Source organism: Notechis scutatus, chromosome 2 (assembly GCF_049901735.1).
Source record: "Notechis scutatus isolate UNSWTSFEM ecotype Mainland chromosome 2, rNotScu1.2, whole genome shotgun sequence".
NCBI lineage: Eukaryota > Metazoa > Chordata > Lepidosauria > Squamata > Elapidae > Notechis > Notechis scutatus.
Window position 1 is genome coordinate 172,855,428 of NC_142010.1, and position 72,089 is coordinate 172,927,516.

Consider the following 72,089-nt stretch of genomic DNA (forward strand, 5'->3'; position numbering starts at 1 on the left):
TCCCTGGTTGTACCTCAGGTGTCGGCAGATAATCAGGAGAGCATAGCGGAGCCTCTGGCTGAGGATCAAACTGAGGAATGTTGGTTTGATGCGAGGCAAAGACGCAGGCATAGGCATGAGATGCAATGCAGAAGGAAAGGACAAATCAGGGACTGAGATGAGAGACTGACACGCCCCTCAGGGAATAAAAGGGGGCCTGTTAGCTCTGGATTCTCGTTCGGGACAATTTGTTAATTTGGGATAGAAGCTTCGACAAATTCTGTGTGTGGCGTTTGCCTGTGATTTATGTTCTTGCTTTATTATCGGACTTGGCAGGCAGCTTGTGGGAGACTGCCAAGGACTTCTCCAGCCAAAGGAATTTAACCCTGTCGTTACTGGTCTTGTCTGCTTGTTTATATTCTTTTGGAAACTTGGACTCTCACCTCGTGGGCACAGGTGAGACATAACACTTTCTATGGCAATAAACAGCCATGATGAAAAATATAAGGAAAGTGAACCCAGTTTTGTTACTCTTTCAAAATACACACAACTGCGCTTTTCCTTAGATCAGGAGTCTCCAAACTTCGCAACTTTAAGACTTGTTGACTTCAACTCAACCAATGGGCTTCAGCATGGTTGACTGGGGAATTCTGAGAGCTTTAGTCCACAAGTCTTAAAATTGCCAAGTTTGGAGATCCTTGCCTTAGACTATTATCAAATCATGGAGTTGAAAGGGATCATCAACCTGAACCTATTGTTTAAGCAGGAATGCAAATTAAAACTTCACCAATGAAGGGGAGCCATGGTGGCACAGTGGTTAGAATGAAGTACTGCAGGCTACTTCTACTGACTGCCAGCTGCAGTCGAGTCTCACTGGCTCAAGGTTGACTCAGCCTTCCATCCTTCAAGGTTGGCAAAATGAGGAGCTGACTCTGTAAACCACTTAGAGAGGGCTATAAAGCACTGTGAAGTCTAACTGCTGTTGCTAGACAGACAGACTGCATAGATCAGGGGTGTCCAACCTTGGCAACTTTAAGACTTGTGGACTTCAACTCCCAGAATTCCTCAGCCAGCAAAGCTGGCTGAGGAATTCTGGGAGTTGAAGTCCACAAGTCTTAAAGTTGCCAAGGTTGGACACCCCTGACATAGATGATGATAAGGATATATAGACAGAAAGAAAGAAAGAAAAAGAAAGGAAGGAAGGAAAAAGAAAAAAAAAGAAATTATTAATAAAGGGAATTTATTGGAGGTCTGTCATATTGGAGGTTTGCCCATCAGGGACAAACCTTCTTTTAGTCAATTTGTCTGCCATTAGTAATTCTTTTTGTGATGAACTTACCACCTTTTCTTTGCACAGGAGAAATGGAAACTGGAATCACTTCATCTTACTAGCTGAAATGTTGTGCATATGGTTCCATTTCCTTTTATAGGTTCCCATGGAATAGAAGATTACAGGCTCTCTCTCTCTTCACTATCATGGTTGGTGGCTTTCACACATAAGCTAAGCATTCCATATGGCATTTGCACTGGCTTATTTCCTAAAAGACTGCACCCCATTTTCATAAGTTATACCTGTCAGCTCAATAATTCCCTCAGGTTAATAGATTGGCTTAATTAAGTAAAACACAGTTGGATAATTAGACTTACAGCCTCAGCTCCTCATTGATTCAGAAAATCTTTCTTTTGCACCCATAGTTTTATTTATATTCCAAACTTCAGTGCTTTCTTTTTTATTAGAGTATTACTTTAAGCCCATTGTCTGTTTAAAATATTGGCTAACTTCATTTGGCCAAAATTCTGGGATCCAACAGTCACAAACATAAATATTTTTTCTACACATGACACTGCCTTCCAAAGGTCTACCAGTTAGCTTCTTATGCTTCTTTGAAAAGTACTTTTGAGAAATTAATGCAACAGCAGCTATCATTTTGTATACTTATGACTCCAAAAAAAATCCAAGAATATGATTTAGGACTTTACTTATTAAGGTATTATAGAATTACAGAATATGAGTTAGAAGGAATCTCGGAGATCTTCTAATCCAACCCACTGGCCAAGCAGGAGATCCTATCCCATTCCAGGCAAGTTACTGTCATCTCTTCACAAATTTTGGAAGCAAACCACTCCATTGATTGTTCCCACTGACACGAAATTTCTCTTTAATTCTTGGTTGGGTCTCTCTTTGATAAGCTTCCATCCATTGTTAAGTGTCTATGGAGATTCTCAGTCATCCAGGTCATGGTTGTCCCAAAGGTGCTTTTTTTCAAGAGGCAATTGGACTTTCCGGTTTTTTTCTTTGAAGACCATCCAAGAAGCTTTGAGAGGTGAAGAAGCTTCTTGGATGAGAAGCAAAATGTCTTCAAAGAAAAAAACCAGAAAGTCTAGTTGCCTCTTGAAAAAAAAAACACCTTTGGGACTTCCATCCATTACTTCTTGACCTGCCCTCAGATGCTTTGGAGCAGTGGTCGCCAATTGGTGGGCCGCGACCCACTGGTGGCCCACGAGAAAATTGTAGTGGTCCACAGAGAAATTTCACCCCCAGAGCTCCCCTGAAAGCAATTAATCCAGGCTGCTCAGGAACACAAGGCTGCGCTGCCCACATGGCCCGCGGGAACCCTCCCCACCCACTCACTCCTTAACTGGCAAACGTGTCTGCTAAGTTGCTATTTTTCCTTTTTCCAACCATCAGCTGTTCTGCTGTGCCGGGAGATTTAGATTAGCTGGAAAGCAGGAAATCATTGATTTCTTCTTTCTAGCTAATTTTTAGATCTTCGGCTCTGTTTTTAAACAGAGCCCAACCTTCCTTAGGACTGAAGCAGTGCAGACTCAGCTAGCTGATGGCAGAAACACAGATCTCTAAGTGATTCTGTGATTCTGTGAGCAACTCCACCTGCCTGATTTTGGATAAAAGTTGCTCTTTTGGGTATTAAAAATTCAATATTTACGTACATGGTGTGTTATGAGTTAATTTTGTGAGTTTGCTTGCTAGCAAATTTTATGTGACAGGCTCAGGTAGCCGATCTCACAGATCTCTGAATGAATCTGTGATTCTGTGAGCAACTCAATCTGCCTGCCTGCTTTGCCTGATTTTGGGTAAAAGTTGCTCTTTTTTAATAAAAAATTCAATATTTATATAAATATTTATAGTTACATACAAGCCATGCCCAGCCAGTCACATGACCACCAAGCTACACCCACAAATTAGACCACGCCCACAGAACTGGTTAAGAAATTTGAATCCCACCCCTACCTCTGTGTGTGTGTGTGTGTGTGTGTCTGTGTGTGTGTGTGTGAGAGAGAGAGAGAGGTTAGATCATATATATATATATATATATATATATATATATATATATATATATATATATATATATATATATATATATATATATATATATATATTCTGAGGTTCATGGTATTTGTATGTGGATCTTTGGTTATTCGGGTTTTCTCCAGCGTAAGATTGGAAGTATCTAGGCAACGTTTGATGAAGTCTCATTCATCATCTTCAGGCTTCTGTCTTCAGCTCTGAGAAGCTCTGAGAAGCACAGAGCTGAAGACAGAAGCCTGAAGATGATGAATGAGACTTCATCAAACGCTGCCTAGATACTTCCAATCTTACGCGGAGAAAACCCGAATAACCAAAGATCCACATACAAATACCCAGAGAACCTCAGAAAATATATATATATATATATATATATATATATATATATATATATATATATATATATATATATATATATATATATATATATGTTTTCTTAAGTTTTCATGCGGGTACTTACATGTATGGTGTTCGGCTTGGTTCGGGTATTTTCCCACGTCATTGTAGTTGTTCTTTTAAAGTTGTAGCAACGTTTCAGCAGAATCTCATCTGCCATCATCAGGCTTCTGTATTGTGTCCGTCTGTGAGTCAGACTTTTACAGTAGTTTCAGATTTGAATTTGGGGCAGCCTATTGCTGTGCCAGAATGGTTTTTCTTCATCCTGATTGGTTGGGAGTCTTGGTCTGTGTTTATTGGTCTCGGAGTTTGCTGTGTTCTGCTTGATTGGTGTCTCTAATATCTTCTGTCTGTTTTTTGGCTCTTTTTGTATCTTGATTGGCTGGCAGCATTGTGTTGCTTTAATGGAGGCCTTTAGTGCAGCTTGGCTTCGGGTAAATGGACGGCTATCATTAGTTAGGAAGCTGGGTTTCATCTGGGTGCCTGGTTGGGATGTGTTTGAGCTGGAGGTATCAGGGGGATCTGTTTGTGCCCAGGTGTTTGCCTGGCTTGTGGTGTGGAGATTTTTTGTTTGTGAGTGCAGGCTTCCAAATGATTGACAGCCTGGTGGAATCATCTCTTCTATTCATGCTTTCTGGTCTTTTTCAATCTCTATGGCTTCTCTGATGATTCTGTGATTAGGGTTTCTATAGTGGCCAGGGTTTTGGTGCCATTGAAGTTGATGCTATGACCTGTGGCTTCCATGTGTTGGACTAGTGAGGAAGTGTGTTCCAGCTTTTTGACTGCATTTTTGTGTTCATCCAGGCGGGTGCTTATTCTTCTATTGGTCTGTCCAATGTATGTGGCCGGGCATGATGCACAGGGGACTTCGTATATGCCTTGGTTTTCCAGGTCAATTTTATCTTTGGGGTTGCTAAGGATGGCTGCTATTTTTCTGTCTGTTTTTTCACATCAGGACTGCCTTCAAAACAGACAGAAAAATAGCAGCCATCCTTAGCAACCCCAAAGATAAAATTGACCTGGAAAACAAGGCATATATATATATCCCACCGTCAGCAAGCCACCATCAGTCAAAGTTCATATTAGTGGTCCGTGGGATTTAAAATTACGAGTTTGGTGGTCCCTGATGTCCAAAAGGTTGCCGACCCCTGCTTTGGAGAATAGGTGGATCCTCTCTTCTCTATGACAACCAGTGAAATATTGGAAGACTGCTATCATACCACCCCTGATCCTTCTCTTCATAAGAGTAGGCATACTTAGTTCCTGCAACCGTTCATCGTACACTTTAGCCTCCAGTCCCAATCATCTTTGTTGCTCTTCTCTGCCTTCTTTCTTGTGTCTCAACATCTTGCCCTTCCCAGCATTAATCTGTGCCCATAAAGAGGTTGTTATTGTAGAGGCTTGTCTATCTGCTCTGTAGGAGAAAACCTTCTGTGTTCTTTTCCCAGGCTATGAAATGCACTCTCACTTTGTCAGTACTTGGAAAATCTGGAAAGATGTGTCCCTTTTTGCTGTTTTAATTGTTAACTGATTTGAATATTAATAGCAGAGCTAGGCAGTACTTTAGATTTGAAGGGAGAAAAATACTTCTAGGTACACAGGACTTCTCACCTATCTTAAAGCAGCTATGTCTTCTCCCACTGCCCCAGAATTGCATGGTTGCCTTCCACAACTGTCACACAATCCCAGGAAAAGACAGTTTAACAAATTACTAACAAATGCTATATGCACATTCTAAGGCACATCGTTGCCTTGGAATCCGAAGCACAACACAGCCTTAATTAGGAGCATTTTATTTTTAATCTTTTATATTGTGCGCACATTTTTGTTAGTCCTCCTGAATGCTTCTCTGAACAGAAAGGGGGGGGATATAAATGGATTAATAACTTTTTTATTATGTTTGAATACATAATACAAACTCGTTATGATAGCGCATCTACCTTTTATGCAAAAAAAATAATAATCTCTGTGTTTCATTTCTGCCATCTCCAGGTGCAACTGGGAATCTCTCCCAATCTGTAATTCCTCAATAATAAGGCCCAGAATTATTTCCTCCTGTCTGCAAAAACTCATTTGATCTTAATGGAGTACATCAAGATGGTTGACTAGTAAGATTCCTTGAACAGCTACTTAAATCTTCCCAAATGTAGAAAAAGCAGAATTATCCAAAGATTTTATATGCAGTACTTGTATTACAATATTCAGATTTTGTAGGTTAGAGAGCTCTAATGTTAAGACATAACAGAATAAAAGAGTTGGAAGGGACCTTGGAGATCTTCTAGTCCAACACTTTGCTCAAGTAGGAAACCCTATAACTTTCAGACAAATGGCTGTCCAGTGTCTTCTTAAAAGCTTCCAGTGATAAAGAGTACCCACAACTTCTGGAGGCAGATTGTTCCACTGATTAATTGTTCTAACTGTTAGGAAATTTCTTAGTTCCAGGTTGCTTCTCTTCTTGATTAATTTTCATCCATTGTTTCTTATCTTGCCTTCTGGTGCCTTGAAAAATAGGCTGACCCCTCCCTCTTCTTTGTTGCCATCCCTCAAAAAATGGGAACACTGCTACCGTGTCAACTCATGCAAATTTACCTACTTACCACCTGAGCCCATTTAATTTGTCGTTGCTTTCTGTTGAATCTGGGGGTGGTGTAGGAGAAGGTGAAACAGGAAAGTTTAGGAAGAATGCAAAATACAAGGGTTGAAAGAACTGGGAGACTGAGGGGTGGTCGGTTGGCTCAATTAAATGATAACCCTCCTTTCCATGGAAAGTTGCTGTAGATAATAAAGGAGTTTTCAAAATAATTCTGTGAAATTGCATAGATAAGTCTGATGGAATGCCTAACAGACTTTGGGAGCCCAGAGTTTGGGAGCAGCAAGACAATTAAGAGACGAAACAGGGCCATTGGGGGCGAGGATCCTGTATTCAGGGTGGGGGGCCGGGGGAAGCTGTATTATTTCTAAAAGAAATAATCTCCCAAGGGGATTGCCCAAGTCCACCGTCTATCTAAAATAGCATTTTGGACATCTTCTGCTGTCATTTCAAGCCTTTCGATGAAAAACGCAGCAAAGTTAAATCCACATTTACTTGAACAAAACCCTGAATTTAAAATAAATGCTCTTTCCCTTCCCTCCCCGAAGATTAGACAGGGGAAGAAAAAAAAAAACACCGCACCAGCCTTCATTAGCATATTCTCAGCAAACCCAAGATAAGCTTTCCATTTAAGGGTAAATAATTTGGGAAAAAATTAATCTTCCTTTCAGACAAATACAGCAGATTATCTGGTAATTACTCATTGCACTTTCATTGACTAAATGGGTTGATAAATTTAAAACCATTACTTGACCTGGACGATGTGACTGCAATCAATTGTATTTTATTCTTTCTAGCTTGTTAGACAGAGCTCGTTAAGATGGAGACGTGCAGGATGGCTGGTATATTATTGTGTATTAAATTTCTTATCCGCCCATTTTAACAGGAAAAAAAAAAAAAAACAACCAAGGCAAGCTAACCGTTCCATAACCCCACGCAAATCAGTGGAGAAGCAAGATAATAAATGTTCTTGAAATGCAGCATTGTTGTAAAGGCTTCACGCAACTCCAGTATGTGAGAAAGCCCGTTACTGCCTTTCAGGAAAAAAAAAAATGTCCAGACTGCAGACAAAGACACTGTCCAAAGGTTGAAATTCAGCATCACAACAGGAAACACTTAAGAGAGGAACCAATCTAGTTTTCAAAGGCAATGGCTTGAGGGCCCTGGCTACTCCTCAACTCAGCTGGTTCAGACACAGAGAAGCAGGCAGTCTGATCATCTGATTATTCTTTTAGTGCAGTAATTTGTTTTCTACCCGGGAATATTAGGCATAAGAAATCAGCACCATAACTGGGGGAAAAAGGAGCCTATTTCACACATCAGAGCGTGTAAGATAACTTGAATCAATTATCCTCTGCTTGTTTTTAGTTTAAAAGAGGAAAAGGGGAGAGGCGGGAAGGCAGAATCCCAGAATATATGGCTTTTTATCACAAGCGGAGGCTGCGTGCATTTGTTATCAGCAGGACCAAACAGTTGTTAAGAGCAGGTCTACTGCATTGGGATGAAATAGTTCTTCATGTTGGAAGATTACGAACGGGTGGAGGTACCTAGAATAGGCCTAATTATTCAGAATTAAATGGCAACAGAAACGGAATAAAGCGATCCAGCTGTAGGGTAATAACACATGCAAGAGTACCCAAATGCCACAATTATCCAAGGATATAGGATGTTTTATATGAATCAGATAAGAAAAGCTTTAGTAGAGCAATGTTTGGCTTTTGAAAGTGATAGCTAGTTTCAAACCAAGCATGAAAGCAGCAGCCTTTCACAATATACAGGTGTACGTGAGGTCCACCCAATCCAGCTTTTGAACTGGCTTCTAAAGATTTGCTTATGAGATGCTGATCAAAGATGCAAAGCAAGTCAAACACTCATTCTTTGATAATAACCACCACTTGTGGATGCTTGTGGATAAGCAGAGAATTTTAGATGCCAAAATACATACATAAATTGGCACATCTGTAGATAGGCTTATCCATGAGTATATACAATAATACTTTTTAAAATACCTACTGTGTTTCTCATAAAATAAGGCTGGGCCTTATTTTTTTTTGAGCCCCGGAAAAAGCGGCTCGGCCGTCTTTTTGTGGGGTGACTTTATTTCCCGTCCATGCGCACCTCCACCTAGAGCGCCCCACGGGCAGCCTCGCCTTGCCACGTGGCCGGTTCTATCAGCCAATAGAAGTGGCCTCGTGGCGAGGCATGGCTGCCCGCGGGGCACTTCTATCAGCCGACAGAGGCGAGTCTGCCCGCGGGATGCTTTAGCCGAGGCTACCTGTGGGGCGCTCCTAAAGGCAAGTTTTCCCCCGCCCTTCTCCCCATTTCTCTTCACCTCGTGTAGTTCAAGCGATGTGAGAAATGGTGGGGAATGCATGATTTAAATAGGCCCAAATTTTGGGGGGCGGGGCTTAATTTCACCTCATGAATATAAAACAGTGCTGGGCCTTCCTATTGGGGGGCCGTATTGTTGGAGAAACACGGTATATATAATTGCAGATAAGACCATCCCCTCTATAGGCAGACCCTCATTTTTTAAAAACCAAATACTGTGGAAAAATGCATCATCCATGGCTACGTCAATCATCTTCTTCTTCTAATGATCCCATAATCCCTTGCGGGGTGGAGTCTGGGCAACTGAATGGAGCTAGCAGACTATTTAGTGGCTGGATGCCCTTTGCCAATGCAAAGTTTTGTTCAGCAGATATATTCTCATTGTGCCCACAGAGGTATCTGCTTCTACCTAGGATCGAACTCACAGCCTTCTGATTGTAAGGCGAGAGCTCCACCTCTAGGCCACCACCCCACTCTTCATCCATGGCTAGGTCAATGTGAAAATTGAAACATACAAAATTTTCAAGAGTCGGCTTATTCCCAGGTGACACATTTTCCATGGTATTTTATAAAAAATTGAGGATCAACTTATCTGCGAATGGGCTTATCCGCAGGTATGTATGATACTTTGACAAAAACAGTTAAGAGAAAGGGAAGAAGATAAAAATGAAACGCAGCCACATCATGCAGCAACAGAAGAAAAAAAAAAAAGATCAGAACATGAAATAAAGTTTTTAAACAAGTGGCACAGTTATTAGTAGCTATTACTATCAGCCAGACTGAAGCTTGGAGACTTTATCCAATTATAGGAAAACAAATGGAACATTATAAGGCAGGCATTTCAAATGTTGGCATTTATGACATAACAATTAAGTGTTGTCACAAATAATGTGACAATGTTATTAGTAAATGAATGTAAATGAAAACAGCACACAAATGTCACACGTTACATTTAAGCACCAATACTAATTAATTTGAACTGCAAATCATGTCTATTGACTGATGAAGTAAGGTATTTGGGATTAGACCAGAGGTGGTATTCAGCCAGTTATGATTAGTTCTGGAGAACCGGTAGCGGAAATTTTGAGTAGTTCAGAGAACCGGCAGATACCGCCTCTGACTGGCCCCGCCCCCATCTATTCTCTGCCTGTCGAGTCCCAGCTGATTGGCTGGGTCTTCTTTTGTTGCCCTGCACAGGAGAACGGAGCTGGAAAGCAGGTTAGTGGGGTGGAGAGGGAATGGGGATTTTGCAGTATATCCTTCCCCTAGAGCAGAGGTCTCCAACCTTGGCAACTTTAAGACTTGTGGACTTCAACTCCCAGAATTCTCCAGCCAGCTCTGCTGGCTGGAGAATTCTGGGAGTTGAAGTCCACAAGTCTTAAAGTTGCCAAGGTTGGAGACCTCTGCCCTAGAGTGAGGTGGGAATGGAGATTTTGCAGTAACCTTCCCCAGGATTGCGGAGGAATGGAGTTTTTCCAGTTTCCTTCCCTGCCACGCCCACCAAGCCACGCCACAGAACCGGTAGTAAAAAAAAATTGAATCCCACCACTGGATTAGACAATTATTATTCCCCTGCTCCCAAAATCCTGGTTGCTGGCAATATGTAATTACAAAAACTGTAATCTGAGAAGTTGCTGATTTGCTAAATTGCAACCCAACAGTTCATTCCCACAGTGTAATGGAATGTGCGGATGACCTTGGGGAAAGAGGAGTCATGATGATGCCTTGGAAACTATCAGACAAGAGAGGCAGGAGCCCTCAGTGGCATAAGGGTCAGAGAAAGGAAAGATCTGCCCTAATGGATCAAGCAGTTAAATGTTTGTGCCTCCAGATGAGCAAGTTCAATGTCAGTCCTCCCAGGTAAGCCAGCCAGGAAACACGACTAGATGAACTAATTCTGTTTTATTGTAAGGCTACTTTAATAAGACTCTTGCAAGCATGAAGGTGCCAACTTCCTGCTGCCAATTTTAACTGCTTGATCCATTAGGGAAAGCTGCTGCCTAAGTTTCTTTCTCTGACCATTTAGCCACTTGGAGTTCCTGCCTCTCTTGTCTGATTGTTTCCTAGGCAGCAATTCTTCCTCTCAATCCCCAAGGTCATCCACACAGAGACAGAAATCGCATTCATGCATAAAAAAGACAAAGTGAAGACAAAAACACGGTAGGCCATATTTATTGATTAAAAAGGTTTCTATTTAAAACAAAATATATACTAAACGGGTTGAAATAAGCACGGCTAAAACTGTCTGTATATTCATAATGAACTAGGAGATCTATAACTTGCAGCTTGACAGGATGTCTTCCACTAGTCTTTTGTAGACCCAGGCATCGCCCTTCAACCGTTGCCTTCTAATGCCCATGACTTCAGGCTTGCTTAGCTGGCAAATCTCCAATTCAAACTGCATTGTCACTTTGCCATAGTCTGACTGGGTCTGACACTTCAGTTTATAACTGGGTAAAACAAAAAGAAGCAAAAGTGAAGCTACTGCCCAGCAAATCTTTAAAAAAAACAAAAAACACAAGAACCCTGGGTTTTTATTTTCGGGAAGATTTAATGATTCAACTCTCTTGGAAAACCAATAAGCATCACTAAGACACAAGAAAGCCAAAATGGATTGTTTTTAGCTGCCACATAGGGCAAAATGAGCAGCTTCAGACCTGGAATGTTGATATTTCAGGCAATATTTTTCTGAAGAATATGACATGAAGCAAGAGTTTGGCATAAAGCAATTCCTGACACTGATCTCGGACAAGCTATCGCCATCATGGGCAGAATTCAAGAATATTTACCCTACTTACCCTTTCTGTACATATTCAACTTGCTTTTTTGGAAGGACAGCAATTATTTCCTGTAGCAACTCATCTGGATTTATTAAGTTAGTCGATGTCACATTGTAGTGAGCCTACAGGAAGAAGTATTTAACAAAGAAAGGATTATTTCCCAGAGCAAGATATTCTGTCACTTTACATATATAGGTTCTTATGTGCTGTATATTAAGATCAAACTAACATGTGGAAAATCCTTCCAAGATAACTTCCTGCATTTAAATTAGGAACTTGAAAATATAAATGCACTTGAATTGGATCAAATTAAAAACCTATTGAAACCAACAGTCTGTTTCCATAGTGCCAACTAGATGCCCTTTAGAAGCCAACTTAACAGGATAAAATCAAAATAGAGCATTCCTATTAGGAACTGATATTAAAAGAGGTGTTTTGTATGAGAGGTAATAAACAATTATCCCTAACTTTGTTGAGAAGCCCAGATCATTTCCTGTATTCTTTCAGGAGGTAAAGGAGGGGAAAAAAGCATAACACATCTGAACTTAAATCAGCATTTTGCACTCCAAATTTTGTCTTTTGGCAATGAAAATGCTAAAGCCTACTGGGCACATGAAAAACAGTTAATTTTAGTTAGAAGCATCCTGGGAAAACCTTTGGAAAACAGGAGCAACTTTGTCCTGTTTTAAATGCAGAGTGCGTTTAATACATTATGTGGTAGTTATTCCAAGCCTGCATTCTGCAAAGGTTGGGATCACAGATCAAAAGTCCTTCAAGCTAGAAACCACCCGATTGTATTTTTAAAAGACTGGGTATGATGGGTCTCATTATCGGATAAAATGCCTCATTTCTCTTGAAGAGCCGGTTTCATATTTGGGGATCTGCAGCCAAAACAAGGATTGGGATCAATTGTTTCCCTTGATCCCTGCAATTCACTTCATCTGAATTAGTCTGATTGACTATCATACCTTTAACTTCCTCGGGCCTTCTTTAGCTGAACCTTTCCTTTTACTGGGGGTAAGCATTGTGATCATTTTATCCAAGCCCCTTTCAAGGCTCCCAAACATTTTGGCTCCTTTTCTTTTTTGGCCATTTTCCAGATGCATCTGATTTAAATCCAGCTCCACTGAATGGCACCTGCCATAATGAGAGACAGCACGCAGGTGAGTAGATTTAATGCTGCTCACTTCAACCATAGCAACAATGGACCTTCCATTTCTGTTTCAATAGCAGGAAGTAGGAGGAGGAAGAAATTAACAACAACAACAACAAACAGGAGGGCTTGCTGCACAACAGTCATTTGGGATTTTTGAGAGAGAGAACTATATATGTGCTCCAATTCTCTGGGGGCACAAAAGTGAATTTTAATTATGGAAAATAGGAATGCATCCAAGATTGCTGAAGTGTGTAATGTTTTTAAAGAAAGGCCCACAGCCTTTTAATATTTGTTGGTAAATGTAGGAAAGGATTTAAATAGGTTTAACGCAGCCAGCACTGATACATGGCAAAAAGCACTTTTCTTACCAATATAAGGATTAAGACTGGAATAACTGCTGGACATTTACCTTCTCTCGGGGCTAATGACGCTGGCTGTCAGCTCATTTGCTTTAATAGGAGTATTTACTGGCACTGGTTGGGCGACTGAATTTTTCTCTGCAAGAAGAACCATTCAAGTTTGAATCAGTGGGTTTAGAAAGATAACCATTTCTTCTTATAACCATGCTTAAGTTAGTTTTAAGTTAACAAAGAAGATCGATCTTTTGCTTAGTGGTCCCAGAAAAAAATATATGAATAAGGATATCAGTTAAAAATTAACTACATGAAAAAAATGCAAGGGGAGGGAGGGAAGGCATGACCAGGTTCAGTCTGGTTTGAAAGGAGGGTTAAAAGAAGCTATTTTGTGCATTTTACAAGAAAGTGAAGTTGAAATAAACACCGTGTTTCCCCGAAAATAAGACCTAACCAGAAAATAAACACTAGTCTGATTTTTTAGTTTGCTCCTAATATAAGCTCTACCCCCAAAATAAGCCCCAGTTAAGGTCATCACCCGGGGCGGGAGGGTGTTTGTGGGTAGCATGGCCAGCACCACAGGCGGCGAGGGTGTCCAGCAGCAGCAGCCTATGCAACACAGATGAGTACCTGTCCAAGAAGGAGGCAGAGACAGAGGCGGAGGCATGCGATCTGGACGTGCCGCATGGGCAAGTCAAGAGTCGGCAGGCTGGAGAGGGCAGGTGATTCGTCTTTGTGTGGCTGCACTGGCAGCAGATGGAGTCAGAGGCACGGGGAAGGGGGAAGAGTCATACGATCTGGGTGTGCTGTGGGAAAGCCAAGAGTTGATGGAGTGGCTGGCCGGCCATGGGAGACTCATCTTTGCATCTCTTGGCTTGCCTGAGGCCCGCGCAGCATGTCAGGATCGCCTGCCTTACACCCCCTCCCCCGTGCCTCTGCCTGCTGCTGTGTGAAGACAAGCCTTCTGCAGCTTCCCGCTTGGGCCCAGTAACTCTCGGATTTCCCGCGGCTCGCATGGTGCATCCGGATTGTGTGCCTGCCCCAGTGAGCACTTGCCTCCACTTGCTGCTTGTACAGATAATGAGCTCACCTGCACTGTGCAGGCTGCACAGCCTCAGTGAGCGTCGACCAAGGAGCTGGTGGAATGCAGCTGCTACCATACACCATCTTTCCCCATGCACTTGCCGCCCCTTGTGCGCGTGCCAGGGGCGTGGCGCCCAGCCAGGCTGATCACCCTGATATCATGTTTCCCCAAAAATAAGCCCTAATCTTTCGGAGGAAAAAAATATATAAGACTGGGTCTTATTTTGGGAGAAGCGTGGGTAGATATAAATAGTCCCACCCATTAAGTCTTTTGTGGGCTGAAAATACATTTCACAGAAATGATTGGATAAGTACATTACATAAAATAGTTGCATCAACCTGGTATTTAAATAAAATGTACACTCCCCTTCAACATAAGGATGCCATTTTTAATAGTAGCCTCAGGACAAGTATGCTATCAGTCAGCTTATTGCTTGTTTTCAAGTCCACACCCTATGTAGCCAGTTGAAAGTTTCTCATTTCAATCCATTCTCTACAGTTACAAATCTTACCCTCGAGTGGAGCAGAATAATTGGAAGAGGTCAGCACTTGTTTCTCAGCCATGTCCCAAGTAGGCATCTTGGGTGGAGGAAGTGCAAAGGTCTCTGCCTGGGCAGGTGGAGCACCAGTATTCTCTTTGTTGGCACGTTTGTTTGATGTTCCTCTCTTGGGCACAGAAAGTAACGGCGAACTGAACTCTCCCCCATCCTGGAACATTAGATTCTTAAAAATGCATTAGGAAAAAAAAAGATATTTAGACAAAGGGTTTCCAATTTTATGTGAAGAACATGAATTTTATCTGTTCACCATCATAAATCCTAGATACTAGAGCAGCCTATTCATGAATTGGACAAGCTCAAGTACCCTTTTCACCGAGAAACAAGTTAGCTCTGTGTCAGTGCTTATTTCAACTCTTTATTGGTTACAAGGTCCTGCATTAGAGGACATAAGAGGGCCCAGCTAGTAGAATTCAGAAGGTCTCTTATAGGGACACTCTGCTATCAGTCTCAGATGGAAGAATGGAGAAAGCAGAAAATAGGAAGGCCACTTCAACTGGCTCTAATATCATCTCATCTCAGGCACTGACATATAAGCAATGTAGAGTATGAGTATGAAACCAGAGAACATTCTCCTCTGTAAAATGGAGCAATATGTTCTAGTAAATCTATAAGCGTTGTCTAATTGTCTACAGAATTTTTTTGTGTATGGAAGGTGTCACTAGTATCTGGTGACAGACCAGCACCACTGCTGAAATTTAACAGCACATTGCTAAGAACTCTGGAGAAAAAAATGTAGCTTGTCATCCTTATTTCTATATCAATTTAGCTCTTGCACCATATTAAACAGATTATCCCAATAATAATCTACAATATACTTCTATGTATTTTTACCTTGATCTTCTACAAGAAAATGCAGTGTACTTTACAGCTGTCCTCCTATCCAGGGGCTGATTAGAAGATACCTACAGTAGTGGCCAAAATTGTGGAAACCTTTTGGGAAAAATGTATTTTTGAGGACTGATGGCTAATAACCACTTTTTTAGGAGTAGTACCATAAAATTATATATCAATGGAAAGATAATTTAATCAAGAACATAATGCAACAAAGTTTGTTCAATTATCTGTATTCTATGAAAAGTTATAGCCAAATAACCAGAAAAAGGAAGCACAACTTGCTTAGGTTGATATTAGGTAGCTTTCCTTCATCTGATTGTAGCCAATGAGCATGAGTGTTTAGAGAGCCAATCAGGTGCAATCTTGTTTTGGCAATGAGCCAATCAGATCACAGTAGGATTCAGTTATTAATGTCAAGTATTGAAGCTGAGAGGAAGACATTTGCCAGTGTGTTATGTGATCACTATCAAGTTGGTTGGGTATTTTTGTGTTCTTTCATTTAGTGAACTTGTAAAATGTAATGAAATTAAAGTAATGGTGCAAAGAGTTGACTGGTCATCCAGAAAGCGATGTAAAATAGTATTATTAAGTAAACAAGGCTACAGTTATAAAGAAATTAGAAGAAAAAAAAATCAAAGGTGGCATTTCTAAGTTTTTGAAGAGGTATAAAAAGACTCAGTCATTACAAAACCACACTGGTAAAGGGAGGAAAAGATGCACAACAGCAAGTGATGATAGAAGAATTAAGAGACTGTGTCTACGTGACAGAAGAAAATCATCTGGGTGTATACAAGATGAAATGGTGCAATACAATGTGAAGTTGAGCGCAAGGACTGTTCGGCGCAGACTGCAGGAATTTGGCCTAAAATCTAGAATTCCACGAAAAAAGCCACTTTTATCTCCCAAACAAAGGTTGAAAAGACTAAACTGGGCTAAAATCCATGTTACCTGGACAGAGGAAAAATGGGACCGTGTTATTTGGAGTGATGAGACCAAAATCTCCCTGTCTGGTAGTGATGGCATAAAAACACACTTTCCCCAAAAGGTTTCCACAATTTTGGTCACTACTGTACTTATCTTGACTTGAGATGCCCTTTACAGAAGGCTGCCATTAACCAACTGTCAATCTATGGGTGTCTCTAGTTTGGTATTTTCCAGAGTTACCAACAAATTTCTCCTGCTGGGAGATGCCAAGAAATCTTTCCCATGGAAATCGGGTCCCACCAGCCTAAATCTCTTTTTTTGCTGTTATTTCTGAAACTGGGATATATCAAGCAATACAACTGTTTACCATGGTGTAGTGGTTAGGGTTGTTGAACCGGAAGTGGGAAATCCCATATCCTAAAATCTACCTTCAGCTATAGACATACCCTGGACCACTTCCTCCTCTTCAACTGGTGCTACTGCACAGGTTTGTTGTGGGGAAAATAGAATTGTGACATGTATGCTTTTCTTGAGTTCCTCAAGAAAAGCAGGATATAAGTCAAATCAATATACAATACCACATACAGAAGCAATGTTATAAAAAGAAAATATTCAACTAGATTCTGTTTTCTAAAGAGTACAAACCAAAAGCTAGCCATGGTTTAAATACAGCGCTGAGAAAATAAATTAGAATAAAAGGTCAATATTTGTAGATACCTGCTTAGGTCTGGGTGTATTTCCTAACATAAGCTGACCATCATCAAAAGACGTTAGAAATTCCATGGAACCAAATACATAGGGAAGTTCTTTATTATCCGAACCATCTTCATAACTCAGGGCTTTTTTTATCTGTACAAAGAATTGTTTCAGAAGTAATGTATAGATAGACACAAGTCCACAACTGTCTATGATTGATTCTGAAGGCCCCTTGGCACAATAATCCAGTCTGGCACTTTGACAGTATAGTTAAAAAAAGGCTTTAAGTGCAATACACTTGGATCATTTATTTTGTTAACAAGGAGTTTATATATTACTCTTACCCACTTCCCATCAAGTCCCATTTTTATATACTACAAATTGATTGCTGATAAAATATAAGGATGGATTGTGTAATAGGATCTTTGCCCTGTACATAGAGAATTACAACTTCCTCTAAAAAAATAAAATAAAACCTGGGTCATTTTTGTCCAACGGGAAAGAAACAATGCTATCAAATGGTTTGATATTTTGACCTTGCCAAGATTTAAAACAGAGAGCCAATTTGGCATAGTGGGCAGAAATCAGGAGATCTTGAGTTCTACTCCTGACTTAAGCACAAACTCAGCTAGGTGATCTTGGGCTATCCCTCTCTCTCAGCTCTAGGAAGCAAGCAAGGGCAAACTACTTCTGAAATTTTGCCCCAAAATTCAGGGACTTGTCCCGGCACTTGCAAGGAATCAACAATGGCTCAAAGCCACACGTATACACACAAAGACTTAAAACAGCTTAGCTTTAATACAGCAGTATCTGGAGCCTTCTACGATGCCCTGAATTGTATATATTACAGTTAGATTTGCTAAGCCCTGACTTAAACTGGATATGTGGCAGGCTGAGTGGTTCACAATTCAGAGCATTATCGTCATATTGCAAACACTGGAGTCCCCATCCCCAATCATTATTATTGGAATACCAGCAAAATAGATAGCAATAAAAAGAGATAACATACCTTCCCTTCTTTGAATAGTGTGGTGCTCATACATTCTCCTGCTAGACAAGGAATCCTCAGGCGAACAGGCTTACCATGAGTCTTCTTGTATTGAAGCAAGAGGTATGTTGCAGATATATTATCATATTTCCACTAATAAAGAAACATACATTCTGGTTACTTGTTTCTAAAAAAAAAAATATAGCAATTTACCCGAAACTCACTTGCATTCCAGAATTTTAAGCCTTTTTTTCAGTGAAATGCATACCACAGATTATCACTCTTCCTTGAAAAGGCAAACAGCAACTCAGCTTGCAAGCAAAACCCCTCACGCTTCAAACTCCCTCCAATAACTCCCCAGCCCCCTCTCCCAGAAAGAGACATTCAGAATTTGAATCCGTGACCTGCCTCAAAAGCCAAGCTCGCTTTATTACTCTGCAGTCTTTCAGTTAAATTGCAGAATAATTTTATAGAATTTCCTACCCCCAATCTTGGCCCTTTAGAGACATGTTTGCACATTTGGATACATTTAGCTGAATTAAAGCTCATTAATTCCACTCCTACCTTATGATCACAAAATTTGTGAGATTCATGTCTTACCTCTAGCCTCTTTAGTTTTAATTTCACAATCATAAAACAGCCTGTATTTTTCAAGTCAATCTGCCATGAAATATGCAAATTCTTACCATGAAATAAGCAGCTGATTGCCATGAAGATGAAGCCTGAGCAGTTAAGAATTTAGGTTTGCATGGTTTTCCAAAGGGATATGAAATTTAGTGCCTGCAGACCAGCGATGAAGTGTACAGACCAATATATTTACAAAAACTCAACAAGAAAAAACAGACTGTTTTCAACAATGGGATCAGTATTGGGAAAAAGGCGTACCCATCACCATAATCCATTTCTACCAATATAGATGCAAAAGATTCCTTGGGGAATTCGAGGAAAGTCTAAAGGGTGCTCTTAATATCCTCTGTAAGCTAACAAGCCTGACTAGCATCTCAGATGAACAGGCAGCGTCTCTAACCAGAATCTTCTGTAGGAAATGCAGCATTTTATTACAACAGACTTGGAAAGCATTTTTAAAAGGCAAGGAATTTGAAATACTAAAACTTAATTCGGCATTGCTAAATGTGTGTGTGTGTGTGTGTGTGTGCTTTGCAAGTTTCAAATCAGAAACTCCGCAGCACCCAAGCCATTGTTTTACAGACTCCTCTCTCTCAAATGACTTTTTACCTCACAGAATTAATAGCTACTGATGTGTATGTTGCTTTAGGGGAGCAGAATCTCATAATCTTGGGATGGTGGATTGGACGAAAAAGAACCCCCCCCCCCCCGATATTTGTATTTTACAACTTCATAAATTGAATAATTCAATTAACAAGGGGGCTAAATAATATACAGTATTTTCTTGGTGTGCCAATGAATTTCACCTTCAAACGAGGTCTCAAAAATATTCAGCAGTGGATATTTCATTTCCAATGGTAACCGAGTTCAAGGAATTGGTTATCTTGTCCTTGACAGTATGGATAATTTAAGTACCTTTATACAGCATCACAATTAATTTGTTTATGCAGACATCCAGCCACTTTCTAAAAAAAAAAATCATGGAAAGTTGTTCCATGCAAGAGGCATTCCATAAAAAAAAAAAAAAGCTTGGGATTCTGGTCAAACTTCTCTGAAGTTGGTAATAAGGCTATACTTGAGCCTCATTCTAACAAAGAAAAATGAGGTAAAGGTGGTCAGATCCAAATATTTGTAGATGGAGAAATAACACTGGTTCATGCTAACGAGGACCAAAGGTCCAATGTACATTCAGAAGTAAGTTAAAGGTCAATTCTTTATGTGACAAAGTGCTAGGTGCCATTACTTCACCTAATGTACTGTATGTACCCAAAAACACAACAGGGACTGTGTAGTGCAAGGCTGTCAAACTCCTGGCCTATGGGCCGGATTGTCATGTGCTGGCCCTTCCCATGCCTGGTTTAGCTATGGGGGGGGAAGTCCCAATAAGTCATGTGACACAACTATGATGATGTGAGTTTGACACCCCTGGTGTAGTGGAAGCCACAGTTCAAGCTCATAAAATAAAAGCCCTCTGGCTCTTCACACACCTGACTCTCCCTCCTACTTAGTGGTGCTAAGTTCCTCCAAGAACAGTTTAATTTCCAGAGCAACCCACTGGGTATCTATCCCCTTAAGCCTGGTGTACGCTTTCTGGTGATTAAAATATTGAGAAGAGAGGAGAGATGTTAGCACTATGTCTTGACCATAACATTGTCAAGACATGAAACCCAGTCCCATCAAAAACAATACCTAACTTTATATACATTTAAAATTTAGCAGAAACTTTGGCACTATTTTACGTTTTAGACATTAAAGCCAACATTCCTGGCTGAGGGAAATAAATAGAACAGTCCAGGCCATTTTGGGGTGGTGGGGTGGTGGTGGAAGCAGCTTTAAAAGAGAATTGCAAAAGAAAAGACTATGCTCTAGGGAGACCACAAGATGGTGCTGGCTACAAATAAAAAATATTGTAGTTCATTGTAAAGATCTTTGAGTGGGATTTTACATTATTATTTCAAATAACAAAAAAGGGGAATTATTACTTGATACAAAAAGTCAAAGTCCATACAATTGCTGAACTTGCAGAGAAATGATAGCAGACTTTTAAGGCACAAACAAACACCAAAACAAATTAATTTTCTTTTCCTTCAAGAGTCCTACCTCCACGATGTTCCTATATTCCACTATTTCAATCTTCCTGGATTTTTTTTCTCTTAAATTCCAGACTTTAATCTGAGACTCTTGGAAACAACCTTAATCTCCTCTTAATATAGCTTTGGTCCAGCAACTTCTGTCTTGCTTTTTCCATAGCCAAAATAGAGGAAGGGACTGGGACAACTTTCTGTACGCATGAAAGAGAACCTACCTACTTCAGGAAAATGTGGGTTCTACATCTGTACATGTCAGGACTATAAGATGGCCAGATGTGAATGTCTGGTCTGCATCCTGGCACTCAGAACAGATTGTATCAAGCCATTTGATTGGTTCAAATTGCAATGTTCTGGTTCAGGTAAAAAGCTGATGGGTTTACAGATGGATTATGGTAACCTGCTCTACATGAGGCTGCTCTTGAGGACCATTTGGAAGCTATGCTGGTCCATAAGGCAGCACACTTGGGTAATTATGGGCTCAGTTAGTTTGCCCACCTGACAGTAGATGCTTTTATTGCTAAGCTAATTAGCTTCTGAGTGTAATTCAAAGTTCTGGTCATTACCCTTAAAGTTATATGTAATTTAGTTCCTGGATATCTCTAAGATTGCCTACATTGGGTATAATTTTCCCTTCCCTGAGATAGTTGAAGGACATGTTATAAGTTCCACCTCTGAAATACTTCTATTACAAGAATCTCAAGGGTGAGATTCTTGGCTGGAGGTAGCTCTGCCACCTTTAGAATAGCCTACCTCCTTTTCTATTGGGATTTCACAGAGCAATAATAATCTGCCTTTCCCATCATTGAATGGGTGATGAAACAGAATTGTGATGTTCCTTCCAAGGGAAGTGATGCCTGACTATATGAGGAGAAAGACCATTGTATTTATAAACATGTTTCTCTGCTGCTATAATCAGAATGACACTGTTTGGCTTAATAGACTTTGGTTTTTGAATGAGAGATTTATGGTTGCTGTGTTTATAAGCATTTTAATCTTAATATTGTAATATAGGAGCTGTAAACTACTTGGAGTACGGCTGTTTGGCGTAGAAACTTAAATGAATAAACTTAAATACATACAAAAGAACAGAAGCAGAATAGACATTGGACCAGAAGCTGTTTGTGGAAGATGGACTTAATCTCACATGCTTAAATTTCTGATTCAAGTCTTTAACTTTCTGATCCATGGAAGCTAAGAATGCAATCTGAAATGGACACCAAACTTTCCTCCCAGTTGCTATGCCCAATAAATCGGATATTTAACAGTTGACATAGAGCAGGGCTGTCAAACTCCTAGCCCATGGGCTAGATGCATCACGTGCTGGCCACGCCTATGCCTGGTTTAGCGAAGGGGGGAAAAAGTCCCACTACGTCACGTGACACCACCATGACGATGCGAGTTTGACACTGCTGACATAGAGGATCCCAAAAGAAGTTTCCAAGGATACTCTTTGAAAACGTAAGTTTTGAGCATGGGAAGTCAGTCTACACGGAAAACTTTCCAAACTTCCAGAAAAGACTCTCAAGTGTTTATACTACAAACATATTTACAAGTTTAAATGAAGTCAAAATATGTCAGCTCTCAATATCAAGCTTTGATACTGAACGAATGCATTTTTACTCCCCAAGACTCTCCAACGATTATTAAATACAAACGTTACCTCTGAAATTACGTCTGCCATTTTTTCTCTTCTACATTTATGAAACACAGAAAGTTCTGTTATGCAATCTTCATCAAGGCATCCAAGCTGGGAGGGAAAACATTTATATATTACAATTAAGACTTGAAAATATAAAAGTTTTTTTTTTTTTAAAATGACACCAGTTTTGCCAGAAACTGGGCTATACAACCCCCCACACACACACACACCGGTCTGCAGAGAAAAAGTCTCTCCACAGAACCAGTCCCTGGTACCCAAAAGATTGGGGGCCGCTGACCTCCAGAAAGCCAAGAATGCCAGTTCTGACAGGTAAGAGGAGGTAAGCGGTGGAGGGTTTGGGGCAGGGCAGAAGGCGCACAGTAGAATAAAATCCTTAATTTCAAGAGGGCCTTCTTAAAATCTGTGCTTATTGCCCAGAGGATAATGTGTGTTAATCAGAACAGATAACGCTGGCCAAGCAGTCTAATCTGATATACAAGGCAGTTTCCTTGCAACTATGTCTTCAGAGAATCGGGGCCACGGAAAGGTTCATTGGAAAAACATTTATTTTGACAACTGCCCAGCTTGATTGATATTGAATAGCTTTTAAATTACATTAAACAGCCTAGTGCTAGATATAACAGAAAGCTAAGCTGAAATCAATACTTTATATTGCTCTTCCCAAAATCCGAGGTTTGTGTACATTTTGACAGATTGTAATAGCAACAGGTAGAATAATGGTATCTCTTGATTTTGCCTTAGAAACTCAAGAGGTACATGATTGCTCAGCAGAGAATTTTTGATACAAGGATGGCATGGCAGCCACCACGTTATTCAGAATGTTTTAAGTTCTTAAGCTAAGAACTTTTAATAGCATGCTTCCTTTGCAATTGGTGATTAAACTATTCACTAATCACATCGGCCCAGGTTTTCCTAGATAGGGTCTCGTTAATATAAATTGATCAACTCACGGGGTATTTACTTTGCCACAGGACAGCAAAGGAATAACCGTGCATGAGCCAAGGATGATTTAAAAGATGCTTCACCATAATCCGTTTCTTTGGGTCCACCTAGTGGTCAAGAAAAGAAACATAATTTAAAATAAAGACCCTTGATAGGTAGTCCTTGACTTAAAACAGTTCATTTCGTGACCGCTTGAAGTAACCATGACATTGAAAAAATGTGAGTTATGACCATTTTCACACTTACGACTGTTACAGCCAGCCCCATGGTCATACGATTTACATTTGGATGCTTGACAACTGACTCATATTTATGACGTTTGAAGTGTCCAGGGATCATGTGGCCATCTTTGCGAACTTCTGACAAGCGAAGTCAACGGGAAAGCCCGATGCACTTAACAACCAAGTTACTACCATGTTAACTTTAACAACTGCAGTGATTCACTTTTAACAACTCAGCAAGAAAAATTGTAAAATGGGGCAAAACGGACTTTAACAAATTTCTCACTTAGTAACATAAATTCTGGGCTCAATTGTGGTTGTAACTCAAGGACTACCTGTATAGGGATTAGAAAAAGATATCATAGCACTGATCTGCAACTAAGAGAAGTCAGTGCTGTGACGAATAGCATCCAGTGTTTTTCAGGCATTTTAGCACTTATTCTTGAGGGGTTGGTTTTGCCAACCACTCTGAATGGTTTTGCCCTTCAAGGTATATTATTCTATCTGAGCTAGTTGAACAACTGTACAGGAAACAGGTCTATTGACCTTTGGCTACAACAGTGTAATAGAACTTCCATATTCAAAGACAGAATATCTCAATAGTAGTTCCAGATTAACAGAACAATGGAAGGGGATATAAACAAAGACTGACGTAAGCAGAGTGGGAAGAGTTGAACTAAGTATGGATATCTTGGAAAGTTTGTGATCCAGTGAGACCTTTTCTTGTGTCTGAGGCTTACCTGCAACATCTGTTGCAGAAGCAGGATACTGCCAGGTGAAAGCCACTTGGGGACATCATATTTCCCCCTCTGTAGGAAAAAAAAAGACATCACAGTTGAATGAACTTCTCTTCCAATTTGACATCATTCACAAATTCACAAGCTTCCCCTTTACCCCTTCATCAACATCGTTTAAATATGTTAACACGGAGTACAGTTGGGCAGACCCACACATATTGGAGATTAATTATTACTTATTTTCACTTTACTGACATTTCTCTCTCGTGTACCTTATATATTGATCCTTAACTATAAAGAGCATTAGGCCCATAATAAGATTTGAAAGCACCCTGCCTGACACCTCAACCTCAGAAAAGAAATAATTGATGGACACTCTTTAAGTCCTAGGTGAGCAAGCTATGTTTCTCCTTAATTGCCATACCATCTTGGCCATAGCTACTTTGCTAATGAGAATGTCAGAGAGTATTTTGTCAAATACTTTGCTAAAAGCATCCTATGTGTACTGCATTTCCTAAAGCAACAGGAAAAAAGATGCCCAGTTAAAACAATGAAAAAATGCTGGTTTCCAATAATTAATGCATTGTTTTCAAGCTGCTTATTTATTAATCATTTTGTGGTCTGCTATAAAATCATAGAAATGATACAGAAATCAAGTCTGAGAGAGACAGAGGGAAGGGGGGAGGGAGAGAGAGATGTGGAAGATCTTCCATGTATTACAAATAATTTTGGAAGAGAGACTATCTGCGTGCACAGCATGTGATCTGCCTGCTGAAGAGGCTAATTGAGGAATAAGAAGAAGAATACTCCAGATAATAAGTTACTACCTATACATGATTACACTGGCTGGAACTGTGATTGTTCGGCTGAAGCTGAGGCTACCAGCTGAAGCATTTAGGCAACTGCGCATACGTGAATCACAGGATGTATAGCAAATGAAGAGAAATGCAAGGCATATGAATTGAACCCAGTCACAGTTGCTTTGTTTTTGTTGAATCTGAATGCAATTCAGCATTTCTTTCCCTAAAAGAATTGATCCCAACTGAAATTCAGTGTGCTACCCAATCTAATGTCTTTTAATACTGAGCTTTGCCTGTTTTTCCCTGGATGTCTTTGATTCCTAGAAGCAGATAAGGGATAGGAAAAGAGACAGGTTTTTTAAAAAAACCTGCAGTATCTAGAAATAACCAAGTTTTCCACTCTACGGGAGACTAGTACCCTTCATTTCATTCTATAATCTTCCCATTTCTTGATATCACCCTGAAAAGGCAAGACATATTACAAGGAAAAAAATGGAATTACACACCAAGACAGGGTGCAAGAGAAGAAACTGTCCAAAGCAAATGTGATTATGTGGGTGTTTATAGCTATACCTCTCACTGTGAGGAAAGAGAAGAGGAGAGAGATCATTTCAACATTTTGTGCTAAAATAATATTACTATCTTAGAGTAGTAAGAAAACACTAGCATTTCAGTTGTAACATGATTCCAGCTTTTATACGATGGAGCTTCCAATCTTATTTTTTGTAAAATCAGTAATAAGATGCTCAGAATTTTCCTTTTGGGAACAGATCTCTCCCACAGTAACTCCATAAAAGTCCTTGTTTAAACAGAAAGGCCTGGATCTTGAAAATAGGATACGTACCACAATTTTCCTATAGAGTGCCATCATGTTGTCATCATCAAATGGTAGGTATCCACAAAGGAGAGCATACAGAAGGACTCCCATGCTCCAGATATCTGCCTGAAATGATAAAAAAGATAAAGTGATTAAAAACTAAGGCACGACAACATCACATCCCCCTCAATTGAGAAACAGTTTCGAGTCACTTTCAGCCAAGAAACACAAACTGGCTAAAAACATGAGATGCTTAATTGGCTATCAAGACCTCAAGGTTCAACAATTCTGTGCACTATATTTAAGATGTCAAGCATGTCACCCCAGGGAACAGGAAGACAGTACAGATAGTCCCCGAGTTACGACCACAATTGAGCCCAATTTTTTTTGTTGCTAAGTGAAATGTTTGTTAAGTGAGTTTGCCCCACTTTATGACTTTTCTTGCCAGTTGTTAAGTGAACCGTTGCATTTGTTAAGTTAGTAACATGGTTGTTAAGTGAATCTGGCTTTGCCCGTTGACTTTGCTTGTCCAAAGCTTGCAAAAGAGGATCGATCACATGACTCCGGGACACTGAAACTGTCATAAGTATGAACCACTTGTCAAGCATCTGAATTTTGACTATGTGACCATGGGGGATGCTGCAAAGGTCGTGAGGGTGAAAAACTGACATGTCACTTTTTGCCACTGCTGTTGTAACTTTGGAACGGTCGCTAAATGAACTGCTGGAAGTCAAGGACTACCTGAAGTGCTAGAGTTGGAGACAGGTGGATTATTCTTGCCATTTTTTAAAAGTGTAGTAGAAGCTCAGCATTGAAAAGCAGTTTTTTTCCTGAACCCTGAATATCGAATGACTGAGAAAAAGAAAATAGTACAAAAATATTTTGAACAACTATATAGGGAGGATGGAACAAACCGAGAATATAGAACAATATTTGAAAAGAAAAGGTCTCCCAGAAATGAGAGAGGAACAGAAAGAGATATTAAATAAAGAAATAACAGTGGTGGAATTGAAAAGGGCGGTTGAAAGGCAGAAAGATAATAAGATGCCAGGGCTGGATCGTCTTCCAGCGGAACTGTATAAATGTATTTATGAATGTCTTGAAGCAGTGATGTTAGATGTGTACAATGAGGTATTAGACTTTGCCAAATTACCCGATCCATGGAGAGAAGCGAATATCTCACTAATTCCTAAAGATTTAGATCACAAACAGATTAAAAATTATAGACCAATCTCACTCCTGAACGTAGACTATAAAATATTCGCAACAATAATGTCGGAAAGATAAAAATTATATTAAATGAACTTATTCATATTGACCAGAACCGTTTTCTACCTTCTAGACAGATAAGGAACAATATAAGGATAGTATTAAACGTATTAGAATACTATGAGGCCCACCCGGGGAAAGCAGGCAGCATTGATTTTCTTGGATGCTCAGAAGGCCTTCGACAATCTCAGCTGGCAGTTCTTGATCCAACAGGTCGAAAATATGGGATTTGGATCTAAATTCAAGAAAATGATTGGCACAATTTATTCGAACAAAAAAGCTAGGGTAATTATAAATGGGGAGATTACTGAAAACTTTAAGATTGTGAAAGGTGTTAGGCAGGGATGTCCAATGTCGCCTCTGCTTTTTATCTTGACCATCGAAGTTCTTTTAAATCAGATTAGACAAAGACAGGAGATAACTGGACTGAAGAGCAAAAAAGAAGAATATAAAGTACAGGCGTTTGTGGATGACTTAGTATTTTTTGTGGAAGATCCAACGGAGTCAGGGACTTATCTAATTCAAGAATTAGAAGAATATGGGGCGGTAGCAAGACTAAAAATTAATAAAGATAAAACAAAAGTAATAACGAAAAACTTGATAGAAAGTAAAAAAAAATTGGAAAGGAAATTGGGATTACAAAGTGTCATAAAACTTAAATATCTAGGAATTTGGTTAACAGAAAGATGCTCTTCCATACAAGAGGATAATTATATGAAATTACTTTCACAGATAAAGAAAAATCTGGCCAATTGGGAAAATTACAACTATCACTATTAGGTTGAATAGCGGCCATAAAAATGAACATACTACCGAAACTATTATACTATTTTCAAATAATACCTATAAAATTGGATAAGAATTTTTTTCAGGAATTAGATAGGATGGTAATGAAATTTATATGGATGGGGGGAAAAGCACAAATAAAATGGAAAATGTTACAAGATAATAGAACCAGGCGGCCTTGGACTCCCAAAATGGGAAACATATTATCAAGCAGCAATTTTACTATGGGTTACGGAGTGGATAAACTTAAAAAATAAAAGGATTTTGGCGATAGAAGGTCATGACTTCCAAATTGGGTGGCATGCCTTTCTATGGGATAAAAAGAATAAGATCCACTCCTATTTCCATAGACATTTGATAAGGGACTCATTTTTACAAACATGGGAGAAAATAAAATAAAAAAAGCATTATTTGAAAAGACCAAACTGGATCTCACCTATTGAAGCTATTTTATATCCAAATATAAAGGGACATTAAAAAAAAAAGATTAGATATAAAGAATTGGTAGATGAACAGGAGGAATTAAAAACACTGGATAAACTAAAAGAACAAGGGATAATTTTAGACTAGTGGGTATATTTGCAAATTCAAACTAAATTTAAGAAAGATGTAAAGGAGCTAGGGATAGATAAAGATTTACAAAATTTAGACCAAGGCAAGGATATAAAATTTATAACACGAACATATAATTATTTACTGGAGGTACCGTGTTTCTCCAACAATACAGCCTCCCCCCAAAGGAAGTCCCAGCATGTTTTATAAAAATGAAATTAAGTCCCCCCCCCAAATTAAGGCCTATATTAAAACATGCGAAATGGGGGGGGGAATGGCGTGAGGGCTTGCCGTTAGGAAGTACTTTTGTTGCACACCCGGATATGGTGCTGCCTGCGTTGACCTTGGCGTTGGTGGGGCACTTCGTATCGGGAGACCTTCCACCACCGTTGCTTTCCTTTCTCCCCATGCTGCCGCGGCGTTTAGAGCAATGCCACGGCGTTTGGTGCAGCCACGCATATGGCGATGCCCAGGAAGGTGGCGACAGGAGCACCTGAAGCTGAGTGTCTCCGCCGGGCTCCGGTTGCAGGGAGGAGCCCTGGCCGGCCCCACGTGGCTGCGCCAAATGCCGCATGGCTGCGCCAAATGCTGCGGCATTGCTCCAAACACCGCGGTAGCACGGGGAGAAGGGAAAGCAAGGGTGCCGGAAGGTCTCCCGATACGAAGTGCCCCACCAACACCGAGGTCAACATCCAAGCCATCGCCGCTCACCCGCCCGAGGATGCAAGGGGGGGAATTAAGTCACCCCCCAAAAGATGGCCCCGTTTTTTCGAGGTCAAAAAAAAAAATAAGACCCGGCCTTATTATATGAGAAACACGGTAGAACTAGAGGAGGAAATTGTTAAGGGAACAATGATTGCCTGGGTGAGAAATGTGGGTCATAATATAAATTTGGATGAGTGGGAAAAGACTTGGACCAAGAACTGCAAGCTGACTTTGTCGATGGCAATCAATATAAAATGTTTTGTGGATGGCACTTAGTGCTGGCATGATTGGCGAAAATGTATCCAACCTTGAAACCAGAATGCTGGAAGTGCAAACAAAAGAAAGGAACGTTTTTCCATAGGTGGTGGCAATGTATAGAGGTCAAAAAATACTGGAAAAAAATACAGAGATGGCTTTTTGAGATTACAAAAAATAAATTGAATTTGGAACCCAAAATGTTTTTATTAGGTATGATCAAAGGGAATTTGAATAAAGATAAAAGATACCTCTTATTGTACACATCTTAACTGCAGCAAGAATCACGTTAGCATAAAATTGGAAGAGTGATAAAATACCACCAGATGAAGTTTTGATTCAAAAAGTAATGGAATGTGCTGAACTAGATAAATTCACTATGGAACTGAAAGGCAAAGAGGATCGAGAATACTATGCGACATGGGAGAGGTGGTACGAATGGGTGAAGGATAAGGATAAAAATAATGTAGTCACAAAATAAGAAACATGTATATACAATGACACAATAACTGTTAATGGAAATGAGATTTTTGTATTTTTTGTTTTTAAAGAATAAAAATTTAAAAAAGAAAAAGCAGTTTTTTTCCTCTGAGGTTCACAGTTGATAGCATCAGCATGGAAACAAGGCTAAAATGAGGTGCTTTCTTGCAGATGTTCCATTACGCTAACTAGGTAACGTCATCAGTGTTTGTGCTAGATAAGCACTGATGATGTTACCTAGTTAGGGCAATGAAACGTCTGCAAGAAAACAAGCAAGCTCAGAGAGCACCAAGGAGCCCCCATTTCAACCCTTAGCTACAAATATTCTCCTTTATTGATATAAGGCAAAAAGTGATGTTGAAGGGAAACAACACATTCTTAGAAGGGAAGCAGCAAACCTTCAGCCGTTCTCTATAGCAGCGGTTTTTCTGTATTCTCTACAGAGGTAGATAAACTCAACAAAACATCAATACAAAGTATTTATTGTTGGTTCATCAGGTATCTTCATAACTCACATTTGTGACAAAGTTCTTCTTTATGTCCAATTCCTTTGCATATCTGATTTGTAGGTAAAAGATGGTTATCTCCTAACCCATCTTGTAACGATAGAAAGCAGCTGCCATGAGGTAGGGAATTCAGGCAAAAGTGAGGAAAACTCCCCCAACCCATCAAGGGTCAAATTAGTGACCAATCGGGATTACAGATGTGGCCACGTGACATGAACTACATTTCCCAGGATACCTTTAACTACATTTACCATGATGCATTCCCTTAAGGGGACAGTTCATAATTCCTAAGTAACAATCCAATTCCCATAGACTGGCTGGGACAGTACAGCAGTGGCTAACTTTTTTGGGCTCCTGTGCCAAAAATGATGTACACCCTTGCACGCTCGCATGCCAGCACCCAGAAGGCAATGCGCGCCCCCCCATGCTCCCTATGCATGCGCGTGCAATCCCCACCCACCCCCGCCGCCTCCTTACCTGCACTGCATCTCACAGCTGATTTTCAGCCGGTTTGAGGCCTTTTTTGGCCTCCCAGAGGCTTGAGGAAGGGTTCTGCCGGCCGAAAACTAGGCCCGTTTCATCACTTCCGGAAAAACAGGAAGTGATGAGACAGGCCTAGTTTTCAGCCTGCAAAGCCTGCAGAAGTCTTCCTTAAGCCTCTGGGAGGCCAAAAAAGGCCCCAAACTTCCTGAAAATCAGCTGTGAGGTACATGCATGCACAGTGAGGTAAATTTGATTGCAGCTCGCGTGCCGGCACAAATGCGTGCCACCTGTGGCACGCATGCCATAGGTTCGCCATCATGGCTCTATAGTTTCCAAAGTGCTCCAAAATCACTACTGTGGGCAGGGACACAGGCAAGAGAAGCAGCAGCAGAAACACTCCCAACTCTGCCAGTCACTTTTCTTCTCTCTTTGGGAAAAGCTGGAGAAGGGAGACCCTCAGAGGGCTCAGGCACATGGCTACTCAGAGGGCATGACCCTCAGAGGGCTCAGGCACATGGGGAAGAAGTGGCTATCCTCAGTTGCAACAACCCGCATCCATTCAGCACTGGAGAGGTTTACTTATGTTCTCAAAAGGGATTTTAATTTCAGGACAACGTTAAGAGAAAGAGGCAAAGATTTCAACTGAATCCAATCCATTTCCGCATCGATTAACTGCAAGGGTCTTCTTCAAGGGCCAGGAATTCCATCACTACACCTGATTTACATCACCCATACCCTTCTAGTTGTCTACGAAGCCTCTCCAGACCTGATGGATTCTCCGGGTATTACCAGCCATGCATGCCATCACAGGAGAGATCCAGCATACAGAGAACTAAATAAAAGCAGCGGTCTGCCATGGTTTTGGAAAGAGACATACATTTGCATTTTAAAATATAAATTGCTCCATCCCTAAAATGGAAACAATGGAATTATACCAGAATATGCATTTTTTTTTAACCAGAAGAACATTTCTCTCTTTACCAGTCAATGGAAGAAACAGCAGCTTTTAAAAAATTCTTTATGATCCATTTCAGATATTGGTCTGATCAATGCAGAGGAAAGAGTATTGGGGCTGGGCATCTTTCAGGTCTTAGGGAAGGCACCTGAATCAGCCCTTCTCCCCAGTAAAGGCAGTCCTCGAATTACAACTATTCATTCAGCGGCCACTTGACGTTACAATGGCACTGAAGAAAGCGACTTACAAGAGGTCCTTGCAGTTATGACTGCTGCAGCATCACCATGTCCGTGCATTCAAAATTCAGGCCTTGTCAGCCAGTATATATTTATGATGGTTTCAACATCCTGGAGTCGTGTGATTGTCATTTGTGATTTTCCCAGCTAGGCTTCCAATTGGAGGGGAACTGGATTTGCTAAATGACCGCATGATTCACATAGCTGCAGTAATTCCTTTAACAACCGGGGCAAAAAAGGTCATAAAACTGAGCACCACTCATTTAACAACCCCTTTGCTTAGCAATTCTGGTCCCAATTGTGGTCGAAAGTCAAGAACTACCTGTATAGAGTCTTTAAAGGAGAGAAGACAGGGAGAAAAGCTGCAGCATAGAAAGGATGACTAGTAACCAAAGAAAAGATATTTGGTGGGCGAGGGGGGGACGGGACGGACACACACAAAACAAGCACCCTATCTATACATAATTGTGGCTTTCTAAGGTTACTCCTTTTTAAAATTTAGATATTGTTAGATTTATACAGTGGTACATTGGGAGGAAAATCTGAAAGAGTTCAGTTGAGAGGCTGATTTAAAAAAAATAAATTAGAGGCCAAAGCACCTATTACAATACCTCTGAGCCAATATAAGCTTTGCCCTGAATTAACTCTGGTGCTGCATAGGCAGGGCTTCCACAGCATGTGTTCAGTTGGTAATCCAGACCCCCCTGCAAAAGGAACAAAAAGAATAATCAAAGTCCGCAACGCAGAACGGGCGCTTCACCTCTGTATGAAAACTGAACTGAGTAGATCTTGTTGGCGTGAACACCTGAGCTCCTACGAGAAAAACAGAGTGACTTGTCACACTTAAGAGCCGTTGACATCAACACAATTTGTCTTTTGCCTCTTTACTGTTTTTATCTGGCATGCAAGTGAATATACAAGTAAGTCGCCTGTAGTGGGAGTTCAAATCATGGAATTTTTAAATTTAGTGCAAATTGCAAATTGAGATCGTGTTGTGCTTAAAGCAACCCAAAATTCAGGTAATGAAAGGCTAGTGCATGTGCAAGTTGGGGTTTAAGATGCTGCTGATCTTTGTGAATTCAGAATAGTACAAGTTATTATTATTATTATTTTAAGAGGCTTGTTATTATATGAGTCTCACTGGCTCAAGGTTGACTCAGGCTTTCATCCTTCCCTGATCAGTAAAATGAGGACCCAGATTGTTGCAGGGAATATGCTGACTCTGTAAACTGCTTAGAGAGGGCTGTAAAGCATTGTGAAGCAGTATATAAGTCTAGATGCTATTGCTATATTAGAGTAAAAATGTGATGTAATTATATGACACGAACATGGTGTCAGCAATGCTAAAATGAGATGTGGGAATACCTGAAACTATGATAGAATTTTGTTCTTATTTTGCTTTCTATAACTACCTTATGGTTTTGTTAAGCATACACTTAAATTGTAAGGAAAAAAAAACCTTTGGAAGATTGAGATCACAATCCAGATAGTCTAAACCCATGTTGGATTTTACTATTAGGCATTTGATCAATTGTTGAAACTTTTTTTTAAACCTTCAAGTCAGTGTTGACTCCTAGCCCCTGCTTGGACAAATATCTGTAGTTTTCCTGGCAAGATTTTGGAAGTAGTATGCCCTTCACCTGCTTTCCAGGGTTGAGGGAAAGTGACTGGCCCAAGGTCACCCAGCTGGCTTTGTGCCTAAAGCAACACTAGAACTCACTGTTTCTATCCTGGTGCCTTAATCATTATGCCAAATTGACTTTCTCTTGAAACTAAGACTCTAAACTTCTGTCACACAGATGACTGACCTTCAGTAGGGCACTAGTAGGAAAGAAGAATCCAAACAGAACCTAACAGATATGATTTGTTTGGAGATGAAACTACAGACTTCTCTCTTTCTTCAGGCTAATATTGTCTGATTTTTTTTTATTTTATTTTTTGGCAAAGGAATTCTAGTGAAATTAAGCTTATACTCACCCTTGGTTTTGCACAGAGACCAAAGTCTATCAACTTCAAATTATGTTCAGCATCAATCAACAAGTTTTCCTAAAAGAAGAACAATGACAGGCTAGAACAAGTACAATGAAGCATAAGAGTAACTATGGGCAGTAAAGGCGGCTCCTTCCAAGGAAGCCTCAAGCTTTAGTTCAATCAAATGCACACCTATACGTACAAAACACGAATAGCTGGCTTAGCTGCAATTTGCGATCTTGCAAAAAGAGAATGTAACAATGTAGGAAGAGAGGTCTAGGAGGGTCAGAAGTCTAGAAAACACATAAGTCTTTTTCTAGGACTTCTCAACCTTGGCAACTTTAAGACGTGTGATTCTAACTCCCAGAATTGAAATTCTGGGTTTGAAATCTGCCCACCTTAAAGTTGTTAAGATTAAAAAAACTGCTCTAGAGAGAGACAACAAAGCAAACACTGGACAGGGGGAAACAAAGGAAGAGGAAATTAAATAAAAGTTTGAAGCAAGCAGATGAGACAATGCACCAAGGCAAAAAAGGGGCTAGTTAAAAAATGAGAAAAGATTGTAGGCTCTAAGCGAGATTCAAAGAAGTAGAGAAGGAAGAGAAATGGGCATGGAGAAGGGCAGGCAAAGAGAGGAGCCAAGAAAAAGCTGGAAGTTTAATAAGAAAGACTAGGCAGGCAAACTTGGAGGCCCATGGGTGGCCAAGGAGCAACAGATGTGTTGGCAGTGAGGCTTTTTATAAATCGGCTTGAACCTATCATGTAGTTCTTTGGCTGCAGGCTTCTAAATAGAAATAAAACCAGCAGCCAGCAGTGAAGACCATCTGGGCACCAATGTAGATTTGGCTTATTTTTCTAGGAACAGTAGGTTACTACTATCTACACTTACTGGTTTGAGGTCCCTGTGTGCGTATCCCTGGCTGTGTACGTAGGCAATTGCAGCTACAATCTGACGAAAAAAGATGCGGGCTTCATCTTCAGCTAAGCGGTCCTTTGCAATTATGTAATCAAAGAGCTCTCCTCCAGGGCAGTACTGCAGAGGAAGAAAGAAGCCATCATGTTTGGGAAAAATTGGCTAGTTTGGAATTACAAAAACAAAAGCAATGTTGCTGGCTCTCTAAAAAACACTGAAGACAGGAAAAACGATTAGCATTTAATGGAACTTTTCCAAGCCTTGGTAGACAGCTGAGAGATGCATCCCACTCTTTAATTTGTCATGGATTATATATGTTATTGGTACGTGAAGCTGGTAGGAATGCTGGACATGCCCAGAGCCAAAAGCATATCGTTCCTGTTCAACGAAAGAGACAGAGTAAGCCTAACTATTGAACTCCATGGAGGGCAAAGTCAAATAGATTCTTTGGTTTCTTTCTTCATCCTTTTATGAACCAGGCTAGAACTAAGGAGGAATTTCCTGACAGTTAGAACAATTAATCAGTGGAACGACTTGCCTTCAGAAATTGCAGGTGCTCCTTCACTGGAGATTTAAAAGAAGAGATTGGACAGCCATTTGTCTGAAATGGTATAGGGTGTCCTGTTTGAGCAGTGGGTTGGACTAAAAGACCTCCAAGGTCCCTACCAACTATATCATTCTGTTATGTTGTTTGAGCTGCTCAGAATTTAAGCATAACGACAAACAACCTTCCAAACAACTGGAGTGTCAGGGTTCTGAAAGATGCCCTAATTAATTCATGAGCCTTGAGCCAAATTTCAAAAGAAATCCAATTATTTATTAGGAGCAACATGTCAGCACTTTCCCAAGTGCAGTTGGCTCTGCCCCACATAATGTACTGCCCACCTATGACCCTGTTCTCTCCCCCCCACACCCGTGTGTCATAAATCACATTCTAGTAACCTGAGATACAATCTGGAGAAAGGTATGCATGGAATGTGCAACTTGGTCATAGCAACCAAGCTTCTCCATCAGTTCTCCCCCTCCTCCTGCCTATGGCAACTCAAGAGGAGGCCAGGAATGATTTATGAGTTGACATAGAGATTTCAATACCAAATGGTTAGTTTCCCATCAACAACAGACGCCTACTGAGGGAAAGATTAGATCACACCCATCCATAAAGATATGATTGTTAATTCTTCCTTTAATTTTGCAATTGGTTTCTGTAGTAAGGCAATTTATCACAATGGTGAAAGTGTTAAGACTGAAGACTGCGATGCCCAAGGTTCAAGTTCTACCTGACCTGGCTCTCAGAGGAAAGACCTGATAATAAATTCAATTTATAATGATATTAGTAATTCCTGCTCTCTTATCATTTGGCTTTTTGACTAGCTGGTCTTGGAAAATGTGCTGAATAATTTGGTTAGGAGCAGGGATGGGAAACCACCATGGAAGGGTTTTAGACTTTCCTGAAAAGTAAGAAGTAGAGAACCTCAATCTACTGCTATATTTTGCCAGGGAAACATGTATACATGTTAAATTCAATCTCTGTAAAATACTGCAGATATTACCTTTGTAAAATTACTCAAGTACAATGATTAAAATTTACAATGTTTATTAAAAAAAATAGGGTATCCTTGTTCCAGAGCAAACTATCTGATGACAGAGGGGAAAAAAATCCATCAATATAATATACATTTTAAATCTTTTGACCATTCAGCATTTCCCCTTTGATCCATCTTCATATTATAACCAAAATTCTTAGTCTACTATCATACATTGTATTATACGTTTATCATACAATGTATCATACATTGTCCAGCTCTTCCATTTCAAACTAACATGTTAGCAATTACACCTTCATCATCAGTACACAATTACACTTCAAATTCTTATTTTGTTCCACATCGTAAATCTTTTTATTCATTTTAAATTTTTGTGATAACTGTAAATGGGAAAACCATTCACAGCTATATCTTTATACCATTATTTGCTGTTTTGATTTAATTTTCTATTCCCCTTGATGATTTTCCAAGAATTCCTCGTGTATTAACCATTTCCCTTCATCTGCTTTTTCTCTTCTGTAAAATACCCCTTATGCTGAGATCCAGATAGGTGTTTTGGAATCTATTCCATATTCTCAATATGGAATATCTAATAACTATCTCCAAAATACATATCTTCCAAAACTCTAAACAAGAAAATCCAATTATCAATTGCTTTCTATGAATCTATTTTTTAAAAATCTTCTTTTGTTATTCTATTCACATGCTATCCTTCCATTTGCATTTCCTTACATTCTCCTTCGAATTTTCCATAAAACTCTTGCTTTCTACACAGTCTGAATTTCTGCTGTTTAAAAATCAGCCCTTCCAACTTATCCCAGCTAAACATGATCTTTTTCTGTTTGAATGTCTGTCAGAAAAATATACTTTTTCCTCTTGTGCAATATTTAAGTTGAAATTTCCTTAAGTAAAATTGCATCTCTATCATCAATCCTCAATCTAAGGCAAATATTAAAAAGAGAAAGTAAATGAAAAGTTCAAAAAGAAAAAGGGAGGGGGTGGAGAAAAGGAAATATGTATATTTATAAAAAAGCAAAAAAGCAAAAGAAAAGTATAGAAATAAATGATTTCCCATTCATCAAGATAAATACATTTTCAATAACTCAACAGAGATATTTCAACCAAAATTTCTTCATCCCATATCTCATCTTTTATTTATTGGTAAATAATAAAATATCAGAACTAAATTGTGGCGATTCTGTCTCAATGCGCTGTCTCACCTAAAGAAATCTTCGTCTTGTGTTCTTTTTTCTTTTAGCTTTGCAATCACTCTTGCGAGAGTCCCTCAATCACCCTGGCTATAGGGTCCTGCTTTTGCCAAACTTCGCCCTTGCGAGGGCTTCTCTCTATCTCACCCTTGCGAGGTCCCTTTCTGAGAGGAATTCAGCAATCAACCTGAAGATCTAAACAACAGACCGGTCGCTCAACGCAACAAATGGGGGCTCGTCCGGGATGCCTTGATTCGTCCGGGATTCCTTGATTTGTCCGGGGATGCCTTGATTCGCCTGGGATCTCTTCGATCTTCAGGTTCCAAGGTGTGACTTCTGTCTAGAGGTGCATCTCCTTCACTCCCATTGCTACGCACCTGGCATAGGTTTCGATACGAATCGTAAGTAATGGGCTCCTCACTTTCTCAAGTTTCGTCAGGGCACAGGGACGAACTTTATAGTCTAGTGAAGAAGGCTAATTCCTTTCAGAAAATTAATGGTACAACTGTGTACCCAATTTCAAGAAATCTTTAAATAAATTTATAATTTATATTGAGGCACACTGTCCAGCCTATCCATCTGCTGGAACTCTTAGCCATTCTCAATGGGAAAAATTAGGAAAATATTTACATGAAGTTCCCAGAGCTCCCATGGATATACTTATCTCTTGGAGAGCAATAATGGCTGCTATAACAATTGTTTATCCATCTTCTAGTCTTCCTGAAAAATCTTTTTCTCCTGTTTCCTCTGATTCCCCTTCTTCTAATTTAAAAACTTCCAAGCCTCTTGCAGCTCATTTTGATACAAATTCTTCCTTATCTCCTTATCCAGACACTTCTTCCCCTCCTCCTCCTCCTTTCTACAACTCACCTCACATTCCTGATGTTAACCCTATCAACTCCACTGATTCTCCTGCCTCCTTGCCTGTTTGTAATACCTTTCAGAAGGCACTGATTAAAGGATTCTTTTTCTGACATCTTCTCAACTTGCTGCTTGGCACAATGACTATCGCTTAGCAGTTCAATTTGTTGCAACAGCTGGCATTTTTCAAGCTGTTACCCTAGACCATCTTCTTTGTCAGGGAGCCATCCGCTCTCCACAGGATGAGATTCAGATGGGGAAAGGGGTTATCCCATCATGAGAAAGGTCCTTCTCAATCTTCTTTGTCTTTTAACAAAATTCTTCAAGGACCCCACAGATTTTTCATTCTTATTCTCAGTGTGTTCCATCTTAGAACAAATCATTTAACTGTCTTTTATAACTTCTCTGTTGTGTCTGTTCAACATGTGGGGCCGTGATCTTATGTCTCAACTTAACACAAAACTCATTATTGATTAATGGAATCTTTTGCAAAAACTCTACCATGTGTCAATACTATGTAAATAATGTCTTGCTACTCTATTGTTCTGCTTTTCCACAATTTCTGATGTACTTGAAAACAAGAGTGGAAGCTAAGATTGTTTATTGCAAGTAGATTTGATGATAAAGATGAAGGAAGGAAATGGAAGTAGGAAGGAGAGAGATGGTTTGTGGAAGTGTTGTTTGGAGGAAGGAAAGAGGCTTTGAAGAGGTCTCTGGAGTTGGCTGAAAGGATTGAAGAAGAGGAAAGATGTGTGTATGTGTATGTCTGTGAATGCAATGAGGGAATTCTGGATGTTTGTTTGAAAGTAAACAAGAATTACTTATAAAATTGGCTTTTTCTAATGCAAATCAAGATTGTCAAAAATTCTACAGCCAGTTGCTAATAAGCCAGGAGTGACTTTGGCTGAGTTTTTACAACTCTGTAGAATTGTAGGAACAACCACTCATAAAATGGATATGCTTGCTACTGCAATCACTTCTTCATTACCAAATCCTAATTCTGCTTCCACTTTTTCTCCTGATGCTTTTGCTGTAACACGCAATGGCAATTGTTTTAACTGTGGCAAGCCAGGACATTTTAAAAATCAATGTCGTTTGCCAGGGTGGAGCTGCCTTTCGTGGCCAAACCAGAGGTCCACCTTCCTCATCTAAGCCAAAAACTATCTGTCCCGCTGCAGGAAAGGCTATCATTGGGCTTCACAATGTCATTCTAATCCTTCTCCTTCTCAGCCTTCGGGAAACTAATTGAGGGGTCTTCAGCTAGCCCTGCTACAAAGGCTGAATTACCTGTCACAACATTTCCTGTGGTATTGTTAGAGGATCTTGTGTATGAGGATCCTGGTGCAGTTTTTACTCTTCCTTTAACTATAACATTTCTCAAACCTTTACCTCCTTCCACACCTGTCTTGCTTATTCCCAATTCTTCTCTTACAATAGAAGGTGTGGTTGCAGCTCCTTACTTATATGATTCTTCTGCTCTTAATAATCTTGCATTGGCTGCAATAGGAGATCGCGTTGCTTTACTTTAAAAAAGGGGACAGTAGTGGCAACACTTATAATTTTGCCTCTTTTTTGAACCACTTTCTTTGTTTGCATTACAGCAGCCTGTTCAAGCTTCAAAACCAACTCTTTCTGTTACACTCAATGGTCGAATTTTTGAAGGTCTGATTGACACCGGTGCAGATGTTTCTGTTATTCGTTCTTCTGAATGGCCCTCTTCTTGGTCTCTCACAGAAGCTTCTTCAGTGCAGGGTGTAGGTGGAGCTCAAGCTGCTAAGGTCAGCTCTCATTGGCTCTCTGCTTCTACTGAGCATTCAACTTTAACTGCTTATCTTAAACCTATATCCTTCCTCTACATTGCAATCTATGGGGACGTGATTTACTTTCTCAATTTCAGGCTTTTATTCAGATACCATAGTTTTTCTATTAAAATGTCTATTTCTCCTTTATCTCTTACTCTTAAAACCTCCCAACGTTGCAAAATATCTTAAATGTTTGTCTGTACACTCTTAACTTTCTCAATCTTACTGGCTCTCCTCCCTCCACAGCGGCTTCTCGCCACTTCACCAAGCCAGTAGTTCCCTCTTCCCGTCCTCTTGTTTATTTCAGACAGCTTCCAGATCCTGCGTGGAAAGGTCCTGCACAGCTCATCACCTGGGAAAAGGTTACGCAGCTGTTCAACTTCCTGATCGAGTGCTTTGGGTTCCTGCTCGCTGTGTCAGACCTTACCATGGCAAACCTGACTCTAACCCTAATCTTTCTTCTGATATCAATACTTCCTGTCTTTTCTCAATTTAAGGCATCTCCTGATGCTATTTTTGCTTTCCTTACTGATACTGTTACTTTTATTTTTAAAGATAATCTTCTTTCTGCATGTAATTATGTTTTTCAACACAATGGTAGTTTTCTTTCTCCTACTTCTGACATAACTATTTACTATTACTATTCTCCTTGTTTAATATTTTTAACTACCGTATTTGCCGGCGTATAAGACGACTTTTTGCCCTAAAAACATGCCTCCAACTGGGGGGGCGTCTTATACGCCGGGTCGTCACGTGTGGCCAGTCAGGGCTCCTCCCTGCAACCGAAGCCCTGAGGAGACACTTGGCTTCAGACGCTCCCGTCTTCCCTTTGCTTTCAAAGGTAAGCGAATTATTTTACAAAGCCTCCCCTGCCCGAGAGGGCAGCCCAATAACGTGGGAAGCTAATTTCCTGGGGCCTCTTCCGTTCCTCCCGACCTCCCTACACTGCGCGCCTCTGACGCGCCGGTCCCTTCAGCCCAGCGACCTTTTCCACCTCAAAGAAAGGCCAGGCGGGAGCTGCTCCAGCGGAAACAGCCACCATCCTTAGCCCGACGCGGGAGAACGGGCGAGGTTAGCGCCCGCCAGCCCGTCCTTCCTGCCTTTGGAGGCACCTGCACGGAGCGCCTCCGCGCTCAGTTTCCCCTACCGGCGGGTCCTCCTTTCGTGCGGAGGGCTGCGGGGGAAGGCGCTCGCCCGAGAGGATCTCTCCTCTCTCTCCCCGCAAGGTCAACATCTGCGCTGCAGAGGAGAGGGCTGCAGCCGGTTCCTCCTGCTTGCTGAGTGGTGGGGAAGCCGCGGCCCGCCCGTGCGAGATTTGGCACCAGGGGCAGGAGGAGGCACGCACACACCCGCGGCTCACTTTCCCAGCTCTGCCCAACCCTTATGGCTCTGGCACGGCCCTGGCGGGCAGCGAGCACCTCCCGCTGGACCCTCCGCTCATCCTGCCAGGGCCGCGCCAGAGCCATAAGGGTTGGGCAGAGCTGGGAAAGTGAGCCGCGGTGTGTGCGTGCCTCCTCCTGCCCCTCGTTACAATCTCGCACGGGCGGGCGCGCTTCCCCACCACTCAGCAAGCAGGAGGAACCGCTGCAGCCCTCTCCTCTGCAGCGCAGATGTTGACCTTGCGGGGAGAGAGGAGAGATCTCTCGGGCGAGCGCTTCCCCGCAGCCCTCCGCACGAAAGGAGGACCCGCCGGGTAGGGGAAACCGAGCCGCGGAGGCGCTCCGTGCAGGTGCCTCAAAGGCAGGAAGGACGGGCTGGCGGGCGCTAACCTCGCCTGTTCTCCCTGCGTCGGGCTAAGGGTGGTGGCTGTTTCGCGCAAGCGGCTCCCGCTTGGCCTTTCTTTGAGGTGGAAAAGGTCGCTGGGCTGAAGGGACCGGCGCGGTCAGAGGCGCGCAGTGTAGGGAGGTCGGGAGGAACGGAAGAGGCACCGGGAAATTAGCTTCCCCATCGCTATTGGGCTGCCCTCGGGCAGGGGAGGCTTTGTAAAATAATTCGCTTTACCTTCAGCAAAGGGAAGACGGGCGCAGCAAGGGAGAAGGGAAAGCAACGGTGGAAGGTCTCCGATATGAAGTTCCCCACCAACGCAGGCAGCACCATATCTGGGCATGCAACAAAAGTACTTCCTAAGAGGCCGGACTCCGCTGGCACCGCCTCCAAGTGGGGGTCGTCTTATACGGCAAGTATATAACAAACTCTATATTTTGAGCGGAAATGTTGGGGGTCGTCTTATACGCCCAGTCGTCTTATACGCCGGCAAATACGGTATACATGTTACTCCACTTACGATAGGTTCTTATTCTTGCTTAGGATTTTTCACAATCACACTTATTTCAATCACACTGTTCTATTGCTTTCAACTTCTTCAGTGGCATCTACTCCACTATCTTCGGTTTTACTTACATTGCCATCTCAAGCTAATTCTGAGAAAACTTTTCCTGGAGATAAACTACGCTGGCATCTTCGTTGCTGCTTTCCACCCTGTGATGTCACCAAATGCATATTGCATCATTCATCTTCCTGGGTTCCTGATCACTACAAACCACCTGTCGATGCGAAGACGCTACCTCATCCCCGATGACATCCATCGCAAAACTACAGCTCTCATTCGAGCTCGCCATCTTGGGTATCCTGCCTTCATCGCTGACAACTCCATCTCTAAGCAGTCTGCATCTCATGCTGTTCCAAGATTTGGCTATCATCGCATTCCTCGAAGCATGCAATCATCTTCTACAAATGAACATCAACCTCAAACTTACACCTGGACTATCCTTGATTTTCAAGGAAAAATTTTAAACACCACCACTAATTATACTAGATGGCCATGGTTTCCTCAGCTTTTCATGGATTTTGCTGAAATGGGAACAGGAGTAGAAAAATTTGCAGACAAAAAACTACAAGCTGATACATGGGACAAGCAAGGCTCCTGTTCTCCAGCACCTGCTGACAACTTTAGATTATATTTTTGTCCTGCTCATAGTACTGGTACTTCTCGTTCTGCCTGCGGTGGGGTAGTTGACAGATATTGTAAAAAATGGAGTTGTGTATCCACAGGTCATATCTGGTGGGAAGCACCTACCAAAAATGACTATATTCATATTACTCGTGCTCAAGCACATCTTCCCTGCTCTCAATGGCCTTGTTGTGGACAGAGAATAAATCCACTCAGAATCACTTTTACTGCAAAAGGAAAGACACTTGCAAGAAAACAATGGATGGTTGGGTTCACTTGGGGAGGCGTCAGTGGGATGGTCAAGGAGATGAAGGGAATATTTTTACAATTCATCTTTCAATATCAATGTCTCATTATGATGTTGGTCCCAATCCTAATTTGAAATCAACCTTTCTACAAAAACACAATATTCAGGTCAATTCTTCTTACACATTGTTAGCAATTACACTTAATGATTCATCTAAAACTGATAGTTTGAAAACACTTGACAATGAAGTTAGCTTTCTCACATCTATAATTGAATCAAAAGACCTTGTCAAAAAACCTTTGCTGGAATGGTACTCTGACCAAGAGTCAGAGGAAGAAATAGACACTAATAACTCCTTTACTCCCAAAGAAGTTTTGTTAACTCTGCCAAGTCATGATTTGGGGGATGAGGACTTTTCCTCGTATGAGTTAGATCTGCAAGGCACCAACAAACTGAAGGGTTTGTTGTCACCTTGTGGGACTACTCGGGAGGAGAAAGGACTCTACCTAGAATCATGAGCACAAAAAAATAAAGAAAAGGAGGAATTGTGGCGATTCTGTCTCAATATTTTTCCATAAAAGAAATCCTGCTTAAGCACGTATACCTCTCAGAGCAAAGTTCACTAAACTGACAGGAAAATAACTGACAGGAAGAAGCTAAATTGATAAGATTAACACAGAGGTCTGTGTCAGACATATTTCACAAAAGCCTGTGAAAGGATGTATATTCAAAAGTGTGTCAGATAAGATGTGTATTCTGTAAAGACATGTTTACCGGAAAACTATTAATCAATAACAGCCAAGAAGTTCGTTATTTGTATCACTTGTAGCCTGGTCTAAAAGATAAACTTTGTAACTTCTTTAAACCCCCTCACCCCCTCTTTTCAGCATAATAAAAGAGCACAGCGTAGAGCAAGCTAGCCAGCCTAAACATTCCATCTGTCTTAGGCTCAAATGAGGCAATCCCATCTGCCCAAAGCAATGCGCTGTCTCACCTAAAGAAATCTTCGTCTTGTGTTCTTTTTCTTTTAGCTTTGCAATCACTCTTGCGAGAGTCCCTCAATCACCCTGGCTATAGGGTCCTGCTTTTGCCAAACTTCGCCCTTGCAGGGCTTCTCTCTATCTCACCCTTGCGAGGGTCCCTTTCTGAGAGGAATTCAGCAATCAACCTGAAGATCTAAACAACAGACCGGTCGCTCAACGCAACACTAAATCAATTTCAATTTTTTTTTTCTTTATGTTGCACAATATCTTGTCATTTTCTCTTTAAAAAAGTTTGCAGGGATGTCTAATCCTCACCTAGAAGCCCAACAGCCTCCTATTTGCTATGAATGTATAAATCCAGTGTTCGCTAAAGAAACTTATAAATACACCAGGCAGCCACAAGAATCCATAGCAATTCCTCCAGTATAACAGAATTGTGATGTAAATTGTAAAAACGTATGAGGTTTTAAATCTTACCTCTAAAACCATAAAGATCTTCTTTGGTGTCTCAATTACATGGTACAGACGACAGATATTCTGGTGGCTGAAGCTCTTCATTGCTTCAATTTCAGTTTTTATACGAGGTAAGTCATCCTAAAAAATGGAAGATTCATGCCATCTCCAGGTCATTTTATGTCAAAATAAATAAGATGAAAGCATTTATTTGCTTACTTCTTCTCCCCCCCCACCCACTTTTTTTTTGGCCTTTGGTATTCCAATATTTCTGTGTGGACAGGAACTATTTTGTTCTTTAATCTCTTGCCCAGCTTTAGGTCTGTTTTAACTGCTTTCTTTTTGTTCTATGGTAGTAAAAATTTCTCTGCAGAAAAAAACACTTAGTGATATTTGTCTCATCTAGTTATCTTCTGTCTAACTGAGCGTTTTTCAAATTTGACAACTTTAAAATGTGTGAAGTTCAATTCCCAGAATTCCCCAGACAGAAGCCCACACATCTTAAAATTGTCAGGTTTGAAAAATACTTGTCTAATCCAACACAACGGTAAAAGTCAAGACAAGGAGAAAGGAGCTTTTCTGAGCAACGTGTGTACCATTCTTCAGGTGCTACATGAAGAAAACAATTATTTTCTCACAGTTTCAGGAAAAAATACAGCATGCCATGAAAAACATTGTCCATGTTTCATTTGATCAATCCTCATTTCCCAGTTCAGAATGAATGCTGGCATGAGGGACCAAAAGGTCTAAACCAAGAATGAGGTTTGGCTGTCAAAATAGACAAACCATGTTTCTTACAATTACTTACAAGAGCACCTTATCAAGACCACAATGTATTGGGCCACAGCTGAATTTCTTTTTTTAAAAAAAAAGAACATTGAATTGAATAGGAAGGCAGGATCTGAAATAAAGGCAATCTAGCCTAATGAAAGCAGCTGAGCAGAATCAGATGCAATAAGTATGCCTGGGATCACAACTCTCCAACCCATGGGCATAATTTAGCTTGCTGGGCCAGCTCATCTTCCTCAAATATCGTGACCTTTAATGTTCTTTATCTTGCTGGGACCAGCTGTGTTTTCAAAAGGAGCTAAATATTCTGAAATACTTCATTTGATGACATTAAAAGAGAAAATAGTTTCTGAAGGCAGAGCTTCATTTTAGAAAAGAGACTGGGGACACCACTTCAGTTTCCCAGGTAATAAGAATAAGTATCCTGGTGTATTTCACCTTTCAGAGAAAGAATTCCTTGGTCTGAACCTCATTATGATGTTTGGTCTATTAGAGGTGGACAATTTGACCTTTGGATTACAGTAGTTTGCCTTTTGTATCCAACATACAATTCTACCATTAACAGGCATCCAACTAGCATTATTGTCTAAATATCATTAACGGAATGCCAAATGTTAGGTTGCAGTTAATGGAAAATGTGGCCCAAGAGATTTTAGTATATTCCAAATTCCTTAAGGTTCCAAATCGTTTAGGCCAAAAACCATCTTAACAATTAATGAGCTGTATGATTAGAAACAGTATTTGTACATATAAAACTAATATTTCCTTTCTTAAAAACTCACCCCCAGAGTCAGCTTGTCCATTATTTTTATTGCAACCTGTTCACCAGTAAGTAAGTGACGAGCCAATTTAACTTTTGCAAAGCCACCTACAGTAAGGAAAAGAAAAGCCCACCATGATTCACAATTAGCATTTATATTCAATTCTGCCTTGATTACAGTGATTATTAGCTAGAATTATTGGTTAGGTCAAAACATCTCCTTCTCAAGGACAGCTTGTGACTATTTAACAAACGACCCCTTACTTAGATCACTTGTTCAGTTATATGTCTAGTATAGCCTCTATTTCATAATAATGTCTTACTTTTAAATCTGCAGATCACCCCTGTTAGCAAAGCAGATCTTCCTCCAATATGCTTAGGGTTTTATTCCTGTAACCTCTATGATGCTATTGCTGCCCCTAGAATGCTCTCACAAAATCCAACTCTTTAAGAAAGGCCAACGCATCTTGGAATTTGGAATGCAAGACTAAAGGGGTCAAGAGAAACATTCTGTTCTCTGTGAAACTAAGAAAAAAGGAGAGGATATTACTTAGTTTGGGGAATGAAACGTCTGCAAGAAAACAACCAAGCTTAAAGAGCACCAAGAACCCCTCAGGAGAGGATGTAACAGATTTGAAGGCAGCCTGGTCATCTAAGATGGAGTTGCAAGTGCAGGAAAATGAAGGTGAAGTTTCATTCATGAATCAAAGGACTGAACTGTTTATCAATAAAGTATGAATTGGGATTATGCAGGTGTTATGGGTGCACATGAAAGTAAGAATCCATAGTTGGTGACAGTTCACATTATGGTCTAGTGAACAGTGATAATGAAAGCACCAGAGATGTGCTTTGAGAAAATTATGCAACATTCTGATTGAATGCCACACAGAAGAAAAAAAATTTATCCTGCTCAGTAATAAGAATAGATAAAATCACTCATAAGTGTTTCCTTAGGGAAAGGCCTGTTTTAAAATCATGATTTAACCATAAATATATTCATACAAACAGCAATGGAAGGAATATAAATCTAAAAGCAACATTGATGATGAAAGAGAATTACTGACGGTTATGAGAGGCTTCAGATATGGGAAAGTCCACATTTGGAGATGTCAAGTGCATTTTCAGAAGAAAAAAAAAACAGGCATGGAAACATAAGATTTGAAAAAAAAATGGGTGTGAAAGCAAAATGATTGCAGGAAGAAAAAAGTACAAATCATGTATGAAATCATATTAGAAGATAAGTTTTCCAAAATCATGAAAGGAACATAGAAAACAAAGGAGAATGCAGAAACTGGTTAGAAAAATTTAAAAACAAATTATGCTGTGGAATGACATTAAAGACCGTGACATTAATGGGAAATCTAGGAAAATGCATTTGAAGGAATGAAATAAGCTATGGAAAAATGCACATTCAGAGAATTCTTGTTTCAGAAAATGGTGGAAGAAATATACCATGCACCATAGCAAAAGAGTTGAGTCTGAAGGGTAGAAGGCTAGAGGTCTCAAACCACCTCTTCCAGAGGCTGTTTGGGTCTTTACCGATAGTCTTTGATCACCAACCACTCTTCAGTGACTGGTAGAACTTACAGTGGTGCTGAAAAAATTACTGCCAACTTGTGACTGACCTTTGCAGCCCTCTCAGTCATATGATGTCTATTACAGTCAGTATGCAATGTCCTTTACATGACTAGTGTGTTTTTTTTCCTTTTTCTCCCTCCTTTGCAAAACAGAAACATTGGAGAAGGGATTTCAATGGTGTAAGCCGTTTGCTCTTCTACACACCAAAAGCAATGAAATTGCACCAGCAACCAAAGGTCAGGCAAAGGGGCGACTGCCTACAGAAATCACTTGCTCTGCTCTCCTGCAGTGCAGAGAGATTAGAGAAAGGCTTTCAAGACAGTACTGTAAGCTGTTTGTGTAGTGCACCTGTGGCTCCCAACCATAGGCTGTCAGTGCAATCACGTTGCTTTCAATGTGTAGAAGAGCAAACAGCTTACTCTCTTGAGATCTCTTTCTCTCCAGTGTGTCTGCTCTATGATGGGGGATAGGAAGAGACAAAGCAATAAATTTTTGCAGGCAATCTTTCCTTTCTTTTCAAGAAAGCAAACTGCTTTTTCTTCAACACATCACAAGCCATGCTATTATACTGACAGTGGAAAGGGTCAGGCAAAGGAGATTGCACACAAAAATCACTTGCTTGTTTTCTCACCCCCACTCCAGGGTGGAGAGATTGGAGAAATGATTGCAAGAGAGTACTGTTGCATAATGTAATCTGTTTACATAGTGTAACTGTGACTCTCAGCTACAGGCTCCATAAACATTGTTTTCAGTGTGTACAAGACATTAAGCGGGCACTGGAGCATTCCGAAGGGCAGGGGAATGATTAGGAGGAAAACAAAGGCTAAAGGTGTGACACTGAGTAGTCTTGTCTCTTTTCAGCTAGAAGGCAAGTGATTTCCCACTTAGCAACTAGTTTGCTTAGTGGTGAAATTGCCGATTCCAATTAAGTTTGTTAAATGAGCTCTATCTGCCGACTGTTTTAAATTGGTGATGTGGTAGTTTCCACTACCATAGGCCATCCTCCAGAGGAACCTCATCTGATATCCTCGCTCCGCCACTGGTGTGTAAAGGGAAAATAAGGTTTGTATTACTTGTGCAGTCTTTCTGGCAATAAAATGGTAAAAACAAAACATGATATAATTTTGATATTGCCAACTCCTGACCACATAACACTGATGCATTTGACTAATGAGCTCTTGTTCTCTTCTCCAATTACACAAATATAAATAAAACTTTTTTTAAAAAAAGATAAATACTAACTAAAAATATTCAGTATTGAAGTATGATCTGTTCAGATTATTAGAGAATTAACTAATCTTTAATTAAAAAAGAAAATGCAACAGATAATATAATACTCTGAACTGAACTTAAGATCTACTGTATTGTAATACCCCGAATAGACCTTAATACTAAGTAATAATATTTTCCCATTCCCGTGTTAAAAAGACATGAGGTTCTTTATTATTACAGCAAACTGATGTTAAAGAAAAAACTAAGATTAGATAGTAGATCACATACGTGAAGTATGAGTCAAAGCTGACATTAAAACCCAGTTTCCTAATTTATGCAGTGAATTGAAGAATTTTTGTCTACAATGCAAAAAATAAATAAATCTAAACCTCAGGTATAAAGACATCATAAGGCTTATAACCAATTTCTGTAGAAATAATAGGCTCTTTAGATAGATTTAATATTCTTAGTCTTCCCAAAATTCTTCTTGAGATTCCTGCTTAGTGTTCTAGGATAGTGGTCTCCAACCTTGGCAACTTTAAGACTTGTGGACTTCAATTCTGGGAGTTGAAAAGTCTTAAAGTTGCCAAGATTGGACAGCCCTGTTCTAGGATGTTTGGAAGCCCTGTTCTAGGATGTTTGCACTCCACTTATTTCCAGCCTCTATCCAGTAATTTCTGCCTTGTTTTAAAGGAAATATCCCCTCCCCCCAAAAAAAAAATCTTCACGAAAGGAGGGCTGGGGAATCTCTGTACCTAGATGACAAATACACCCCCTCTTGTAAAGATGTTGAGCTTAAGTGTATAATCTCTCTGAGAGGATATGTATTCAAAATGCATAGGTTCTGACAGGTGGCAGTCAAACTACATAAATAACAAATCAGTACACAGAAAAATATATTGCAAGGACTAGTCAAAGAGAGCAAGGAGTGGTTAATCTTTTTAAAAGACAGAGAAAATGTAGGAACATTTTGATGGATATGTTTAGGGATGAACAGAGCTAAAGAAGGTGTTTCCAGCGTACTGAAGAGAATTAAAATAGAAGTGATGATTTGGAATGAAATTGAAATGAGGGACTCAGGGGTTGGCTATGGGTTTTAAATTGAAATGTTCTTATAAATGTCAGTGTCCATAAAGAAATCAATGTATGAAAATATTGAAAAATGTTAAGACTGCAGATCTAGACAGTATTACTAGAGAAATATTAAAATGTGAATGTTTTTCTTAGGAATAATCACTAGGTTGCTTTGTTTAATGGAACAATGTAGGGCCAGCTTATAAACTAATATATCTAGAATCTGTAATAAATCTGAAAATAAAGCTAAAACATTGCAAAAATCACCTGTAGTGTTTTTAATGTATGCATATTGTGAATATACCCTTCATTGGGAAACTCAGATCAAAAAATAGAATATAAAGTAGCAAAGTTTAAACAGTTCTACTTTGAAATTCATACATGAGTCTGAGATCGGTATATTTCCTACATCTATCTGAAATATTGTGAAGCATACCTGTTCCAATAGTTTCATGAATTTCATAGTATTTGAGAAGTTCCTCATAGTCATCTACAGCCATATTGAAATTGAAAAGTGTCTTCTAGAAGGACACAACAAAACACAAAATAATCATGAGCTGAATTAACAAAAACCAAAAATAATCAGCAGGCAACTAACAAATATTTCAAAATGTTTAAATCTGTGTTCATAAAGCTCCTAGGAGTAACATAATTCAAAGATAAAGCAGTTTTCTGTAATGTTACAAAGAACAGATAATCAAGGCTCCTTCTTGGTCATACACCACTTATCTTGATTTAATTCAGGGAGTCTACTTTAGCACTTCATCTGAGACTCCAGTTTTGTCTGGTAAAGATTTATCTGGGTAAGAGCTGGAAAATATGCTTGGAACAAAGGGGATTTTTGACTGTATTGATTAGAAATGAAGAAATATTTTATATTCATACTACCACTTATTAATTGGCAATATGAGAATAAAGTAATTGGGAACCATTATTTTTCCAATAAATTCATATTCGGAATCCTTAGCTCGATTTACACTTAGGGAATAGACAGAAGCAATTTACTCAGGAGGCCTGTCTGCCTTTTGTCCAGTTCACCAACAAGCCATGAAAGTTGTCAATATTATGTGCTTTCTTCATGTAAATTCGTCATGGAACATTTGCATGATTCGATAAGTTTTGAAACACTTAAGTTACAATAAGCTGCAGCCCAGTTCACCCAGGTAAATGGAATTTTAGTGGTCCTCACATGTACGTAAAGTTAACCAATGAAAATGGATGGAGCCACATCTAGTCATGTTAGTGTCATTGTGGTAAACTGCTATAGTTTGCTGGCATCAAGTGGTTATCCAGACTTTTACAGCCTATTATCTACTAACCCTTGGTTTTAACTTAATATGTTATGTGAATTCAGCATGTATGCAGTATATCAGAATTTGGTGTAAATGTGGATCAGTCTCATTTTGTAGTGCAGAGCTTTTGCTCTGTCTTATTCAGGAAACTTTAAAGCCTTTAAAGAGGCCATACTTGACTGAGAAAGGTATATGGCATTTACTATACTTAGATAAGTGAAACTATCATATTTTTGTTTAAATTTTGCAGCAAATAATGGCCCATTTTAGGAACGTTGGGGGTTCAAAAGGCAGCAAAGAAATACATTGAATAAAAATAAATATTTTCTGTAATTCTTATCCCATGCAATATATGTGTGCGCGCACGCGCACACACATATATATGCCATAAAAATACAAAAAAACTACCAAGTGGCAAGAAAGAGATGCAGACAACTTTAATTCTTTGCTGTAACCCAGCAGAAATCCAGAATTTGTAGCTCTCGTTTTACCTTCCCATACATTATTTTAAACATCAAAAAACGAGCACTTCTAACTCACTTTTGAATCCCCAGTACAGCTGCAAAAACAAGTTTATAACAAGTCAAAGTAGAAGAAGCCAAAAGAGTATAAAAGGCATTAAAAAAAAACCCAAAACCAACCTCCTCGCCCAGCGATAAATATTGCAAAAGGCGGCGGATAATAATATTAAGGGAAGAAAACACACATACCGTTGTCCAGGTATCACCCGCTATATCCAACCCAACGCTCCCAAAGTTTAAAATTCCCGGAAAACTAAACCGTTTCCGGCTTCCATCCAAACAAAGGCCCGTATCCTCGGCGGAAAGGGCGGGATTAGCGAAGAAGGGGTGCGTGGGAGGAAGGTAAAAAGAAAAAAGAAGAAGCCGAAGTAGGAAGTGTGGCGGTTGGTTTGTAGCGTTGGTCTTTTGGGAGGCGTGGCTTCGTTTCTTCAAATAGCCAATGGGAGGAGCTGTCCGTCGGTCCAGTTCTCTTTTTGCTGAGCTTCATAAGTGTCGGGTTTCTTCACGGCGATTTCACGTGGGGGACTCTCGAGGAGGGAAAGTGGGTTATAGCAACAGCACTTTATTTATTTATTTTTATTTATTTATTTTTTGTCAATTGCTTACAAGATAATACGTATAAGTAAAAAAAAACATAGTTATGAATACATGGATACATATAAGACAAATAAAAAAATAAATAAAAGAAACAATAGGACAGGGACGGTAGGCACGTTGGTGCGCTTATCGCTTCACAGTGTTTTCCCAGCTCTCTCTAACCGGTTTACAGAGTCACCATATCCCCCCAACAATCTGGGTCCTGGGTTGTATACTTATTTTTAAAAGCAGTCCATATGGCTTATGTTTCACTCGCTCCTGATTCGCAAACGATCGGTGAACCAGAACTGTAGTTCGCAACTCGGATGTGCAGTAGTAACACGCTAGGACATTTTAGGTAACGAGAATGGGCGCTCTTAAAACTAACGGGCTCATCAAGTAGCATAAAACAAAGAGCATTTAAAAAGAAAAGAAAACGTTGAAGTAATAAAGGGGTTGCCCTTAGTGCACTTTTCTTTTACCCAAGAATTAAAAATGTTTTTTTTTAATATCTTTGGCTTAAAATTGTACTGTATATTTCTCTTCTTGCCTTGTAGAAGGTTGAGTGTAATTTTATTCACCAAATTCTGCAGCAGTCTAAAAAGCAAACGTTTTGGATAAGGTGTATATTAATATTCTTTTTTAATATTTTATTTTATTTTATACATTTCCTTTCTACATTGAGCAGTGTGCCCTCTAGGTCTCCAAGGTGTTAACATACACAACATATAAACATCATCTTCATTATGATCATATATAAACAAATATGCAGTAATATAGAAACAAATATGATAACATCAATCATATTATAATATCTATTAATATTCTGAGCTATCTCTCACCAGAGCCAATTTGTATAGTGATTTAAGTGGTCAGCCTAGCAACTGAGAGACTTTTAGCTCCAGTCAGCAACTGGGTCAGGCAAACAAGTGAAGCCTTATCTGTGGGATAGCACGCAAAACCATCCCCCTCTGGTCTGCGGGGGGGAACCTCTCTCCATGGAAGTGCCCAAAAGGTTGGGGGCCACTGCTCTAATGGATACATTGCAACCAAATTTAGATCCAAATTAGGCAAAAACTCCATATCATCCTCCTGAATGTTGCTTCTCTACCCTCTGAGTGAATTTAAACATTTATGATAACTCAAATTTTATTAATGGTCCTAGACCAAAATTCTGAATATAAAACAAACCAAAACGATAATATTAATGGTAAAACACTTAATCACCTTTTAAACATGAAAAAAAAATCTGTCAGAATGTAATTATATGCAATGTTTCCTTATAGCAATCAACGATAAAAAAAAAGTATTTGCAGTAGAACGGCTGGAGTGAATCTTAAGGAACGGATATTATTTTAGAGTGCCATGAACAAATAGTACGATGAACAGCAGAGTAAAGTCCTGCTTTGGGCATGAAAGCTTGCTGGGTGACTTTGAGCCACTCATTCTCTCAGTTCAATTCCCTCACAGGGTTGATGTTGTTGTGGGGAAAATAGGAGGAAGAAGAGGTATTAGATATATTTTTTTAATACAAATAACAAAAGTGGGATTAAAAAATATATTTTAAAATATGTGATGCCAATTCAATTCACACAAGGAGATATTTAAAAAGAAGGTTCCTATACCTTCTTTTAAATACTCTGATGAAACTCTGGATTTTCTTCAGGTCATATCAAATGTTAGGTTTTGCACATTCTTGAAGAATTTTTTTTTTTTAAAAGCTGAGATTTGCATATTTTCAAAAAAAGCAACTTTTGCAAAGTACATTTTAAAAGCATAATACTGTACATTCTTTAACATGGTGAGGACTCTTCCATTGCACCTCCAGATCAAGCAAGTTAGTATTTTATTTATTGTAATAGATTTGATGCCATGCTTATTTTTCATGGAATAATGAATGCTTTCAGATAGAATATCATTTAATTGTCTAGCTTAGATGGATAAATATGAGTCAGAAGGTGGCAGCAAACTCCTTCTGTTCATTTATTTGTTCAGCATTTTCCCCTATTCAGAAGCCATCAATCAGGTCATTATGTAAGGTCTGTTAACAGTTGTCTAACTGTATTTTAAAGACCTTTTGAACTCTCCGTTTCTTGTATCTATTCCAAAAATCATCTTAGTCTTTGGCAGAAACACAACTCTGCTATCCATCATAATAACTGTAAAATCACTTCTACAAGGGCCTGTAATCAATGCTAATGACTTACTGTATAACAAATGCTTAGTCCTTAGCTGTTGCATGGGATCCAGTCATAATTACCATGTTGATTGCAGAAAAATATTCTATTTTAAGCACCACACTAATAAACAGATGTTCTCTCTGGTATAGAAATGTTATATCTTTTAAGACTTGTACTTGGTATATTGATATCTCTAACCACAGCATTCCCAAATCATTAGAGTAATATCTTTCTTAGGCTCATTCAAAAATCTTGGAGATTGCTAGATTTCTGGATTGGACAAAATGTTAGAAAAAATTGGAGGATGAAAGGCTTGGTAAAATCTGCAATCACCATTTAAACTCTGGTCGTATGTTTTATTTCAGTGATATTTAAGTTTAGTTAGAAAACTGGATCAATGGTTGATTCTCACACTGAATCTAAAATCTAGATATACCTGAATCTGATGCATTGTTAAGTACAGTCCACATGTCCCTTGATAGGAGATGCCTGACTGTCTTCTGCTATTTGTGCATTTTGTATTCCTGCTGAATTCCTTAAGAGACTGGATAATTCATACTATTAGTACTTCCAGTTACCAGAACCTATAGGTGGTCACTAACAAAGAGTTGTAAAAGTCAGTTGTGCTTTTGTGTATATGACTGTGACAAACTCACTTGGTAATTTTTTCTGTGCAGGGGCATGGAACAATCTAGCTTGCAGCTGGCTTTACTTATTTTCTTCAGAGCAATTTAAATACTGATAATGATAGGATAACAAAGTAACAAGGGAACATTCGTAGCATAAACTAGACTAGACTTAAGAAGAGTAGTTTATTGTCATAAGTAAGCCTACAACAAGTCTCCATTTTCACTTTGGATTGTTTCCTTTTAGGCCTGATGAGATAAAAACATAATTCTCAGACTTGCATTGTGCAACTTTTGTTTTAATATTTTATTACCCACTATTTACTCCGTTCATTGATTTGTTCAGTTTTTTGAGACCATTGCTGTCTTCTAGATTTTATAACCTCACCTTGCACTTCTGAAAATGTCTTCTGAACTGCTGGACTGTGTGAACTGAATGATACATAAATATATTGGATAACTAAAAACACCCGTTTAACAGAATGTCATGCATAAGTCAATACTATTCATTGTATTCATTCAGTTCATTCCCTCTTATGTATAAGAATCTAAGCAATGTGTTTATCAATGATTTTTTTTTAAAGTGATGTTAATTTATATGTAAGTTGGATCTCTATAGTTCTTTGAAAAATTTTCAAAGTTCCACTAGATATTTGAAATCTCCCCCTAATGGGGAGATTAGATCTCATAAATCTCTTCCTAACTATTAGAGAAACATTTGTAGTGTTTGCTTCTCCAGTGTTCATACAAGTGGGAAAGGCATTTGTGGGCATGAACATATTTTCCCACGTCTCCCAGAATTATGAAAAATGAATATTAGCTCTAAGGCTATCATCTGAATCTCTCTCCCATCACTACTGAAAGGAAGAAAAATCATACCAACGAAGGAAACACACCAACCAAGTCTCATATATATGAGACTGATAGAGGGGGAAAAAAACACCACCAAGTCACTTCTTCTAGCTTTCCTCTTTTCTAGCAAATAAAAGGCTTGTTGCATAAGACATGGCTGTTCCTCTGTCTGTGGAACTTTACTTCCTTCAGCTCAAACTCACACATTAATTGTTAGGTAAACATGATCAATGTTTTTAGCAGAATGTTTTAAAGAATAAAAGATCTTGAAATCTTCTTTGGCTGTTCAATGGTTTATACAATTAAAGAAGTGCACTGATGAATCGGATTCTATGACCTTCCATTTCTTTTACACCAAAGAGCCCACTTTCAACTATATTGTTGGATTAATGGATGGCTGAAATAAGCCTTCTCTACTATACCATTCCCATTTTATGCTGATGTTTTAATTATAGCCCTGTCTTCTGCTTCCTTCTATTTTGTGGGACGGAACTGTCTTCTCAGTTCAATCACTTGCTTTTTTCAGAGGATACAGATTTTTAAAAGTATCCTTACTTTAACACTTCAATAGGCATGCTCCTAAATATTTGTAGAGGAAATTATTTCATGTAGGTATTCGTTCTGTGACTCAGATCACAAACAGTTTGCAAAATGATAACTTAAATAAAAGAAAATGAATTGAATCATCAGGCCAGTCTCATTCTTTTTCTCTCTTTCTATTTCTCCTCAATCTAATTGATAAGATTGTCATTGTAGGGTAAAAGGGGAGCAGCATGTGTAATAAACAGCACTTTAATTTACTGAACAAAAGGGGAAGAAGGGGAGTGGGGGAAGGAAGGAAAAATATCAATATCAACATCAATATGTACAAAGATATGAGCACTAACTAAATCTATACATTTTGGAACATGAAGTTAATTGGCCTTAGAAAATTACAAAGGTTGATGAAATATCAGCAAAACATCTCACATAAGACCAGGCCTTAAGAACAAATATATACAAAGCCAGAATTGAGAAAATAGCAACAGACAGCGAATGCTGCCTCTGCAAAGAAGATGAAGAAACAGTGGGCCCACCTAGTTAGCTGCTGCAAGAAGATTGCACAGACAATGATAAAGCAGCAACAATGGTCCATTGGAAGATCTGCAAGAAACACTATTTACCTGTAAGCAAGACCTGATGGGACTGTAAAATAGACCAAGTAATAGAAATGAAGAAGCTAAAGTATTCTGGGAGTTTAGAATTGTTTGTTCAAAAAAAAACAAGCACGTAACACCCCAAATTTAACAAACTCTGGTTAACAATACCATGGATCAACCACTGTGTTCAGTTCTTTTCATGTCAGTGATTATTATGCTATCACATGGACATCACAGATACATGATGTGGAACAAGACTCAATTTGGGAGCCTTTTTCAGCAAAAATGCTGCATCAGGATCCTTTCACATAAGATTCCACTTGAAGCCTGAAGTCAAGGACATCTCTGGGAAAAATCCAGATTGGTACATTTTTAAAGATGTTTAAAAATACAGTCTTGCTGAAAATTATTACTAGACTCATGTTATCCTGTAAGATTAGGGGTGGGTTTTTTAAAAAAAATTCTTTATCTGGTAGCACTTCAACTTATTTCTCTGCTCAGGAACATCCTTCTAATCACTTTGCTCTTAAGCAGCTAGACTTTTTCAGATCTTTGGTGCTGTTGCTGCAGTCATCAAGTTGATGTTGTGTACTTCACAGCTCCTTTTGTTGAATCAGGTGTGGAATCTGGCCCGTTTGCAAGAGGAAAAGAATTTTGCTTTATCAAAACAGCCAGCAATACCTTTGCCAACCCTCACAAGTAAGTTTATATAGTAAATAGATTTTTCTCTCCATTGCATCCAAGTATGTGACCTTTATCTATTTGTGAAACTAGATGAAACAAGGCTTTAGGATTTCTTATCTGGAGAAAATTATATTTATTTATCTTAGAGTGTAATTCTCAAATATGGCCGAAGTGGGCTTCTCAAAGACCAGAAAATACAGCAATCTATAGATTATTTCCATCTGACAGATATAAGTATCTTTTGTGTTGGATTGGCGCTCTCTGTTTAATAACACAGAAGTTGAGCCTGGCACACAAATATTATTATACACAAAAAACAACAGTGTACACAGCAAACAAGATAACTATGCTGGGTTTTGTATCACAAATCACTAGTCGAACACTTCCCAAGTGTTTAGGACTGCATGATGTATCAGCGGATTATGTGAGCAGATCCCAGTAAGGTGGCCTTCTGCAGCTGACCAATGGTGATCTTGTCAGCGCCAATTGTTTTTAAGTGCTTGCCTAGGTCTTTAGGCACAGCACCCAGTGTGCTGAGTACCACTGGAACCACCTGCACTGGTTTATGCCAGAGTTTCTGCAGTTCGATTTTCAAGTCCTGATATCTGGTGATTTTTTTCCCAAGCTGTTTCTTGTCGATTCTGCTATCACCAGGTATGGCAATGTCGACCATCCACACTTTTTTCTTCTTCACAATTGTGATATTGTGTTCCAAAACTTTGTCAGTCTGTATTTGGAAGTGTCACAGTAGTTTTGCATGCTCATTTTTGACCACTTTTTCAGGCTCATGATCCCACCAGTTCTTTGCTACAGGCAGATGGTAGTTGTGACACAAGTGCCAGTGGACCATCTGAATGACCGTGTTGTGACATTGTTTGTAGTCAGTCTGAGTGATTATCTTGCAACAGCTCAGTATGTGATCGATGGTTTCATCCGCTTCTTTGCAGAGTCTGCATTTGGGGTCATCAGCAGATTTTTCTATTCTGGCTTTGATTGCATTCATTCTGATGGCTTGTTCTTGGACTGCAAGAATCAGGCCTTCTGTCTCTTTCTTCAGTGTTCCGTTGGTCAGCCATAACCAGGTCTTTTCCTTATCTACTTTTCCTTGGATCTTTTCAAGGAACTGTCCATGCAGTTCTTCTTCTTCTTCTTCTTCTTCTTCTTCTTCTTCTTCTTCTTCTTCTTCTTCTTCTTCTTCTTCTTCTTCTTCTTCTTCTTCTTCTTCTTCTTCTTCTTCTTCTTCTTCTTCTTCTTCTTCTTCTTCTTCTTCTTCTTCTTCTTCTTCTTCTTCTTCTTCTTCTTCTTCTTCTTCTTCTTCTTCTTCTTCTCCTCCTCCTCCTCCTCCTCCTCCTCCTCCTCCTCCTCCTCTCCTCCTCCTCCTCCTCCCTCCTCCTTCTCCTTCTCCTTCTCCTTCTTTTCCTCATCCTCATCCTCATCCTCATCCTTATTATTATTATTATTATTATTATTATATAGGGTAGCTGACTCACCTTGCAAAGTGTGATTGTAAAGACACAAGGAAAATGTGGACTGAGACCACTGTTGCCACTGGCACCCTTGGTGTTTTATAATATTTGTTTGCCAGGCTGCTCTAATTGATGCTGACGTGGTGCAGTTTATATAACTAACATGGAAGCAGAGTTAAAACAATAAAGATGAACAATGGAACAAACAAACAAAAACTCCTACCACATGCTTTACGTGCACCTAGGTACAATTATAATAATAATGAAATCAACAGACAATCCAAGTGAAGTGGGATATGGTTCAAACCCTCTCTATCTCTAAGGCCTTTCTACATGCTGTTAAATTTCCAGTGGAATGCTGATCTATAGAAGGAGGCAGCAACTGAAAAGGCTTGTCTCCACAATCCTTTTATATTGCCTTCAGAGAACCTGCCTCTTCTGATCTTATTCCAGGGCACCCAAAGAAGAAACCCAGATCTTGAGCCTTGAAAGGTTTTAAAGGTGACAACCAGCTTCTTGAAATACACCCAGAAACCCAAAGGTTACCAGTGCTGATCTCAAAGTAAAGGTGTTATATGAGCCAAGTGCAGAGACTCCTTAATTGCTTCATCTGGACCCCTTGTAGTTTCTAGGCGGTCTTCAGAATCAGCCAATTGTAGAGCTCATTGCAATAGGCCAGACGAAATAAGTGACCGTAGGAGTGACTTTTGGTAAGGTCTCCTACTCCAGAAAAAGTCATAATTGGCATACAATATGGTGCATTTCAACCTGTTCAGCTTGAGGGTGGAATGTATAGTTGAGTACCATCTACATATTGGTGACACTTAACCTCATGCCACTATATGACTTGACCCAGCAACTTCAGATGTTAAGAATGGGGAAAGTTTTGAGCTCTGTGGCACCTCATCACATAGGCTCCTAGGGCTTGAGTTTTCCCATTGTTATCATGACAAACCCCTATAGGAAGGTCCCTGCCCTTCTCAATTCCCAGAGATAGTCTAGAATAGGGGCGGATCTGCCACATGCTGGCCATGCTCACACCCGGTTTAACAAAGGGGGGAAAAGTCCCGATACATCACATGACACCGCTGCGATGACATGAGATTGACTCCCCTGGTCTAGATAGAATCAAAATGTCTGAGAGCAGGACCAAAAGGACATGCCTTCCTATCCTGATTCTGCCAGGAGTCATCCACAGGCCTAATCAATGAGGTATTAGTACTGTACCTGGGGTCTATAGCCATACAAAAAGTGATCGAGAAAATTCACTTCCTCCAAGTCCTTTGTAATTGTAAATCCATTTCCTTCTCAACAGTTTTTGCAAAAAGAAAAAGGAAAGGAAAGTTGGAGACAATACATCTATCTTGAAAAAGGATATATTCTCCCTTCTTGAAGACTGACAGTGTCACACGTCTTCTCGCCAATGTGGAAGGGCAGGGATCAGAGGTGGTATTCAGCAGAATCTGACCAGTTCTGGAGAAATGGTAGCGGAAATTTTGAGTAGCTCAGAGAACCAGCAAATCCTACCTCTGACTGGCCCTGCCCCCATCTATTCTCTGCCTCCCGAGTCCCAGCTGATCATCTGGGTCTTCTTTTGTTGCCCTGCACAGGAGAACGGAGCTGGAAAGTGGGGTGGGAAGGGAATGGGAATTTTGCAGTATCCTTCCTCTGCCAGGCCCACCAAGCCACACCACACCCACCAAGCCATGGCCACAGAACCAGAAGTTAAAAAAAATTGAATCTCACCACTGGCAGGGATCCAAGATATGCATAATTCATGTCGCAGAGAATGTTGTCCCTTTCCTCAGGACCAATAGAACTTGAACTTTCTATAGATAATTTTGCAAGAAATGACTTTCCTCAACCCGACAGTACTTGGTCTGCTACAGATTTAACTCCAAAAGAATATGGATGATTTTTCAGAGAAAAACTTTTAAAACATTGGAAGATGACTACAAGAGGCTAGAAAAAGAGCTACAGAAATTTCCACAAAAAAAAGACATTAAAATTAAAATGGACATAACTAAACATAAAATGGGGCTAATGGAAAAAGAGGAAATAGCACAAAAAATTAAAAATGCTAAGCAGAACTATTTTGAAGATGCAAATAAACCAGGCAGATGGCTAGCATATAAACTGTGAAAGGAAAGAGACTCAAGAAGGATAAATCAATTGATAAACAAACAAGGACATGCATGCTATGGAAATGGGGAAAAGAAAACAATTATTCAAGATAATTATGGAAAATTGTACCAGCAAGAGAATGTTCAGGAAGAAAGAATTCAACAATACCTACAGGAAGCAAATCTGCCCCAGATACCCAAAGATATTGAAATAATGTTAGAAAGTAACATAACAATGATGGTATTAACAGAAGTTTTAAAAAAGCCAAATATTGGGAAAGCACCAGGTCCAGACAGTTTGCCAATGGAATTTTACAAGACATTTCAGGAAACACTGAATCTTCACTTATTAGAAGTTATGAATGAAGTTATGACAAGGAAGAGAATACCGAAAACATGGTCAGAAGCATATATTACACTTGTACTGAAGGAGGACACAGACCCACAGCAAGTTAAAAATTACAAACCTATATCCCTATTACACTCAGATTATAAAATTTTTGCTTCAATTCTGGCAGAAAGACTGAAAAAATACTTAAACAATTTTATTCATTATGATCAAAATGGATTTCTGCCAAAGAGACAAATTAAAGACAATATAATAATTTTAGACACACTGGAATACTATAAGGCACATCCTGAAAAACAAATGGCTTTGATGTTTTTAGATGCACAAAAAGCCTTTGATAATGTGAATTGGCGTTTTATGCTGCTACAATTGGAACAAATGGGCTTTGATAAAAAAATTATTCAAGCCATAGAAACGATATATAAATATCATTAAATGGATAAATGGAGAGTTAACAGACTTTATAGATATAAGAACAGGGATGAGACAAGGCTGTCCACTGTCGCCTCTGCTGTTTGTGTTAATACTGGAAGTGCTGAATAGGAACATCAGAGAAGAAAAAGAAATAAAAGGAATGAAAATTAATAAAGAAGAGTATAAATTACAAGCTTCTGCAGATGACCTGGTGTTCATATTAGAGGATCCATTAGAGTCAGCACCTAAACTGATAGAAAAGATAGAAGAGTATGGGAAAGTAGCAGGTCTGAAAATAAATAAAGATAAAACAAAGATTTTTAACAAAGAACATATTAGCAAGACGAAAGAAAGAATTGGAGGAAGTTTTGGACATCCAGGTCACAAATAAGGTTAAGTATTTAGGGATACACATAACACCAAGATGTAGCACACTTAAGGAGGACAATTATCTTAAACTCAAACAACAGATTGCAACAGTTTGATAAAATGGGAAAATTTACAATTATCATTGATTGGGAGAATATCTACAATTAAGATGAATGTATTGCCTAGAATCTTATATTTATTCTAGACAATTCCAATTAGACTAGGAAAATAGTTTTTTGAAGATCTAAATAAAAAAGCGCTAAAATACATTTGGCAGAGGAAGAAAGTGAGAATAAAACTTAAACTGTTACAAGATGCAAGAATAAGAGGAGGATTTGTTTTGCCCAATTGGGAATTATATTACCAGGCGATGAATTTGATGTGGGTAAAGGAGTGGATAACACTAAGGAATACTAGACTTTTGAATTTAGAAGGACATGACTTGCTGTTAGGGTGGCATGCCTTCCTCTGGTATAAGGGAACTAAAATGCAGGGGTATTTTAGAAGATATTATATTCGAGAAGCATTGTTTTTAAACTGGGAGAAGATAAAAAGACAATATTATTTAAAAATTCCACTATGGTTATCTACTATTAAAGCTTTTTCTTATCCAATAATATATAAAAAGGAACAAGCAGATATGGTGAGATATTGAATGAAAAGGGTGGACTTAAATCTATGCAAGCGTTGGAAGAACAAGGTGTAAAATGAATTAGTTTTCATATTTGCAAGTACAATCTAGATTTGACAAAGATATTAAAACAGAAGGTATCTATGATAAGTTGACTGGCTTAGATAAAATTTTGACAGGTACTGATGAAAAAGTAATTAAAAAACTTTATGGACATTTTCTGGAGTTTAAATTAGAGGAAGAACAAGTTTAAAGAAACGATGATTGCTTGGGGGAAAAATTTTGGATATGGGATTGACCTAGATAAATGTCAAGAATTGTGGTCTCAAAATTATAAAATGACAATGTCAACTGCATATAAAGAAAATTTGTGTAAGATGTTTTACAGGTGGCACTTACCCCTGACGAGAATTGCAAGAATGCTCAAGAATAAATAAAAAATATATACAATGTAATTGTAATTGAAGACTACGAAATGGAAGCACAAAACAATTTGTAAACCAACCAGCACACTGTATGTATATATATGGAAAATGGCTTGATTTTTTTTTTTAAAAAAAGAATAAATCGGATAAATGTTGAAAATGTCATCAGATATCTCGTTCATATTACCATATGTGGTGGACATGCTCGGATGCAAAAAGATATTGGACTATAATCCACACATGGTTGGAAAAAATTATAAAACAACACAAAGACTTTAAACCTGAGATATTCTTATTTGGAATTATACCGGAAATATACAGCAAAGAATTGAAATATTTGATTGTAAATGTTTTAACAGCGGCTAGAATTGTATTTGCTAAGAATTGGAAAAATGAAAAAATACCTATGCAGGAGGAAATTATTAAGAAAATCATGGACTGTGCTGAAATGAGTAAATTGACATTTGAAATCAGAGAACAAGAAGACAAACCATTTTATATGATATGGTATTTATTTTATCAATGGTTAGATAAAAAGACATGGTAAAGAAATAGATTAGGAAGCTTTACAATAAAAAGTTAATAGATTGATATAGAATACAATATAAAATATATAACCATTGGATGAATGTATAAGATTAAATTATAATGAAATTTAGAATATCTCGCATATAATGATGGAAAAATATTTTAGTCAAATGAATGATTAATGATTGATAATACATAAGCACATGTTAGATTGATAAGGTGAGAATTATATATCTTGTGAGTAATGGTTAAAAAAAAAGAATAGCACAAAAGATTGTAACCAACTGACACACTGTATGTATATAATTAAAAGATGGTTTTATGTTTTTATGTCTTGTTTGTATGTTTACTGTAAAAAATAAAAACTTTATATATAGAATATGGATTATTTTATCCTCCAGCTGACTAGAATATTCCCCACTTGAAGTACCCCAAGATCTGCTCTTTCATGTTGAGAAAAAACACCTCAAAAGGAAACAAGGAAATGAGACAACCAGTCTGTTTTGAAAATGGCAGACAATGTAATTCCTACTTTATTTGAACAGCTTATTTGATTATTTGTTGAACGATAGACAATTAACACTCCAAAGTTTAATTCCAATTAGTTATCATAACTGAACCTTTAAAAAAAACCTAAGGCTATCCTGAAAAATGCAATAAGGCACCTATTTTGAATATTTTTAAAGGAATAAAGAATCCACCATCAAAAGTGGGGGATTTCAGTCCAACTGCAATCCTTAGAACTCTTGTGTACATGTGGTTTTGTATGTGTTTGGCTGTGGCTACACACACACACACAAGCTGGCTTTTGTGGATAAACCATTCCTGACTCTATTTTCTGATGATGGTTTTCAAGGCTTTGCAGAAAAACAAACTGGTTCATCCATGTCTATCTAGCCTTAGATGCCTTATGTACTCACTTTTCTATTTCAACTCAGGTAGATTGTCTCCTTGTTTAACTTCTTAAACAAGTGATAATGAATTCAAATGTTCCAAATAGCTGATGGGCAAAACCAGGAAGCTATGATCACTGCAACTTCAAGAAAATCTAAATCCCTTATTTTCTATTATTTCTTGAACCCCATATCAAAATATAGACTACAATCTATCATGACAAAATCTGAGGGAAGATGAATGATGTTCTGGAGTTTCCCTGGGGAACAGGCTTCTGAATCCTACAGGAGACATCTGCCTATTTTAAGCCTTTTCATTTTGTGCACCTCTCCCAGAATTTTGAGAAGTGTGAGCAAGATTACTGATTGTAGCATTTGGATCACCTCTTGTGTGGATTCTAGCATGTCACGTAAACCAAAGCTATGGATCTTTTGGGGCATATGAGTAACATGCAGGAAAATTATCCAACAGACAGAAAGAGAGAGTATTGCAGATGCTAGCAATCTGTCTCCTGTTTCATAACTGAAGCTGTAAACAAAACCTTTGCTTTGCTACTTCATTCAGCTGAATGTCATATCTTGTGTGAAGACACCAGCAGTCCTGTTTTTAATTTATTTGATTCATGGGTCAAATCAAAAGTAACACAAAACAGTTGCTGCTTTGCTACCTTCAGTAAAATGGCTTCTGTTTCCCATCAGAAGATCAGCTAGCTTGAACTTTTTCAAATATAGCATTCCTGAGAAGACCCACAGGTATGATTCAGATCAAATCTGGTGTAAAGCTAGAAGGAACAAATATTTGCTACAGCTTCACCCCCAAGATATACCTGCCAGGGCAAAATTGCAATGGTTTGATAAGCAAAGTATTTACCAGTCAGTATACACACTATAAAACCTTTTTTTAAAAAAAAAAAAAACAACCCACAAAATCAGCATTGCTTTGTGCAGTTTCCTTATATCTCTCTTTAATTTATTTATACCATATATCCTCTCACAGATCTAGGCATCAGAGTGAATGTCACATAGATCTGAAATATTTGAGATGCTGTCACAGAGAAAAGGGGGTCTACCTAGTCTGTAAAGCACCTGTACAGGACAATAAATAACAGATAGAAGATTATCAAAGAGAGATTCAACCTAGAATCAAGAAGAAATTTCCTGACAGTACAATTAATCAGTGGAACAGCTTGCCTTCAGAAGTTGTGAGTACTCCATCACTGGAGGCTTTCAAGAAGAGATTGGACGGCCATTTTTCTGGATTGCTGTAGGGTATCCTGCTTGAGCAAGGAGTTGGCCTAGAAGACTTCTAAGGTCCCTTCCATCTCTGTCTTTCTGTATACTACTAAACTTTAATGAGCCAGGTTCATTATACACAGAGGTAGATTCCGGATCTACTTTTAAGGCTCTGTAAAACTTACCTTTGCCCATGGGCTAGGTTTTTGCTTATCCGTATGTAGTGAAAGAGTCAGCAATGCTGAGCAAAGCTCTCAGAGTTGACTCTCATCTCTGATATATATGCATGAAAGGCAGGAATGTCATAAGATTGCCAAACATTGAGCTGCTGATGGGCAGAGAGCCCTGTTTAGTTCTGTTGACAAGCAAGCCATCCAGATTCCACCACAACCACACAAGCAATTATTCTGGTCTTAGGCCAAGTCAACTACCCAACTGTTCCCTGAGCAAGTTGACCAAGTCAACTACCCAACTGTTCTTGTGGATATGAGTTAGGGTAGACAATTGAGCAGTAGAGCAGGAACCATAAGGAGTGCAAGATCATTGGAAACATATCTAGCCACGAGTTATTTTGAGCTGTGCTAATGGATTTCCACACCTTCCACAGTTTTTTGTTGCAGCTATTGATTCAGGCTGTTTCTGCATAAGCTCACATTCAAATAGATGTGTGAAGTGTCAGTACCCACCAGCTTTCAAAAGCCAGTGAGCAAACACATCTTTGAACTAGAGAAAAGCTCATCTATTTGTCTGAAGGCTATAAAAAAATATTCAGCCCAACCATAATTTGCCAGTTCTCATATTGTCTAACATTGTTAGGCTCATCTGTCTGCAGTTTTTCCCAAGATAATTGGAGCATGGTAAAAAAAAAATTCTTCATGTTTTGTACTGAACAATTTTACATCCTTTGCCCTATCAATAAATTCCACCTCAGTTAAAAGATCAAAAGTGAGTAGACATAAAGAATTGTACAGTCAAGGATGAGATCACATCACATTCTCAAGTCCTTATTTGTTCTCATTGACTTGCAGGACTGTTCTTTCAATTGTGCCAACTCATGGTATATATTTTAGCCAACTCTCCATAAATGCAAAGCAGAGGAAAAAGGAAAGAGACATTTATCACACACCAGCTGTTCTGTAAATAACCTACTATACAAACACCACTAAATTTAGCTTTCAGGTTATATACCGATTCTGTAAATGATAGGAATTAAATAGGGCACCTGATAGTTCTCATTTTATTTTTAGGTGAGTTTCCAACAAATCACTTCTTCAGTGTGAATCATAGCAACTGAAAGAAACCTTGCTCACAACTTAAGCTTTAGTGTAAAGGAAATAATATTTTGGCTAGGGTTGCAATCTTCAATTGCAAAGGCTTGAAATCACGCCTGATTTTTTTTAACATGCTTAACTTGATTACTAAATTAACCATTTTTCTGGTTTTGCCCAATACATTGAACTAACCAGACAACATACTTAAGCCACAACCTCTTCTAACCAAGATTATCCATAGCCAAGTAAATTAAGTGATTGTGTGAACACAGATATTGGCTGGCAGTCCTACTGCATAAGTGATGGAGATCAGTTTTATTTGGGAAAAGGACCATTTTAAATGTCACTTTCCAGAGGCCTAAAGAAGAAAAACATGCCTGTCCTAATTTTTCACTAGATTTTCCATATACTTCGTGGGATTTGAAGACTGTGGGGAGCATATAAGTGTGAAATGCCCATGGTGCAGGATATCAGCTTAGTTGCTTGTCCATGGGAACTGACTCCCTAGATTTGATCAATATCCATTTAATTTAACATCCATTCAGCTCCAGAATTGCATTAGTTCATTCTCACTGACACATATTTAGACTATTAGGTAAACAGACAGATGTGAGCATTCAAGTTATCAGCAAAAAGACCTACTCCCTCTCAACATCGTAGAAAAGCTTTTAGAAGGAAAATCAAAATGTCTCCATTCTAATGTATATGGAGCTATATTTGTTCTACATGGAAATAATTCAATTGCTGGAATTCTTGCAACTCCATACTTTTTCTTCTAAGCAGAGTTTGCTAAACTTTGTAAGAATCATCTTTGGGATGAGTAACCTCAAGTTTTAGGCATCTGTCAATGGATTTAACAAAAATCTGTTGAAATCTCACAGGTGATAGACATTGTACAGTGTTGTTGTTGTTTGTTTCGGCCCCAGGATTTGGCTTCAAATATGCTGTAATAGTGAAGTGTTGTGATTTGCCAGCAGCAGGTGCGGATGGCAGAGGTCTCTGATAATGAGGACCTGCGCGTGATGCAGGGATGGTGCCAGGACTATCAGAGAGTGGGGTGCTGCCTTCCGAGTTTGTGGAGTCTGGCAGCAGTGACGCAGAGGACCCCGGGGAGCCTGTACCCAGTGTGCATGTGCTCAGGGCTACTCAAAGGAAAGAGCAGCTGAAGTAGCAAGGGCAACTTGGGAGTAAGGCTGGAAGGGGTGGCCCCTCCCATAAGGGATAAAAACCAGCCCTTGGGGATGTGTTCTTTGCAGGAAGCAAGGAAGTTCTTTAGATTCAGAGTTCTTGTTGAAGGCCTGTTTACTCCGGTTTGTTTTTGAAACTTCTGTCGGTGGATATTTAATCAGTAATTAGTCTTCTGTTCTTGGCAGCCTTTTGCAACCTTGAAAGGGCTTGCTTTTGATATCAGACAATTAGTTTTAACTGACTCTTGGCTGGGAATGCAGAATTCCCAGCACTGCATTAAAAAAGGTTTGCTTTTTTACAGTTTGTATTTGTTTAATTTGGCTTGGGTCAGAATATGAAGAAGTACTGGTGTACTTATCTGCCACAAAATTATATAAGTCTTAAATAAGTTCTCCTTTACTGATATATAAATCTTTGTAGAGTTGTGCAGGCTACTATCTTTCAGCCCTCTGAGGTAGACCAGCTCAGGGAGCAGATACCCTGTTTCTCCATGGCTCAGCTCTTCCAATTGCCCATCAATTATTGGAACAGTTCTTCTAACTTCTCTGGTATGCCTGCTCTTTCATTTCATCAGCAAATGCTTCCTGGAACTGGTCAGTTATAGCAAGATCGTTCCATACTACATGACTGGTATATAGCTGAAAAACTGAAGTGCTCTTGCAAATTAGCAACCATAGAGTTTCAGCTGACAAATCTCTCAATTTGCTGTTGACTCCTAACCACATCAACAAATGCATGAAGTTGCATGGCATTCTGGTAATTATTCAGCAATGGATCATCGCCCTATATGATCTCCACTATTTATTTAGCTGCCCCATCTTTCAGCAGACTCAGAACAAAAGTGACCCTGGAGCAATTTGTAGGAAATTCTTCTGACTAACCCAGAAGAATTGTGAAAGTCATATTAAGAGCAATTGCATTCTTTTCGCTGATGATGTAAAGCTGTTCAATACCACAGACAATACTGCTACCCTACAAAAAGATCTTGACTATGTATCAGAATGGTCAAACAAATGGCAACTTCAAATCTCAACAAATAAATGCTCTGTCTTACATATTGGCAAAAAAAATCAGAAAATAAAATACAAGCTGAATAGTCAAGATCTTGTTGATGACCCAAGCTCTGTAAAGGACCTTGGAATACTCACCTCTAATGATCTAAGTGCTAGAGCCCACTGCAACTACATAGCCAAAAAGGCATTAAGAGTTGTTAACCTAATCCTACATAGCTTTTTCTCTGGTAATATCACACTACTAACCAGAGCATACAAAACATTTGCTAGACCAATACTCGAATACAGTTCATCAGTCTGGAACCCACATTACATATCTGATATTACCACAATTGAGAAAGTCCAGAAATATTTCACAAGAAGAGTTCTCCACTCTTCTACTCGTTGTAGAATACCTTATGCCACCAGACTTGAAATTCTAGAACTAGAAAACCTTGAATTACGCCGCCTTCGGTCTGATTTAAGCATGGTATATAAAATCATACATTGCAATGTCCTACCTGTCAATGAATACTTCAGCTTCAACCATAACAACACAAGAGCACACAATAGATACAAACTCAAAGTTAACCGCACCAAACTTGATTGCAGGAAATACGACTTCAGCAATAGATTGGTCAATGTCTGGAATACTCTACCCGACTCTGTAGTTTCTTCCCCAAACCCCAAAAACTTTAACCTTAGACTGTCTACTATTGACCTCACCCCTTTCCTAAGAGGTCTGTAGGGGGCGTGCATAAGCGCACCAACGTGCCTACCGTCCCTGTCCTATTGTTTCTCTTATTCTTCTTTTATTTTTCTTATATGTACCCATTTCATGTATTCACAACTATGTATACACTTATACTTATTATCTTGTAAACAATTGGCAAATAAATAAATAAATAAATAAATAAATAAATAAATAAAAATGATGCAGTCGTCTCCGACATCTTTGGCAAATTTCTGTGAAAATGAAGCAAAATAATTTGGGCTGCAAGGCTTTTGACCTGTTCCTGGCCGAGGCAGGGTTTATACCAAATGTTGTTTTAGTTATACCATGGTGTTGTGGTGATCTGTTATACAGTATGCATATTCACTTTCTCTTGATGTGAGTTGTTCTGCAGACAAAAGAGTGCCCCAAAGAACTGATGCCATCTCCATGATGAAAAGCAAGGTTCAATGCCTCTATGAATAGAGTGAAGTGGGGGACTTTCAAGATTGATGTCGGCCCTTCCTTGAAGGTCAGGAAACAGACACCAGAAGGGCTACTGAAACTCTACTGTATTATTTTAGGTAAAATAACAGTAATAAATAACTGGAATTTCTCTCTGACTCTTCTCATGCGATCAAGGTTGAGTTTTTGAGACTCTTTGTCATGCTCCCAACTTCTCCAGGGCTAGGATGTCTTTCCTGTCACTTTTACCTGCCAATGGTTCTTGCATTCCTATTAGGATGTAAATTAATTACAGGGATACACGTTGAACTGGAATTACAGTGCCTAGATTATTTTACATAATATCTGTGGCAGTGGTGGGATTCAATTTTTTTTTACTACCAGTTCCATGGGTGTGGCTTGGTGAGTGTGGCAGGGGAAGGATACTGTAAGGATACAGTCAGATGTGGTATTTGCTGGTTTTCTGAACTACTCAAAATATCCGCTACTGGTTCTCCAGAACTGGTCAGAACCTACTGAATACCACCTCTGATCTGTGATAAAAAGAATAGCTTCCCCTATGAAGGTTGAAAACTTTATCGAGAACTAATCTCATAATTCCATGCTAATAAACCTTTCATGCATTTTCACTACCTTAACACAGTGGCCCCCAAACTTTTTTTGTACCACGGCCCGGTACCGGCATCACAAAATGATCCG

The 72,089-nt window shown here is 39.2% G+C and overlaps 1 protein-coding gene across 2 annotated transcripts; it reads right to left on the reverse strand.

Annotated features, from left to right (window-relative positions):
- Positions 1-10,777: 10,777 nt before the first annotated feature.
- Positions 10,778-52,583, reverse strand: MELK (maternal embryonic leucine zipper kinase). Of its 2 annotated transcripts, XM_026672844.2 has the most exons (18): positions 52,464-52,583; positions 50,898-50,982; positions 46,620-46,705; positions 45,073-45,189; positions 34,977-35,120; positions 34,094-34,162; positions 32,728-32,820; positions 25,917-26,015; positions 24,276-24,344; positions 23,323-23,421; positions 22,373-22,459; positions 18,017-18,148; positions 17,029-17,160; positions 14,506-14,716; positions 12,967-13,054; positions 12,370-12,538; positions 11,420-11,523; positions 10,778-11,071 (listed from the first exon to the last, which is right to left on the reverse strand). In XM_026672844.2, the coding sequence occupies exons 2-18, from the start codon at positions 50,959-50,961 to the stop codon at positions 10,894-10,896; spliced, it is 1,941 nt and encodes a 646-aa protein (XP_026528629.2). In that variant the 5' UTR covers positions 50,962-50,982; positions 52,464-52,583; the 3' UTR covers positions 10,778-10,893. The 2 variants fall into 2 exon arrangements, with proteins under 2 accessions (XP_026528629.2, XP_087813540.1); XM_087957414.1 differs by lacking the exon at positions 23,323-23,421 and having other exon boundaries at positions 10,780-11,071; positions 52,464-52,566.
- Between the last annotated feature and the right edge of the window lie 19,506 nt (positions 52,584-72,089).

Excerpts from the sequence above, each read along its gene's own strand:
- MELK (XM_026672844.2), bottom strand. The coding sequence starts at position 50,961 with ATGGCTGTAGATGACTATGAGGAACTTCTCAAATACTATGAAATTCAT. Across the intron at positions 35,121-45,072 it reads AGATCTTTATGGTTTTAGAG|TACTGCCCTGGAGGAGAGCT; the intron begins GTAAGATTTAAA and ends CTTCCTCTGCAG. Across the intron at positions 32,821-34,093 it reads GTCTCTGTGCAAAACCAAGG|GGGGGTCTGGATTACCAACT; the intron begins GTGAGTATAAGC and ends TTCCTTTTGCAG.